The sequence below is a fragment of the Podarcis cretensis genome (assembly GCF_951804945.1).
Source record: "Podarcis cretensis genome assembly, chromosome: 2".
In the NCBI taxonomy this organism is placed as follows: domain Eukaryota; kingdom Metazoa; phylum Chordata; class Lepidosauria; order Squamata; family Lacertidae; genus Podarcis; species Podarcis cretensis.
Genome location: NC_137171.1, coordinates 56913319 through 56985407, shown reverse-complemented (window position 1 = coordinate 56985407; position 72089 = coordinate 56913319). Strand labels below are relative to the sequence as shown.

The 72089-nt window shown below is 42.9% G+C and overlaps 1 protein-coding gene and 1 long non-coding RNA gene across 6 annotated transcripts in view; one reads left to right on the top strand and one right to left on the bottom strand.

The window, feature by feature from the left end:
• LOC307210553 overlaps positions 1-3518 on the top strand; it is a 5504-nt gene extending 1986 nt beyond the window's left edge. The window contains exons 3-4 of the long non-coding RNA XR_013836063.1: positions 1-51; positions 2914-3518. The exon at positions 1-51 is cut by the window's left edge and continues 87 nt beyond it. This is a non-coding gene — a long non-coding RNA (uncharacterized lncRNA). The remainder of the gene's footprint in view (positions 52-2913) is intronic.
• A 19997-nt stretch (positions 3519-23515) lies between these two features.
• Positions 23516-70225, bottom strand: P4HA2 (prolyl 4-hydroxylase subunit alpha 2). 5 transcript variants are annotated; one of them, XM_079966563.1, is made up of 16 exons: positions 70125-70225; positions 69656-69717; positions 53376-53475; positions 51404-51500; positions 50743-50894; positions 46694-46831; positions 43915-44154; positions 40069-40268; positions 39049-39225; positions 33613-33683; positions 33173-33272; positions 31763-31816; positions 30813-30878; positions 25371-25439; positions 24534-24630; positions 23516-24016 (listed from the first exon to the last, which is right to left on the bottom strand). In XM_079966563.1, the coding sequence occupies exons 3-16, from the start codon at positions 53455-53457 to the stop codon at positions 23946-23948; spliced, it is 1614 nt and encodes a 537-aa protein (XP_079822689.1). In that variant the 5' UTR covers positions 53458-53475; positions 69656-69717; positions 70125-70225; the 3' UTR covers positions 23516-23945. The 5 variants fall into 5 exon arrangements, with proteins under 5 accessions (XP_079822689.1, XP_079822687.1, XP_079822691.1 ...); XM_079966561.1 differs by having other exon boundaries at positions 53376-53479; positions 69659-69717; XM_079966565.1 differs by lacking the exon at positions 30813-30878 and adding an exon at positions 30945-31004 and having other exon boundaries at positions 53376-53479; positions 69659-69717; positions 70125-70223.
• Between the last annotated feature and the right edge of the window lie 1864 nt (positions 70226-72089).

Below are 72089 nucleotides of genomic sequence, written 5' to 3'. Positions count from 1 at the left end.
AACTTGCGCAGAAACCTTAAGCACTTAAAAGAAGATTTGCCAAAAAATGATGTAAGTAAACCTATTTTAGTTAACTTTTCAGCAACGGTATATTGGAACATATTTACCCTTACAGAAACCCTACAAAGTTGCTTTCGTTTAGCTCCAGTTTGTCCCTATTTGTACATCCTGATGGATCCATATTGCTGTAGGGCCTATAATAACCCAAAGCCACAAAATCCAGAGCCATAGCTATGATGGTGTATCAAAGGCAGCCAAACCACGAGGTGCTATCTTATTTGCAGTGGTTATAAACAGGTGTTTGTGCAGCAGTAGCAAATTCAACATTCTAAGTATGTGTAGTGTATCAGAGCTGACCAACTCTGATCTATTTAACGCTGCTCTGCCCAGAGTGGAGGGGGCAACCCAGTCAGGCGGGCAGGGTACAAATATATTATTTTTATTTTTATTAACACATAACCTCTCCCAAATCCCACTGTAATTCTCTAAATTCCCATTAGGATTGCCCTGACCACATCTTAACAGTAATGTTAAAATATTGGTTGCAGTTGTGGGCTAGAGCTGGGGATCTGGAACCATTCTGATAGTCCTCAGGCACTCCCGAGAATGGCTACAAATCCATCTAATGCACGTGCTGCTCTGGGGGTGGAGGGAACCCTCATGTGAACATCTGAGCTGTGCAGAGATTTGGAGCAGGAGGTGTGTGGAGTGTTGATGCAGCCCTGGTCATGAGTGGGACAGATGCCATTAAATATCAGCTCCCATACAAACTGGATAGGTTGTCTTCTCATGCCACCTTGGGATCTGGGTCCTCAATCCTATGAACCACTCTGTCAGTGAAATTGCTGGTAGGACTGTTCCATAAGAATAAGGTTCAGCTCTCTACCGTTAGGATTTAGTAATGTGGCTGGAGGACCAGGAAAATTATCACAAAGTGGGAAATTGTGGTATATATGCTTAAAATACAGACCTGGTTCAACCCTAGTCATATGCAAGAACTAGCAACTCCAGAATATTACCGCTTGCATCAAAAGGATGCTTCCTTTAATAGGCCTGGATGATCCATGTGGTGTGGACATAGATGTGTTTTCTGAGCTCCGGTGCCCTGTCTTCAGTCACCACAGGTGCATAAACAGGAGTTAAATTCTGCATGCAGACCTCTTGTTGAGAGAGGGGCACATATCATTTGGTGGAGCACAGCTTCCTCCTTAGGTTGTTGGTAAGGATCCAATGTTGATACAGCAATCACGTTAGGAAAGAGCATCGAGGGAGAAGCAGCTGACTTTGTACATCAAGTGCATATTCTCAGAGTAATAATTTCAATTCCCATCTTTGGAAATAAACCATGATGGAGCTGCAACAGATAAGTTCCTCTGGTTGCAATTGCATTTTGCTGGTTTTTAAGATACTTGATGGTCATGAAGATGACTAATTAGGGGGAGGGTCTGTAGCTTAGTGGTAGAGCATTTGCTCTGCATGCAGATGGTCCTATGTTAAATCCCTGGCATCCTTAAGATGCCTTTTGAATTTGCAATTTCATTGTCACTGGTCATCTGCTACCATGCCTAACAAAGTAATCCTTTGCGTGTACAGAACTAAATTTAGGACTGCAGCCTAAAGGAACTTCTGGTGGTGAAGGTTATCTTCATTAGAAATATTGATATGTTGGGTTAATGCAATCAATTGACAAAAACAACATATTTTTAAATGCTTCAGGAGTGGCCAACATGGTGCTGTCCAGATGTTGTTGGACTACAACTCCCACCATTCCTGACCACTGGCCATGAAGGTTGGGACTGATGAGAATTGAATTCAACAGTCTTAGCAGGGCACCAATTTGACTGTCCCTGGATTAGTCACATGTGTGTGGTCAGTAATAAATAGCCTGATAAGTTAGTGATCAAGACATGCCAACTTCCACCTAAATCAGGAATCATGGGACACCATACTCAACATATCTGCCCTGTGGAAGATAATATTTCTGCACACTGCACTCTGGGTGGTTCCAGACAAGTGTTTATTGTGAGATTGGCACCCCTCATATGTGAAGGTTTTCCACAGTTTTCCATCCATCATCGGCATAAAAATGCCAACCCTAATTTGATATGTTAATTGGATGTTTTTTATTGGAAAATTAATAAAAATGATTTAACAGAAAAATGCCAACCCAGTATTTTTACCCCATTCAATCCTAGTTTTTCCTTTCCAGAAATAATCTGACATTTTTTATTTTTAATAATTGTCCATGACTTGTTTGTGATTTCTCAATGACCCATTGGCAACCTGAAGCCCCTGACTAAAAGCAAGCCACAAACAATCTACCGTATTTTTCACTCTATAACATGCACCTGACCATAACATGCATGTAGTTTTTAGAGGAGGAAAACAAGAAAAATTTTATACGCTGCTAATAATGCAGAAGAGGTGTTTAATGGGAGAAGGAACATGCGTGAGGTGTGTGGAGAAGGATGCTGCTAATAGTGCAGAAGAGGGGTATAAGGGAAGAAGGCTCCTCTCCTCTCCCGCTTTGCTCCTTTAAAACAAGCAGGCTCTGCTTCTCTCCCTCCTCCCCGGCTCGACTCGCTGAAAAGCTTTGCTGCTATTTAGCGAGCTGAGTGGGGAGGGGAGAGGGACAGAGAGCTCGGTTGATTTAAAGCAGCCAACCAGACAGGAGCCGCTTACACCTGTGTAAGCGGCTCCTCTCCCACTCTGCTGTTTCAAAACAAGCCACGGAGGAGGGAAGGAAGGGGAACCATGGATCTTCTGCTCACGACTGCAGCAGATCCCCCCGCCATCCGTAGGCATTCGCTCCATAACACGCACAGACATTTCCCCTTACTTTCTAGGAGAAAAAAGTGAGTGTTATGGAGAGAAAAATACAGTAATTTTTCAATGCAAACTTTTTGCCCACAGGAGAAGAATGAGAATTGTACAGCACCACGCAAAAGTGTTGACAAACTCTTAGAATACCTTGATCGCTTTCTGAAAACCTTGCACAGTCATTTGCGACGCAAAAAAGCAACGCTGTGAACTTGGACCGTGCAAAGGATCGTTTGCTCTGCTGTTCAAGAGGATCTCTTTGACTAATCAAGTGTGTTGAACAAACCAGGACTCTCATCAGTATGTATCATGGAAGAAGAAGAAGAAGAAGAAAAGGAATGCAATTTTCTTGTTAACTTATAACAGTGTGTCAAAGATGAAACTATTTATTTATTTATTTAATATATTATTTAATGTTATCGGATCGTAATACATATTTATTTCAGTATGTGAAATCATTCTAGAAATACTACTACTTATGACCTCATTTTGCATAGGGCCTTCTCGGTAGTGGCGTCTGCCCTGTGGAATGCCCTCCCAGCAGATGTCAAGGCAATAAACAACTATCTTACTTTTAAAAGACAACTGAAGACAACTGTTTAGGGAAGTTTTTAATGTCTGATGCTGTATTGTTTTTAATATTCGGTTGGAAGCCGCCCAGAGTGGCTGGGGAAACCCAGCCAGATGGGCGGGGTATAAATAATAAATTATATTATTATTATTATTATTATTATTATTATTATTATTATTATTATTTTATTCAATATTTAATTGATATTTCAACAAATTTCAGCACACAACAAATCCCCCAGACATTTTCCTGCTTTATACTCCCTGCCATCCTCCCTTCACCACCTAAAAATACACCCACCCTCCCCAAATTATAAATGATTAAGCAATACCAATATAATAAACAAAAACAAAAACAGGAAAAACGGGGATAAAGAAAGAAAGTGTGCTCCAAATTTTGTCTTTGTCTGATGTGTCTCCCAACTGTTGGGTTTGGGACTCATGGATTATGGGCAAATGGCACCAGAAATCCATCCAGTGAAGACTGGTGCCCTTTGGGATTGGTAGGAGAGAAGGCAGGGGACATCAGATTGAATGAAACCAGAGCCAATCAGATGCAGAACCAGCTAATTCTATCTTTGTTCCCAGCCTCCTCCCTGCTGAGTTCTACAAGGGCATCAGAGTCTAAAGAGGAGGAAGCTGGAGGGTGCTCCTCAGGGCTGGCTGTAAGTAGGAAGCTGGCAGCTATTAGCTGGGGGCTTGCTGAGGGCAGGCTGAGCTTTGTGGGGCAGTGCCCCATTTGCCCTAAAAGACTAGCTTCCACCGAACACATCTCAAATCTTGTGAGATTTCCTTTTGATGTTTATTCCACAGGAACTGGGCTGTCAGTTAAGACATAGATCCTCCGTTTCCTTTAATGACCACAACGCCTCTGGAAGTTAACACTCAACATAGGCTAGGCACTTCTTTCAAATGGGATTGTGAGAAATATTTTGGGCCCTGGTGAAGCCGTAAGTTATAGACCCTCTTATGTAACATGCTGCTTTTAACTGAGTTATAAGCACTTTTCTAGATGATTGTCCCTGGTTGTCTAGTCATTTATACTTCAATTCTAGCTGAAAGTTGAAGATTGCAAAATTAAAAAATATCTACACAGGAATGCAGGTAATTTATATATAGTATTATTGTTCTTTGCATAATTATTTATAATTTTATTTATAAAGTATTGCATAATATTTGCAATCCAGGCCAACAAAAATGTATTTATGAAAGTTTTGTAGGTATATAACGTATTTAAATAAATTTATTTTGTGCAATTTCTGGTTTTTATTATTATTGTGAGATGGAATGTTCAACTATGGTCCCATGGTGAATATACTTGTACACTGGGGTTTTCTCTATTCCATCTCCTTGAATCATTTTTCCTAACTGTCATTGCTGAGGTTTGTATGTAAGTGACACAAGGGTCAAGAACAGTTTCAGCTCATATTATCTGGTAATGATGGCCAAAGAAATTTTAGAGCCTATATGAAATGTTTCTTGAACCAGTGATTGCTGAAACTTTAGTTCACACAAAGCTCTCTGACCTGCAAAGCCTGCCACGTTCATTTTTCTGGATAATATCCCTTTGCACACCTGGATCAGTACCCTCCATTTATAATCATGGAGCAGTTTCATATCTGTAGCTAGCATACAAAGAAACCAGCAGCCTCCGACCAGTATAACAGACAAAATTAATTCATGTTACAGGGATTGAAGGGCAGAATGATATATTATGGGGACATTTGCCTATCTTAAAAAAAGTCTTAAAAACAGTCAGCTTCATGGAGATGGGGATGGCACTGTGCTACAGTGCAGGACAAAATGGCAGGTACTTTGGAGTAAACCCACTGAACCCTGAATAACTTATTTCACATATGAAGAATATGTGTATGTGGAAAAACTGGCATGTAATACATTCTTCATACATTATTCTCTGTATACTTTTTCCTAGTCAAGTGATATTGCTGTTGGCGGGTGGGGAAATGGCTCGTCTGACAAAATGAAACCACATATGTGGGCAGTGAAACCACACAGAGATTTCTCCCCATGATAAACCATTTGTGAAGCTCCAGAGTCACTTCACACACACACACACACACACACACCGTTTGCACATGGAATAACATCCACTTGTGTCATAGGGTCCAAAACGCAACCAGATCCTTGGTCAGGAATAGGAGAGATTATCTGATGGAGGGAGCTGTAATATGCAAATGCACCTGCCTGACTTAAAAGTGGTCTCATTCCAATGTGAACACAGTTCCTCACCACATCAAACTCATCCTCAAATCGGGGTCTGCACCCCACCATTGCCCACCCCCCTTTCCCCTCCTAAAATGGGGAGGGAGGAGATGGTAGCAGGTAAGAAGGAAAACTGCAAGATCTCTCCTCAGCAAGAGGAAAGCCTATAAGGCCTCTCCTCAACAGCCCCTGTGGCAAAGACCTCTACTCAAACACTCTGTAAATGTGTCAGTTGTTAGAGACACATTTCCTGATCCTTTTTGTAGGCTATCTAGTCCAACCCTCTGATCAATGGAGGGAATCAAGAGCTAGGTAAAGGTAAAGGTACCCCTGCCCGTACGGGCCAGTCTTGACAGACTCTGGGGTTGTGCGCCCATCTCACTCAAGAGGCCAGGGGCCAGCGCTGTCCGGAGACACTTCCGGGTCACGTGGCCAGCGTGACATCACTGCTCTGGCGAGCCAGAGCCGCACACGGAAACGCTGTTTACCTTCCCGCTGGTAAGCGGTCCCTATTTATCTACTTGCACCCGGAGGTGCTTTCGAACTGCTAGGTTGGCAGGCGCTGGGACCGAGCAGCGGGAGCGCACCCCGCCGCAGGGATTCGAACCGCCGACCTTTCGATCGGCAAGCTCTAGACGCTGAGGCTTTAACCCACAGCGCCATCTGCGCTAGAACCTCCCAAAATGATGCCTTGTCAGCCTCTACTTGAAGGCTCCTGATGAGGCAGATTACCAGTCCCACAAGTAATTGGTTCCATAGCTGAAATGCTCTTACAGTAAAGAAGGTTCTCCTAATTTTCAAGCGAAATCTACCCTCCTGTAGCTTAAGCCCACTAAGCAGAGGACGTCTTTGCTTTCATTGGGAACATTGCAATGACCACTGGTGAGCGACATGAAACCTTCCAGTCATAAAGAAGTGGGGGAATAGGAGGAGGTTGGGCCGTTACTCATTCCCTTAACATACCACATCAGTTAATGATGAACACTGGAAACAAAAAGTGCTTTCTTCCACTTTCTTCCACAAAGCACATTTTTGGTAATGTGCTTTGAAATGAAATTATTATTTTAAAAATAATAATTAACGGTGCTGCTGGAATAAAGGAAATGAGGAGAGTGAAAAGGAAATGAAAAGTTGTGTGTGTGTGTGTGTGTGTGTGTGTGTGTGTGTGCGTGTGTGCGTGCGTGTGTGTGTGTGTAAACAGAGGTCCTCAACCTTTGTAATGAAAACACTGAGCTAAATATATTGTCAGAGGCAACTTGCTTTTTGAGTGCTTTTGAGTGGACTTGTTCAGTGGTGAGAAATGTATGTGTTCTCTGGGTCTAGTTGCTTGACAGCAGAGCTGAGGTCAGTACTTAATTTCTAAAGGGAAGGGTGCTTGGGCTTATGCCATCACTCTGCAAGCTCTGCTAATTACTCATAAATGTGGGTGGGAGATGCCATGTTTGCTCAGAGGTTTTGGGGAAAACCTCTCTTAGGTCATTTAATTTTTAACATGTCTACTTTTTCACATGGATTCATTGACTGATCTGTGGCTATTACCTACTGCTGTGCATCAATGTTCCTCAGCTGTAAAATGGAACCATATTCTAAACTGTATGCATTGAATGTTGTCCACATATGCATATTAGGAGCATATCTCTTAATGGGGAGCCAGAACTTTGAAAAGTTGTCATAATTTCCTCTTTCATCATTTCCACTCCATTGGTTGCCTTTCCCCCTCAATAGTGGTGGCAGACTGGCAGCTGCCATCTTCTTTTGCCCATAATGTTTCGATGGTTGTGAAGAAATGAGACTTTACTGCCCTCAACTGCATTGATAATGAATGCATTGCTTGTATGTCTTCTTGCAGTCTGTGATGGGGTTATAGGGATGGCTTGGAGTCCCAGTAAGTGCCTCAAGATTCTAAACATCAAGACAAAGGCAACCATCATTGCTGAAGCACAGGACTTCACATCCCTCATATGAGAGTGACAGATTTAAAAGAACCATACAAACATGCAACCTGAGGCAGGGATCTGCGATTGACCTGGGTGTGTGTGTGTGTCTATATCCAGCGGCGGAGCAAGCCAATTGGGTGCCTGGGGTGGGGTGAGCTGGGGCAGGATGCTCTGTGGGGCCTCCAAGGAGTCTGCCTGCCTTCTCCCACTCAGCTGCCCTACAGCTGAGGGAGAGGCAGTGGGCAGACTGTTTGGGGCTGAGCAGAGCCTGTGGGTGCCCAAGCCACTGCACCACTTCCAGGTGAGTGCCGCCTGGCATTTTGTCACCTCCCTCAGTGGTGACACCCAGGGCTACTCGCCCCCACCACACCGTATTTTCTATTCTGGAAATTCTTTAGTTCAAAGGGATCTCAGCACAATAACAAAAGTTACTAAACAGCTTCAGTCCAGTATATCTGAAGGAGCGTCTCCACCCCCATCATTCTACCCGGACACTGAGGTCCAGCACCGAGGGCCTTCTGGCGGTTCCCTTGCTGCGAGAAGCCAAGTTACAGCGAACCAGGCAGAGGGCCTTCTCGGTAGTGGTACCCACCCTGTAGAATGCCTTCCCACCAGATGTCAAAGAGAAGAACAATTCCCAGACTTTTAGAAGACATCTGAAGGCAGCCCTGTTTAAGGAATAACACCAAGGAGTTCTGAAACATTTTCATAATTATCCTTCATAAGCAAAAGGGGATAAATGTTTGACTGTGTGTATACCCCTATTATTAGCAAAGTAAATCCTCTCACAATAATTTGTGATGTGTTTCATGATAGAGCTGAAAGATAGTCACAGTGAGCAGATGAATGGATAATTTTGAGAGATGAAAATAAAAGGCTCCCTTCTTATGCCCTTTTAAACATTTTCCTCTTTCCTCTTCTTCTCTACTGCCTTTTCCTTGCTTTGCTATATATCTATATATATCTATATCTAAATATATCTATATATATCTTTACATCTCAAACAACTGCCAAAAGTATTCATAAAATGTAATGTATTCTGAATGTGTTTTGAACAAGGCTTTCTAGTTATCCTACAGTGGTACCTCGGGTTACAGACGCTTCAGGTTACAGACTCCACTAACCCAGAAATAGTACCTTGGGTTAAGAACTTTGCTTCAGGATGAGAACAGAAAGTTGTTTCCTGCCCACACCTGGAGATTGGATGTGGATTGGATATTAAGACTTTGTGCATGTGGACCAAGAGCTCTACCACTAACCATGCATGGATACCATTATGCTCTGCCACTGACCTATTCCCCACCCAAAGAATGTCAGGTAGTGCATTTGTAGTGCATTTGTTCACATTCAGTGGCCTTTCACTCCTTTCTACTTCTACATGCTGGCAAAAACAGCTTCCAGGAAACAAACCACTTTTAGAGCAGATATTTTTCATTGTGGTTTCTAGGCAGATGCTCTCTGTTTCGCGAGAGTTGTTTTTAATTTTATCTTAGTTTGAACTTAGGCTCTTAGAGAAGAAAAACACTTTGGGAGGAAATTGATCAATTTCAAGATAAACCAGTTAAGAATGTTGATGGCTACAATCCATTGCACAGTTACCTGGGAGTGACTCCCATGGAATTCAAAGGACCTACTTCAGAATAGGATTGTACAGTGTTTTGCTTTGTTTCACTGCCAATGGTGATAAATACCTTTAAACTCACCCAGTGTTTGCAGTAGCCTATTTTCTATTACCAAAGCTCTTGTGACTACTCCTCATGAGTAGTCTGCTGAACCCAGAAATGATGGATGCCATAGTATTGTGCGATCTCTAGCACCATGGATACAAGTGGCATTTTATTGGGTAGCTGTGAGTGTCAGATAGTTGCAACCTTCCTGTGTCCTTTTGGAACCTGAAACACTGCTAATATGGGCCTGGCCTTGAAGTTTGTTTGGTGCAAAATGTGGCAGCCCAAATACATACCCCTGGTGAAAACCTATTCAGCCAATCTTTCAGTATCTGTTAATTTAAAGATGCTATTCAAGGTATAGGTGGTGACCTATTAAAATGGTGCATTTTGATGGAAATTGCATACCTGAGAAAACTCTTTTCTACATACAACCATCACTTGTTAAGAGCCTGCTTCAGAAAGGAATTGATGATGAGATGGTTTGTGGGGTTTGCTCCAACACTTTGGAGCTCCTTACCAAAGGAAGTTCATCTGAACTTTGTGGCTTTTCAAAAGCATCTGGACCCACACTGCAATATATAAATTATGGGTTGGCATCCAGCTATCATTCTGACATTTATTAACTGTAAACATCAGTGTATACCAATCAATTACTTCCAGGTTAATTTGAGGAAGCTAAGTGATCTATGTTTTTAATATAGCTCTCTCACCTGATATAAAGCTAACTAAGGTTGTCAAATGTGCTGCTTGCCTTCTGCCACTTTGTCCAGTTCACACAAATACATCCAAAGATAGCGCAGATAATAGCTGTGGGTTTGTTTGGGGTGTGTGTGTGTGTGTGTGTGTGTGTGTGTGTGTGTGTGTTTTACAACTATTCCTTTCTCACAAACTTTTTAAAAAAAGTTTTTAAATCAGTGAAGGTCTTGGGTTGGATCCAGACTGAGTTAGTGACACTTGAGTTCCAATGAAATCAATGGGACTGAGGTGTTGATGACTAACTTGCCCTACTGGTTTCAATAGCGCTAAAGTGAGACTAGCAATCTGGATCTAATATGCTATATTTAGTTATAAATAGGAGAGGAGTAGGAGAGAATGGAATTATTGATCATTAGAAATGAGTAAAGAAAGTTGTCTTTCCATTATTTCTGGTGGTGAGTTCAACGATGATGTGTTTCTTAGAACACTGACTTTACGAAAGCAAAATTTCCAACTATCAAAAAGTTCCCAAACGCAGCCTGGACTTCAAACTGCCTTTCTTATACTTACAAAGTAAAGCTTTCTGTGGTTAGCATCTCAGTTTCTCTAAACCCACAAAGGTTTTCCTTTTTTAAAAATGTCGCTTAACTACTTTCAACCTTCAGTTTATTTGAGTTCGCCCAATGCAGTAGCAGTAGAAGCTGCAGCACCAGGAGATCAATTTACAGTGGCCCTGAGCTTTGAACGCTAATCACTTCTGCTAGCTCAGCCCTTAATGGTCTATGTTAGGGTCCTCACTGCAGCTCAAGATCACAACTGCAGAGCCACACACCAGAATTCAGCTCCAGCACTGCTATAGAGTAGCAGCAGCCATCACCAATCCACTGGTAGCAATGGTGGGTCACTGTCAACATTTATGCTGCTGGTGGGTCTGTTTAAGGGCACTTGGACTGTCTTGCAGGAAACAAAATAGGGACAGGCAGAGAAAGATTGCCTCGGGTGACTATGGGACACATGCTCGTTAGGAATCATCAGGACCAAGTCAGGAGTAGGATGGAAAGATCCCAGGAATGTAGGGAGAGCCATTTCCATGCTGTGCTGACACATTTCTTGCATATTTGCAAATATCTGACCTGGGATAATTTTCACACCTCTTCTCTTTCCTAAAGGCAAGTATATGGTTGTGCGTCTTGCTGCTGGGCTATGAGCTCCAGGCATCTGACACATGGAAGCTAAAGTTGGTGCAGAATGCAGAGGCTAGACTGTTTGCTGGGGCAGCTGGTGACACTATTGCTAAAACATCTACATGGACTGCCCATATTTTACTGGGCCGTGTTCAAGGCCCTTTTGTTAAATATACAAAACCCTGAATAACTTGGGTCCAGGGCAGGCTACCTTAACAATAGCCTGAGCCCTGATGCACAAGCTTGATCATTGAGATCATCTAGAGGAGTCTGTGAGTTGTCTTAGCTGGCATTCTGGCTTTTGACTTTCAAGCAACTCTTGAGAACTCCCCCCACCCCCATCAACCAGCCTATTCAGTTGTTTAAACCTGTTTAAGTTGAGCCAGTCATTTTAATGCTTGTTCTATATGGCTTTTGATGTTTTTGTTTTAAATGTTTTTATACTGCTGTACACTCCCCTGGTATTTTATGAAGGGGCAGTATAGAAATACTTTTATAAATAAAGAACTAATCATATTGCTTTGAGAGGCTTTGCCTGAGAGGGAAGTTACACAGGGAATGTTCATGCATACACGTGTATCTGCTTGCATGTATGCAAAAAAGAGAGAGAGCTGAATAGCAGCCATTTTAAAGTGAGCAACCTGAACTTTGGTATTTCTGGCCAAGCAGCTTCTTCCACTCTTTGTTCAGAGTTACTCAGAAGCTGCCTGTGCAATTCCCAGCATTGTCCAATTTATGACTCGACTCTGCATGGATTCCCTGTCACCAAACAGCTTTTAAGTCATCACTGCTTCACTAACAGCTCTCCGCTCACAATTGGATCTCCCCCGCCACCCCCGGTCTCTCTTTGTTGAGGTGGACAACTATGCATTTGGCATTCTCTGTTTCGAGTTCAACTTTGAAATCTCCTGTATCCATCGTTGCTAATTTTCTCCACTGTCATGACGCATATTATAAATTCTGGAACTGAGGGCAACAGACTGGAACACAGGTTTTTCCCTCAGTGTGTGGGCCTGTCTTCTGAGATATGGTTCCCACCCTCAACGAAACAATACAATAAGCGCATATCGAACTGCACAAGGGGAAAGGGGAAACACACACACATCTATAACTGCCTAGTATATTTAGAATGGCCACTTTGACATTTTTTAATTACTGTCAGGGAAAAACCTTTCTTAATTTTAAAAAGGTCACCTTTGTATATATTATTAGTGATAAGAAGCAAACCTACCTGGTGTTCATATTCAAGGAGTCAAGGCAAATACTCATTAATTGCACTCAGGCAAAGTGTAGAGTCTGAAAAGCATTCAGCCTTTAACAAACATGAATTGTCCCTTTGAGTAAAGCAGAAGAAAACACCAGAAAGGTGTGTGATGTGTTGATAGATAGCAGCAGACTCCCTCAGGCACCAATTTTAAACAGCACTGTGGCTGAGAGGGGAAGTGGCAACCCAAGAGAGAAGGTTGTTGTCAGCGGTGGTCACTGATGCTTCTCGCAGCTTCCTGCCTGCTGTTGTTGATAAATGCTAGCTATAAAAGTTTTGTTTTCTGATTTTTGAGGGTAAATGTTGCTTTCAAAAAAGATTCCTGTAGGCCAGGGGTCGGGGACCTGTGCAGTGGTTAGAGTATCGGACTAGGAGCTGGGTTCAAATCCCCACTCGGCCGTGAAACTCGGTGGATGGCCTTCAGTCAGTCACTGCCTCTTAGCCTAACCTACCTCATAATGTTATTGTGGGGATTAAATGAGATGAGGGGAGTACCGTGTACATCACCTTGTGCTCCTTGCAGTGTGTGGGAGGTGGGGAGGTAGGATATAAATGCAATCAATCAATCAGTCAATCAATCAATCAATCAATCAATCAGTCAGTCAGTCAGTCAGTCAATCAATATAAATTATAATATTGCTGGACTAGGGTTGCCATATTTCAAAAAGTGAAAATCTGGACAGAAAAGTTGCGGAGCTTTTTTTAAGTTTTGCTTAACGTTGTTGGCTTGTGTATGTGTGTGTGTGCAAAATTGCAAAGAAATTGGACGTTTTTGAGCTATTTTGGAGGGAAATTAGCAAAAATGACACTGCCAACATCAGCTCCCATGTGTCCGGATATTCCTGGACATTTAGCTGATTTCTGCCTGGACACTGTTTGAGGCTGTGTATGTCCAGGGAATTCTGGATGCATGACAACCCTATGCTGGACCACAAGTCCCATCATCCCTGACCATGGTCCTGTAGGTCAGGAATGATGGGAGTTGGAGTCCCAACAGCATCTGAAGGGCTGAAGGTTCCCAATCCCCATTGCAGACCATTCTCCCTCCTGCCCCACCGCATTCCTGCCAAGACCAAGGAAAGTTTCCCTGGAATTCCTTTATTGCTGTTAAGTTGGATAGAGGTTAATTCTCACGGGTTGTGCACAATTCACTCCCCACAAGAAGGGCGAGATGTTCCAAGGGCTTCGTTTCCACCTGGGTTTTGTTTCCTTTGGAGGAAAGAATGCTGGAGGCTTGCGGTGCTTTTTGTAATATCTGTTTTATGATACAAAGACGCAAGCGGAGCGTGAGAAGCGTCAAGCACCCACCCCCAGGATGCAAATGTGCTATCTCTCTTTGATCTCCACACAGAGGCACCTCCAGATGCTTCCAGATTTAGGCTAATTCTCAGTTCTGTTTCTCTGTCCCTCCATCTCTCTTAAACAGTTCCTTTCCACATACAGTGGTAGCTTGGTTATGAAACTTAATCCGTTCCGGAAGTCTGTTCCAAAACCAAAGCGTTACAAAATCAAGGCGCGCTTTCCCATAGAAAGTAAAGCAAAACGGATGAATCCGTTCCAGACTTTTAAAAACAACCCCTAAAACAGCAATTTACCATCAATTTTATTATGAGTTAAAAAAAAAAAATCTTACCTGCATTGTTTGGATGTGGGGCTTATATCCATTTCCACAGTCACACAATCAATCAATCAATCAATCAGTAGCTGAACTGGGTTCCACACAGTTACAACAAATTAACCGAAAAAGCCTTCCCCAACTGTTGATGTCTGTCTAAATCTCTGTATCAAGAAATCGTCTTTTAATTACGGTTGCTTTCATCAACTGGCCATTAAAGGTAATTACCATTTTTGTGTCAAATCCCAGACTCCAACCAGGCATTGTTTTAAACAGGGGTAGGCAACCTGTGACCCTCCAGATGGCCTGCAGCTCCTATCATCCCTTATATTTTAATAGCGGCAGGAAGCAGTGATACAGGTTGGGTGACTGATGTGGTTATTGCACACACAAGCATTGTCCTTCTCTGGTCATGGACTGGCTAGATGCAGAGAGGGGGTGGGAGGCACCAGTTGAGGAACCCCTAAGGGAAGAAGGCTCAGTGCCAGGGGGGTGGGTGGGATGATGATGGTGGTCAGAGGGAGAAGAGGGAGGAGACTGGGAGTAGGAAGTGTTGGAAGTTGGAGAGGTGACAGGGTTTAGTGAGCAGGAATAGTCAGTGGCAGAGGGCAGCCCAGAATCAGAGGTAGAAGTGGAAGCTGGAGAGGGGGGGGGGCAAGAGGCAGAGATGAATTAGGCTGGGGGGAAATGCAGGGTGTGTCCCCCTCCTGCTGCGACCAGCTTCCCTCCCCCCAGTCTTCCAGAACCAGAAGAGATATGAAGAGGGAGGAGTAAAGGTAGACACAAAGCCATACTGTGACATCTCAGATTTCTTGGGAAAGGCCCAGGTGAGGAGAAGACTTAGGCAACTGTGGGAAGGTGGGGAATTTCAGTCCACACAACTGCCTCATAGGGGCAAGAGCCACTGGGATGAGTTGCTGTGCTCACTAGGCCTGGCCTCCTGAGCAGACCTTGTTTCCTTGAATAAAGAGTTGACTTACAATGTGTGATTTATTGCTGACCCGCTCCTGACATCTGCTTCTGACAGCCAGTGAGGTGATTCCTTCCTGCAGGTGCACAGTTCTTGAGTAGCATGAGATCCAACAACACATATCCAGTTCTCAAACCGTTCTGCTTCTCACAACCACTTGTATTATGTTACTACACCAACATAACTGTGACTGGATCCGGGTAACCAGCTTGGCATGGTACCAAATGCTACAACTGAGTGATATTTGCACACCAGCAACCAAAGGACAAGATGCCAAAGCCTTTATAGTACAATATCCAGGAAGGGTGGAGGGAGGGGTCCAGAAGAAGAAGGATGGGGGGGGCTGCTGTTTTTTGTGCTAGTCCAGTCTCAAGTTGCACAGAGGGCTCAGTACAACCTGATAACCCGTCAGCATCTAAAAAACCCTCATCTGAATGCCAGATGCCTTCTTTCCTTACTCTGTCTTACAAGATGCAGACAGAGATAACTTCACCACCCACCAAAGTTGCATATTTCCTCTCCCTCTCTGCACCCAATTTTATTTTTTGCTTTGTTTACCATCTAGCCAGATGTAGAGTTATGCCTGCAGATATCTATCTATCTATCTATCTATCTATCTATCTATCTATCTATCTATCTATCTATCTAGGGGGGGGGGCATGGCCACTTACCAGGAGGGAGAGGAGCAAGATGGCAGCAAGATTGTGTCTGCCTGGGAGCACTGGATTGGCTCTGTCTGTGTTCAGTCAGAGCATCCATTTCACCACCACCTAGCCCCTCCTGGTAAGTGGCAATGATGCCCCACCAAGAGCTGCTCCTGTTGGCTGGCCAACTCAAGGTATCGCCCTAATGTGAGTTTTTGAATTTTTCTTGTGGGTCAACATGGCTGACTTTGATTTGTGGATTTACATGATGACAGATTCTGTTGTGAGTCTCAAATTTCATCTCACCCCGCCACCCTACTCTCCTCACCACAATATTTTTGGCTGCTGCCTAGATTTGAGGTATAGCTTTTGATATCACCCATGTGGGCCATGTGGCACATACAGAGACCTTGTTCACCAATGCCTTGCCACTAGTCCCTGCCTATCAGCATCTACCACATGAGGCAGTTGCCTCCTTCTGGCTAATGGTAGGGCCAGTTCTGAGGGAAGAATCAGGAGTTTGGAACATGTACATTTTACTTAGGTCATTCCTATATTCACCCCTCTTCTTAAGGCAGTGAAATGGACATCAATCTATTGGTTTCAGAACACCAATAACTGATCAAATTGTGGTTCATTCTTAGCAGGGTCAACCAATGGTACTGAATGCTTGTCACTCACTTTTCATAACCAGGTCATGCAAGAATTTGCTTGCTGTACAGTCATTTCGTGTTCTACTCTTTACGGAGAAAAGCCACAGGGTATATGGGTTTTTCAAAAAAATGATTTTTATCTCAAAACTGACTGTGACCACACTAGCAACTTTGCTACGCAGCATGTATATATTTAGTTTCCCCTGTTTGTCCTGGACCTGGCCTTAGTATTTCCCCTGTAAATACATGGGGTTGTTTCCCCCTTCTGGAACTGTATGCTTGGTTTTTTTTCTCTTTCCAACCCTGCCCCTCCATTAAGCACTGCATTTTGATTATTTTATAGTCATGCAGCAATACCTAGTAAAGTTGATACAGTATAAACCCCACATCCCACCCAAATAGCATGATATCTGGGAGAATTAGCATGGTTGCAGAATTACACATGCACAACGAACAATGAAAATGGCAAGGAATGAGAAGGAAAGGAATCATCACAGGCCAAATAAATGCACACCGGCCACCCGATATCTTGTGGTACAACTTCTTGCACAAGAAACACGGAGAAGCACAATGCTCTCAGCACTCGGTATGGACTTTTCCCTCTGCAGGGTTAAAAATGCTTGATTGCAAGGGCAAGAACACATGTGGAGAAGGAAACAGCAGGTTAGGGGAGGGTTTAAGCTTCTTTTTGCGTTCCTGGAGCTAATATAGGGTGGCTGCGCGGCCCACTTTCCACAGGACAGTCCTCTTTTTGCAAGATAGTCAGAGGACAGTTCTCTGTTTGAAGGCCCAGTGGTTACAAGGACCCCTGGTGGTTATGCTCTGCCACCACAGTCAGAGGCAATGTGCCTCTGGAATGGCATTTGCTGAGAATTTGCGACGGGGGAGAGAGCGCTGTTGCATTCAGGTCCTGCTTTGAGGTTTCCCGTAGGTATCTGGTTGGCCATGGTGAGAATTGGGTGCTGCAGTTGGGTGGGTCTTCTTGTGTTCAGAAATCCAATTTAAAGATAATGAGATCCAAGAAGGGCAAGCAGAGATTTTGAAGTTGTCCACAAACATCTAACAGCTGGACAGCAGCATGAGCAGGTACGAGGTCTCCTGGCCTCCGCTTTCCCTGCTATGGAGAGGTGTGTTGTCTTTGTTTGATTTTTTTTAGTGATTTCTAAACTTGCATCTTTCACCTATTATTCATTTTATTTCATTATAATTATTTATAACCCCCTCTTCATTGTCCACACAGTCCTGGTGTAGGAGGGGGTGGGAATTGTATACGTTGTACATAACCTTGGGGATTTCGTTTTTATCTTGTTTCGGTCTTGTTCACTGTCAAGATAGGTTCCACAACTGAGAACACCCTCACCCAAATCACCACATAAGTGTATTGCAGAGGACTGTGGCAAGCTGAAAAGGGCACCCCCGGAAGATTTCAGAGTTCAGTTGTGTGCATGGTGTTGAGGACAGTGTGTTGGACTGGGACCTGGGAGACCAGGGTTCAAATTCCCACTCAGTCATGAAGCTCACTGGGTGACCTTGGGCCAGTCATTGCCTCTCAGCCCAAGCTCCCCCACAAGCTGGTTGTGGGGTTCACACGAGGGTGGGAGAACCATTTATACCACCTTGAGCTCCTTGGGCGGCAGGGAAAAGTGTGATAAATAAATAAACCGCTCTGGGAGTTTTTCTACCATCAAGCGGTATATAAATTTAGGAGATAAATAAATAAACATAAGGGAGTAGGCAATCTTTCACATTATCTGTGTCCTGAGTCATCTAGGGCTTTATAGGTCAAAATAAATATTGCATATTGGCAACCAGAGCACAGCTTTCCTCACCAATATTGTATGTTGATGGTCAGCAGTTCCCCACAGGCAACCTCACCAGGGCATTCTGCACTTGCTGCTGCTTCTGAGACAGGTCCAAAGGCAGCCCACACAGAACAATTATTCAACAGTGTACTGGGCCCAGGAAATCCTGTTGGCATCCCCGTATGTTTGTGTTTTCACCAACAACTATTTAATGAACGGCCACTGTTAATAATGTACTTCCTGCATTTCATTTCCCTCTGACCTCACAGTTCACAATCCATTTTATGCTCACTGTTTATGCTCCTCTTCCTTTAACTCAAGATTTCCTGTGCTGAGCCTGTGGTGAAGCTTATTCCATAATAAATTGGTTAGTCTCTCAGGTGTCACAAAATTCTCTGCTGGTTTTTTCCAACCACTTCTCTGGAAATTGTACTGAGGCACTGAGGCAGGCAAGGGAGACTACGCCAGGTGCAAAAATGTCATTCTTGGTATAGAGCAAGTGCAGGGAAATTCAGAGCTTGCTCATCTCAGCAATTTTCAGATTGTTTGTGGATGTGTGGCTAAGCCCTGAGGAGGGAGCCCTGAGAAGGGAATCTAGAATTCTGTTTTCAAAGCCTCTTTTTTTTAAAACTAACCCTAAACATTTTATCCCCAAAATTCTTGGTGTAAAGTACTGCACTTAGGGCTAATGCAGCCCACGGGAGCAGCAGCAGCCCCTTCCTTTAACACTTTGTAATTTTGCCTCTGTTTCCATTTGTGCAAAAGGAATGTACAGCAAATCGAAAGGGCAGTAGCTCTATGCCTCCACCTTGTTTCAGTGTCTGAAAAAGTTATGACCCTTGGTTTGCTTTTTCGCTTTATTTGAACAGCTCCTTGGGGCAGAGACTGGCCTCAGTTGCCAATTTGTAAAGCACAGCAATGGCGTTCGATGTTCTCCCCACTGCCCTGAGCAGGGAGATGTGCCTGGATTGTCTTTTCTTTGGACGAGAGTCCTGAGCATGTACGGCATTGTTAATGATGTGCTTGGTTTACGAATATACAAGGATACGTGGCTGCAAAAAGCAGGCTCTCCTACAAGGCAGCTGATCTGCTGCCTCTCACCAGATTCCAGAAAGAGGCTCTGTATGGCCCCAGGGTGCCTTCAGCTGGCTCATAGCTCCCTCTCTCCCTCTTCCAAACTGCTGTTTTAGCTTTCTCCCCCTCTCCACTCTCTCACACACTCATGTATCCACCTCCTCATCTGAATGGCTGTCCCTAAACTTCAATAGACATCTCAATCAAAAACAGAGATGCTCAGCTCTTTCCTACCTACCAGCTACCATTGAGGAAACAGTGTAAAAAAACCAAAATCACACCAGTACCATTGTCTTGATACTGGCACTATGTAGATTTAATTCAGGTAAGGAAGATCAGAGCCAAGTCAAAGATGACTGACCAATGAGTAAAAGGAATTTTTTCTAACTTCTGGTATTGTTTACACTCATTTGCATCGCAGCAGTTACCATAAAGTTAACCCTTTTTAAAGCAACAGCCATCTGATTTATTTATTTTTAAGTTTATCGGCCAAAGAAATATTTCTGGGGTGATAAATTTAGCGTGCGGCATTGGCAACAACTTGTTTTGGCAGTGACACACACACACAGCATTTCTGAATCATCTGACATCATACTAGCCACTCAGTAATTAAAAGCAACACATTGTTCTTTAATCCAGAAACTGAGATGCACAAACAGGCTGGCAAAGCGGAGAAACAGAATGCTGCCTCTTGACCTAGCCCACATCTTCGTGTCAGATGAAGTTAGTCACACATCAGAATGAACTTTTTCTTCTTCCTTTCATTTAAAAAGCTTTCTTAAGCACCCATGATGTCAATCAAGGAAGACTTTTTTGAATGCTGTAATGGGAACCAGACTTTTGAGTGATGTGGCTGTTGAAATAAAGTATGATTTAATGTGTACAGCTTGTCATCATACCATATTCATGGGAAGGATCCTGCCACAGATTGTTCAAGAGAGCAGTATAAGCCCAGGCACATCTTGTTTGATGTAGACCTCAAGACTGACATCAGATTCTTGGTTGTTCAGTGCATCACTCTTAGTTTGCTGACTCTGCTCCAGACAAGAATGGGAGCTTGATCAGGAGAACACGCAGGGGAACTGCTATGTGCTAAATAAGAAAGACTATGGTTCCATCTACAACTTACTCCTAGTAGCAGCCAGTATGGAGTATTTTGCTCATTACATTATGCAATGCCCCTTTAAAAAATGAGCAAACGTGTGGCAATTCCATTATAAAATGCCCAGTCTGGAAGAAGCCTCATCATTTCCTAAGAAACAAACCTCATTTGTTTCATTTCATGGGTTAAAAGACCTGGATATATGTTGACTTCTGAAAGTTTTGGAATTTGGTGGAAGTGGGACAGACCATGAGATTCAAAATGCACAATTGTATGGCCTCGGAATGTAAAAATGTCATTACTTCGCAGTAGAAAAATGTCTATTTGATGTCTATATTTTCCTTTTAAACTTTTGCTGGCGTGCTACCAGACTCCATGGAACAGCCTCAGCTATTTTCCAGTCCTCCCACCTATGCTGTAAGTAGGTTTTAACATTTCCAAAAACATTGTGAGCTAAACTCAGGTGCAAATGCCAATGCATGAAGCAGATTCCATCATGGTGCAACAAACCTATTACTTCTACCAGTTTAGGAGATCACCTAAAATATACATTTAAGTAAGATAAATGCACTTAAAAAAATAAAATATGCAAAATCTTTCTACCTAGTGATAGATGCAGTGATAGACGCAGTTACGAGGGAAGAGGATGTGAAAAACCACTTGAACTATTTATAGTTGTGGAAATTAATAGACTGCGCCTTCAGCGATGGGAAGAGAAGAGTTGGCAGGTCTACCTCCACTGTTAGAATAGCAGCTGCTGGGAACTGCAGGTGGGCAGAGTGCTGTTGTGCCAATGTCCAGCTTGCAGGCTTCCCACAGGCATCTGGTTGGCCACTGTGAAAACAGGATGCTGAACTAGATGGTCCACTGGACTGATCCAACAGGCTTGTCTTATGTTCTTATTGTTGAGCGCTTGGGTGCAACTCGGTTTTCAGAAGAGGGGTTTAGTGTAACATGAGGATGCACCTGCCGTCTGTCCAAATTGCCAACAGGGAGAAAATCTGTAGCTAGCTTTACTCTTATGCTACACTGAGAGCCAGTGTGGTGTAGTGGTTAAGAGCGGTAGACTCGTAATCTGGGGAACTGGGTTTGCGTCTCCGCTCCTCCACATGCAGCTGCTGGGTGACCTTGGGCCAGTCATACTTCTCTGAAGTCTTTCAGCCCCACTCACCTCACAGAGTGTTTGTTGTGGGGGAGGAAGGGAAAGGAGAATGTTAGCCGCTTTGAGACTCCTTCAGGTAGTGATAAAGCGGGAAATCCAAACTCTTCTTCTTCTTATGCTAAGAATATAAGCAATGTGATAACAGGGTCAATTACCTATGGCAAGGGTCAGCAAACTATATTTTTTTTAAAAAAGAAATTGATGCAAGAGCACCACGAGCCCCGGTGGCTGCTTACCTGTGTCTTGCGAGTGGCAGGGGCTAACGGCGGCAGTAGGACGAGTGGCACACGAAAGGGCTCTGGAGAGGGGCTGCTTAAAATGGCGGCCGCTCAAGCACTGCTGCCGCTGGCACCAACAAAGCCCAGCCCCCTTCCTCCTTCCTGGCGATCCACGCGGCGATTCCTGGAACGTCTGTGGGCAATTGGGCCTGATCCGGCCCATGGACCTTAGTTTGCGGGCCCATGACCTATGGAAACCCTTCTTATATCCAAAGCAAGCAGCATTTAAGGTAGTGGATCTTGGTTAGAGAGTAGATGGTACTTGTTGCAAGCACACAGAAAGAGAGAGAGATGCTTTCAGGTAAGAAAACAATGTTGGAAATATATGACCTGGATAGAAAAGTTTCTAGTTCTAGTCTAAGTAACAAGGCAGCCATGCTTGCTCCTTTGTTCTCCCAGAGGATAGCTAAAGAAGACTTCTCTGGTTCCAGATTGAATGAAATGTAAGCTGTCAGGCATACTATAAGGCACAAAATAAACAAGAATCCTTTGCTTTGGTGCAGACTGGTCTAAGTTGCTTTCTACCTTTAGCTTTGTATTTGATTTATTATTTGCAACATGCTACAAGTACTTTCTAGGTGTCAAGCTGCACCGAATGCTGCAATCAGTTGATGACAATTTATTACTCTTGATGATTAGCCCTTAAGTCTTTATCATTCGTTGTAGATGCTGGGGCAATCAAAAAAGAGGGTGGAGGGGTCTTTTGATTTCCGCACCAAGGCATTCCAAGAACTTTCAGTCTGCAACTGTGGTTTTCGACAGCTTCATCTCAGTGTTTACGTGTCTGCCATACATTGCACATATTGCTGCAAAGCACGCACACATTGTTGCATGTGTTATTGTGAGCCTAGAGGTTTTAGCAAATGTAGCTAAAGCACAACAAATGGAGCTTTGTAGATAGCCAAAAGATCACAAAAATACATGGTGCCTCATGGCAGCCTCCTATACTTTGCCAGAGAACGTGGCAGCCTCCTATACTTTGTTCAGATCTGCTCAGATTGCTATTAAAATGCCCATGCTACTAAAGAGAAGTATGGTTGCATTTCTCATCCTGTACACATCTGTCAGGCTTTTGTAAAAGCAGCCAGTCTCTTCAAAGCCCCTCACTGCACAAGGCTGGGGGCAGCGGAAATGAATATCCCATTGTTGGGGGCGGGGAGGGAGGCTTGAGTCCTTGGAGTGAGTGCATCTTGCATCAGCACTGGCAACTTTGATTAACCAAAGAGGGAGAAGCATTCAAATATACATATCACAATGAGCAACTGTACTTGTGCGTGAATGATTATCCTGCCCCCTCCACTAGCTTGATGGACTCTTGTCAGCAAAAGTTTCCCATAATATCCAATTTAAAAACTGTCAGGCATGTTCTGTTGCAGGGGCCACCAACCTTTTTAGGCCAATGGGCCTATTGGGATTTTTCAGCTGAGTGCTGTTGTCAGCCCCCCCCCCGCCCGTTTCTGGACACTGCTCTCCCCCCTCCTCTGGACCAACACCTCCTCCCTCAGAAAGAGAAAGAAAGAGATAAAATGAAGCATTTCTCCTTTGGCTCTATGTACTTTTCCAGGGGGAAGCAGTGCTCCGAGGCTTGATGGGCACCGGAAGAAGATCTGCCCATGGGCACCAAATTGGTGAGCCCTGCACAGGAACCATCAGAAACGTAGGACTTTGAGATGCTCGACCACATAAGGCTCCTAACTCTGCGTAACAGGAAAAGTTCTACTTTTAAGGCACTGTAGCGCCCAGGCCCGATCTTCTTCGTTGCTCCTTTGCAGGTTCATTGTTACAGAAACAATAAAACTGAAGATACAAGCAACTTTTGTGACTAAAGAAATGCACACCACCCACGCCACATCTTTTAAAAGAGCACTTTGTATTTTTTTGGTTAAAACTGCACGCCCTAGAAATACAATAAAATTATTTTTTACATTTGGAATAAAAAATATGGTTCGATGACAAATATTTTAACATCTTAAAATACAAAATGGTGGAAGTTCAGAAGGCACGTGGCCCAAACACTTAAAGCATGAGCAGGGAAGTTTGGGTGGTTCTTTCAGAAACTGGAAGAGAGCAGGGAAATGAGAAATGGAGAAGCAGCCACTGAGCACCAATAGTAAAAAGAGCTCCCTTCTTCCATCGGTTGCCACTGCCTTTATTTATTTAAATAAATAGTGCCATCATTGTGTTTCATAGTAGAGTAGGAGTCATTTCTTAGAAATGAACTGGACGATGCACAAAGTTGTGGTGAGATGGGGAAACCAGCTGACTAATGCCCGGGATGGTTTCAGTCGACTTCTGTTGTCCCACATGGCCTTAAGAACTCATTTCCTCTTTCATGAAACCACTTATTTGATACTGTAAACAATAAAAGTTTTCGTTAGAACTGGGGCACCAGGCCCGTATGCAACCGTCTCATGTTGGGCACTGCACAACATTTAACTGAAGCAGCAAGGGGGAAAAACTGGTTGAATTCAACACATTCCTCCATTTATTTCCCCTTTCGCCACATATTATAGACAGTAGAAATGAGATAAACACTGGAACCAACCCCAAATCTAGATCTTGTGACGCTTCAAAATTAAAGGTCCGATCCATCCCACATGTGCATGCAGGATGGGGACTGGGAAAGGACTCGACTGAGCTCTCTCTTTCCCGTTCTGCCTGGCCTTTGACCACAAAAACATGGGCACTTATGCGAGTAACTTGTGCTCAGGACCCCGGGGGTGAAGAGGGAGAGCCAGGTGCATCTATGGATCTTCTGTTATGATGGCATGCCACACCCAAGGGCCAGCGGAAAGGACAAGGGTTCCCCACTCCTGCCTAGTGCTTAGTGAGCCTGTCCTAAAACCAAGGACCTTGGAGTCTTACTCACCCCACTTGCACCCTACTAACACCGGACATGCTGCATGCCGTGTCCGGTAATCACCTTCTCCACTTCTGAAGAGGTTATACCAAAATACTGCAGTCCCCTGAAAGTAAAAGAAAAGTCTTCACTGAAATGAAAAGTACTATTTGTGCATGTTTCTGTGGGCATATGCCACCAAACCTATACATTAATACAAGAAGACCACAATCACTTCCAGTCACCTCCTTGCTTATTTCCCTGTTGCCGCTTTTAATAAGCTTGCAAAGGTAGGATGTTTGGCCCAGTTCCCATGTCACACCAATCCACCATTTAAAACAAACTAAGGCTTACTGTGAACAAGTAGCATTCTGGTGCATGCCGAGTGCAGCCAATACTAAAGGGGACTGCTGTCAGCACCAATCACTGGACAAGTGTCATGGGAACATCTGTGCAGCATGCACCAGAATGCTATATGTTCACAGTAAACCATAGCTTGCTTTAAATGATGGTCTGGTGTGGCATGGGAACTGGGCCAATGTCTAGAAAGTTCCTGAACATCTTTCAGGCAGGGAATGATTTTAAAATTCAGGCAGATGCTTCCTGAATCAGATTTAGCAGACGGCCTGAATGTATTTTTTTAAATTAGCAGTGCTGGAATGTGCTTACTTTTAATCATTTTGCATTGCAAATCTAAGCCAAGAAATCGCTATCACATTTGTTAATCAAGCCAGTTGCCGCACCATATGGTCAACTGGGCAGGAGGGGTGCAGAACACAAACAAGACTGGGAAATATTTAGAGCGAAAACAGTGGTCATAGCAGTTTTAGTGGGAAAACATGAGTAATAGACAAGTTCAGCTGTTACCTTCTTGGGCCAAATTGCTGCTCCAAAGTCTGGGAAAACTGTGGCACCTCCAGCTTCTACATCACTCATCTGGGGGGTGGGGAGAATATCCATAAAAGTCATCGATGATTTGTAAGACTGCACAGATTAATGTATCGTTTCCTCTATAGAAATGTTAAGTCAATTACTGCTGTCTGACTTTTAAAAGCTTATAAATATGAGATGCCTAAAATCAATGGCTAACAAGGGAGTCTTAAAATGCTTGACAAGCCACAATCCATAATCTAATTAATCAGAGCAAAGGGTCAATTAGATTATGGGTTGTGGATTGATCTGGATAAATAAAAGCATTTTTAAGGACCACCCCCCCTTGTTAGCCAGTGATTTTAGTTATCTCATATTTACAGGGTTTCAAAAGTCAGACAGCGGTAACTGACTTACAATCTGGTTTAAAAATAAGTATGGTGCCTGCTTTCAATTGAAATTAATAGTGGAATCCTATGCATATTGAAAGTCTCACTGTGATCAGCAGAGCTTATTCCGTAGCATGTGCGCTTAGGATTGTAGCCTGAATCCCTTCCAGATTTTTTTTTATTTTTATGGTACTCATTTGGTGAGAAAAAGCCACATTGCCATTTAGCCACATGTTTCCTTAGCAAATTTGAAGCATACCTTGGCACTGATAACACTGCTCAATTATACATGTCTCAGAGTGAGTCATTTATAGGCCTGACATGCAGCAATAAAACAGACACTGCTCTATTTCTGTGTTAGAGTAATTTCAGGCCAGTGAGCCACCAACTTGTACTGTAATGGAGTGACACTTACTTCCATGCAATGATTTGAATCCTAAGTTACCATTCTGTTTATGCAAGAATTGGGAGGGGGGGATAACAATTTTTGCCAACTACCCCCTCCATCTGCACTATAACTCATACCATTTCCAAGGTCCACCAACCCTCAGGAACAGATTTCCAGGAGTGCAGTTGGTGCAGAGTGAAGTGGGAAACAGAAAATCACTGTTCTGCGAACAGAACTCTGTTCTGTTGATGGAGGTAAGTTAGGACCCAAGCCATTGTGTTTAATTAAGGCAAGGAAGTAAGATTCCTCTAAAGAGGTATAAATCAGATTCAGCTCATTTCAAAGATGAATCCAAAGCCAGTGGCAGCAGTGAGAAGGAAAATATTGTGGCTCAGTCTAGTCAGTGCTATGTGGAATAGATGATGTGGAGATGAGAATTTTTGAACAAAACAGATTTGAAGATTTGTATGACCCATTAAAGACTACTAGGTCAATAAAACACTTACTAAAGTATACTGACTCCTCCTTGACTGTGAAGTCAAGGAGGAGGAGGTTACAGCGGCTATGCTTAAGTGGTCACAATATTTTGGGTACTCAATAACTGTGAAGCAGTGGGAAAACCTGTGGAAAATAAACTGGAATTTTACAGCCTGTTACTCTCTGAGAAAGAATTTTCTTAAAATGCAGCATTGGTGGTATTTAACACCTTGGAAACTGTCCAAGATGTTCAAAACTGTCCCAAATAACTGCTGGAGGTGTAAAGAAAAGCCAGGTACTCTATTCCATATGTGGTGACAGTGTAAAGAAATCAAGGTGTTTGGGGAGGATATCCACAGAGAATTGGAAAAAATGTTTAAAAATATCTTTCAATAGGAAACCAGAAGCTTTCCTTTTGGGAATCACAGATTCGGATATTCCTTAAAAGGTTAAAGAGATATTCTTATATGCTATGGTTGCAGCAAGAATTCTCATTGTGGCAAATTGGAAAAGTGATAAAGTCCCATCAATATCAGAATGGATTAAAAAATTGGCTGAATATGCGGAATTAGATAGCATGTCAGAAAAAAAAATAAAAAAATAAACCAAAACAGGTATTTATCTCAAAATGGGAAGTTTTAAAAATATACTTGAAAAATAATAACTGTAGACTTCCGGGTTAGCGCTGCCGATTAATGGCGGATTCCCTCCAAGCTCCGGAGGGAATCGGCTCCGCAGGATCGGGTCTTGTCCGCGCCGGCGACGCGGGGACCCTTAAAAATCACAGGCGCGGATGCCTGTGAACGTGGTGACTCGGCGGGCACCATTTGCGCCCCCCCAAACCGCGAAGGAGCCTTTTTAAAGGCTCAGGAACGGGGACGGGGGACGGCGCGGTGCTGTGAGTCGATTGCTCCTTCTGCGGAGCGAAGCCGCATGCCATTGCCGGAGAAGCGCTGACTTTTTCCTTGAAACATTCGGACTCAAAAACAAGAACCCGTGAGTAAACATGGAATTTGGATCTTAAACAAATTTTCCTGAATTGGGAACGAGCGGGGAAGGGTCAAAAAGGAAGTCGCCCCCCCCTTTGAGTAGATATTCTAACGCAAAGAGCTGGCAACTTAAGGTCGAGAGAACTTTAAAAAAAAAAAAAAAAAAAAAAACTTCACGGCTTGACGATATAAACTTTACCGGAGGATAAACTTGACGTTTGGAGCTAAAGTTTCACCCCCCCCCCAGAACCCGGGGACGCCCCGTGAGAGAACCTGTTGAGGAACTATTGAAGATTTTGACAGCTGTCAAATAGCTGTCAAAAGGAAAGGATAAAGGGAACTTTGTCTTTGTTGCATCTGCTGGCTATATTTGTTGCAACTTCTAGAAAATAAGGGAGAGCAGCTACAAATTAACCTACTGACTGGTTTTTAAACTGAGAGACACTGTAAAAATGGCTGAAAGAAGCAATAATCAGACTAAACTCAACAAAATACTGGCTCTCCTGGGAAAGTTACAAGATCAGACAGATGTTTTGACTACAAATGCGAACACCCTGGCCTTGGCAGTAAACAACATTGCTGAAGCTGACAGGGAGTGGAGGCAGGAAGTTTATATACATCAACAACAAGAGGAATTCGAGAGTCACGAGACTGTGGATTTTGAGGAAAAGGAAGGTGGACTGGTAATTTTGCAGATGTCAAGGGAGAATTACAACTTGGGGCCTGGCATGCAGACAACAAAGGAGAATAAAAACTTGAGGTGGAAAGTTTGGACTGAGTTGGAAATTGCAAATTTGAGAGTGGAGCACCTCATTAGCATTAATCTTAAATATGGAGGGCCAACTGGAAAAATCATGGATCTTGTTGGGTCAGAGCCCCTTCGAGCCTTGGGGCTTAACCTAAAGGACTATCCAAGAGGCCGGCAGAGAGGAACTGAGGGTGACTTGAGAGCCTCGGACGTGAGATCTCCAGGTTAAACAGTATTGATTGATGAACATTTATTGGGGACCAAACCGGGAAAGGGGGGTTGGAGTTTGATAATCTAAAGGGTACAGAATTCTTAATTATTTACTTTTAATTTGTTTTGATATTTGTATGGAAGTTGGGAAAGCTATGGAAGGGAAATATTGACTTTAAGAAGTATGTTAAAGAATAAGAAATGATGTATAAGATGTTTAAGATTAGATAAGCTAAAATTGGTGTCTAAAATGGTTAAAAGGAAATGAAAATGAGGAATGTAATAATAATTTTATGGAAGAATGAGGAAAGGTAAAATTACAGTATGTCAAATTATTAAGTTTAAGGTTGAGAATTAAGTAATAAGGATTTGCAGGACTAATAACTTGAATTGGAATACAAGAAGGGGAGGGGAGAGGAGGTCTAAGAAAGAAGTTATATGAAAATAAGCAATTGAAATTTCATTTGTTTTTAATTGTTTTCTTTTTCTAAATTTTTGTATCTTCTGTTGTTTTTTCTTGTTTTTTTTTTTGTGTGTTTATGTGTATTATTGAAATGCTAATAAACATTTATTAAAAAAAAAAAAAAAGAAAAATAATAACTGTAGTCTAAGGTCATTTGCAATGTTTGAATAATTTCAGTAGCAGTGTTAAGAATGTTGTAAAACCTAAGAATGGATCAAGGGATATTAAACTTGAACAAAACTAGTTATGCAATGGCAGTGAACAAATAATACAGAATCTGTAATAAGGAATGGACGGGAAGTCTGGTCGATAGAAAAAGACCACTTTTATTTTATGATTTGAAGGCTATTAGTTGATGTATTAATTCCCTTCTTTTTTGTTTGGTGGTGATGGAAATTTGTTTTCTTTTTCTGTATGGTGTGTTAAAGTGAATGGTAACAATAAAGTCTTTTTTCTTTTTTTAAAAAAGACTACTAGGTTGCCATATAGTGGCCGTTTTGATATATGCATAGGTATGCCTAGCAAATTCAAAACGGCAATGGCAACATAGCACCAGGAACCATCAGAAGCCCTCTGCAAGCCCAAAATCTTGGAAATATGCTGACTTGATTTAATTGGATATTACACAAACACACAGAATCCCCATACTTGCAGACTAGTTACAGCTATTCCTGTTGAACACATTTTTATAACACACAAAGATACTGTGGTGGTCCCCAATCCTTTGGAACACCCATTCCTCAGTAGTGCACATGCCCTTTACATTGCAGATTCTTTAAACCTCTTTATAAATATGTAGATATATTATAATTTATAAATAAATAGTACCTTAATCACAGCTCTTACTGAAACCACAACTATAGCAGTTAGCTCAGCAAAGCAGATTGAATTATTTGACAAACAAGAAGAAGCACAATGAATTCTCTGTTGCAGATATTGTGACTACGTGTTATGCTGATAAGGACCAGGGAAATCTCCACATTCAAGATCCACATTGGATGGCCACAGCACTGAGACCAGGACCAGTTGAACATATTCTTGAATCACCAGGGTCAGAGCAGACCTTCTCATAGTGAGACAGGTAGGCACCCAGTGCTCTCTTCTCCAAAAAATCCCCATGAACTACATGGGTTGGTTGTACATGTCATGTAGAACATGTCAGACTTGCGTTCGACCAAGCGATTCTTCTGGAATCGCACTCCGACGATAATTAACGACCTGAGCCTTTGATGAGGCTCCAAGCACGTTCCCATTACGCAGAGTATCCAGCACAGGGAAGGAGCTGAGATAGTATGAGCTACATGGCTAAAGAGTTTTATTTCTAATTACGCAGACAGAAAAGAAACATCCTCTCTCTGTGAGAGCAGAGAGCAACTGAAAAACAAAGGAACAGGAAACCAGTAACGTCACATCCGTCTCCTGTCTTCCATGAGACTTCCAACAGTATGGAATCTCTGGAATATAAACAGAGTCTTGTGACTCCAAAGCACTGCACAGTGGCAACAAACAGAAACTAATAGAACAGAGGCATGGAAGTGTGACCTGGATCTGTCTGGTATGTGAGCATGTGGACCTGCTAAGCCCACTTTGGCTACATACAATGCTATTGCTGCAGGGCTGACACAGGGAGAAGGTGGTTCTCGGGCTGCAAGAAGGTTTAGCCACCCCTGGTCTACAGCTTAGTAAATAACTACATTTCATGCAGTAAGTTGTATTTATGTCAGTGGCATGACAAAGAGGTCTCACTCCACATATACAGGATTGGTCATACTTACATAGCTTAAAAAAGTGGCCACGCGATTCCCAGTCCCTAAATGCTTGAAAACATCAGGTTCCTCTTTCTATAAAATTAAATGAAAGTGAACTGCAAACTTCAAGCACGCATAGAAGGACACAGAGGTACTTACATAGTTAAGAAACGTCGCTAGCCTATTTCCATCCGATTTGAGTGTGTTGTCAAAGGGTCGCTGAAACAAACAAGAACTTTAACCCAACTTCCAAGGTTCCCTGTTTGTAGCTTTGGAAAGTGGGGAGTGCAGCCCTGATCCTATGTGCATCTATAGTGTTTGAGAGGAAGTTGTCCAATGGGAGTTATCCTAAGGCAATTGTGCACTGAACTGCAGCCTTTAGAATCCCAGGCTAAATAGTTGGCTAACTTATTTATTAATGTGGCATAGCATACAAGGCCAATATAGCAACTACACCAAGCCAAAGTTTAGTGTTTCATCCTGTGATCAAACAAGGTTTATTCCACACAGGCACCATGCATGCTGGCAAGGTGTGAGAGAATTCTTTAGCTGCCCAATCAGCATGTATGGTAAATTTATGGCTGACATCCATGACACTATACAGGTAAGTGATATCTTATGACATCACTGCAATTGGCTGTGCTTTATTCCTAAGATCACAGGTAGCTGGATCACAACGTTTCCAAAATGTGGAAATAAATTGAACTGCAGAGAAACCTGTGGCCGAGCCAACAGACCTGTGATGGAGACTAGAGAGGGTTGTGTGAGTGTGCGCATGTGGCTGTGTACTACTGGCTGGAGAGAGAATGAGCAGCGCTTGTAACCCTGATCCAAAATCAGCCATGCCCGCATGGCTGCTCCTGAATGTATAAAAATATGTCAGATCTCATTAGGAATCTCTCTTATCTCTAGTTTGATCCTTAAAAATTATGTATGCTTAGCAGGAACACAGAACATCTTTGAAATTGAAATCTTACCCGTGAGAAGTCGAAGTGTGGTTCATACTGTCCTCCCATACCGTAATTAGCAACCTAAGGTAGGAGGGAAATGACAAAAGAAAAGGTAATTAAATAGAAATAAAAGATTTCTTCTGTAGGTTAAAAGAAGAAACCTAGGTGATCAGTTGTATCCACTTGCATAACAAGCTTGTCTCTTCTCTCCTTTCCTTTGCAGCCCCCAGCGCACACCCTCAAAATTTCCTCCAGGGAGCAGTTCAGTCTTGGATATATAGAGCAATGGTTGATTAAGTCATTCTCACTGAGCAGACTCATTGAAACCAATGGACTTCCACGTAATTTAAGCTTACTGATTTCAATATATATCTCAGTTGGACATCACTCAAGAGTCTCAGATGATAATGCTGGCATAATGGAAATATCAGACAGTTAGTTGGAGATGTAGGGTGTTAAGAGGGAGAAAGGATTATGAAGTGAAACTGGCTTGCTCACGACTGAATTCCTCAATTTTGTCCTGGATGGAGTTCAAAAAATAGCAGCTGGAGGAGACATGGTCTCCATCCACTTCTGCATTCACAGTTCCCATTGGCACACTCTGCCCCATGAATCCATAACCTCGGCTCTTCAGCCTGCTCTATCTGCCAGAAGCTACAGCATTCCCTAGTACAGTGGTACCCTCCAGTAAAACTTGTTTCTGTTCAGCAGTTCCGGAGGTCCGTTCTTAACCTGAAACTGTTCTTAACCCGAGGCACCACTTTAGCTAATGGGGCCTTCTGAAGCAAAGTTCTTAACCTGAAGCATTATTTCTGGGTTAGCGGAGTCTGCAACCTGAAGCATATGTAACCTGAAGCGTATGTAACCTGAGGTACCACTGTATCTGGTACTCCAACACACTGAACTGAGATGAACCAAACCAATATGGAAACATCTCAGTGCTTCAAATCTCTACTGATTCAGATAAGGGCCATAATCAAAAGCGGTAATTTATATGTCAGGCTGCTGTGGGGGGTTGCTGGTGCAGCACTCCTGGGTGGACATGTGCATTCAGAGACATCCCTGGCATCCCTTTCCACCTGCGAAATTAAGCCTTGAAAGAAGCATTCTGTTGCAGCCGGTAGACTAGGCTGCAGTGTGTGCTTGGTTGCAGGGGGCTTGTGGTTCCCACAACACTTTCTCCAAATTGCAAATGGGCCCATAGCTCCCCAAAGTTTGGTGACCTCCTGGCTACGACCTGCCCAGCAGGAGGCTTGTGGAATGAACATAATATTATCTTTCCCTTCCCTCGCCTCCTTTTTCGATTCCGTTTCTGTAAGTTATGGCCCCACAGAGTTAACAAATGCCTCTGCTTCATAAATTGCAGCATGGAGATTGCAGTACTGATTGTTTCCCATGCCTATGGAAGAATAACTGGCAGTGTGCTTTTGTACTTACCTGCAATAATTCAGCTGTTTTCACTGTTAATCCTGTGATCTGCTCCATTCGATGATTCACTTTGGCAATAACAAGACCATCATTTTCCTCCAGCCATGAACTTGCAGAGAAGAAGATTTCACAGAGAAATTAGACAGTCCTCTCCAATCACTGTAAAATGAAGTATATCCCCCCCCCAATCCGCAGCTCCCTGCATTTTTTGCTATTCTGGCTGAGGTTGGTGGAAGCTGGAACCCAAAAACACCAGGAGATGTTCCCCATTCCTATCTTTATCCTATTGCTAATCTTTCAAGATTAGCAATTACTTCTGTGAATGCTCAGTATGTGTTCAGTTTTTAAAAAATAAAACCCCCAACTTCTCAAAGTTTTACCTTTCATCAACAGTACTTGGAAATGACTCCTACAGCAATGAGAATGATAATGATCCTCGGACAGCTTACCTTTTAGACACCCGGTAGTTTGCCACAGTTAATACGCCCGTCTTGGGGTCACGTACGGTAGCTCTTGCCAACTGTTATCAAAAGAAAGGCAAGGTTTAATAACTTCAGCAGCACACATACACACAAAAATTACTGACAAAATTAATACATGTTGCACCTCCTGTCCTTCATTCACAGCCTTCCCATTTCTGCATCGGATAAAACTCTGTGTAAAAATGTTATGCGTAGATGATTTTATCATGTATACTGAGAAAGATGATATATTGCATTACTGGCAATGATAAATTTATCTCATATGAATTATAAGCTCCATCATAAGATTTATATAAACCATACTGTCTAAGAAACAGGTTTCGGAGAACAAAACAAGAGCCTCCAACCTTCAGCTGTGATAAACGCTTGAAGATTACATCTTGCATTAGTCAATGCAATGCAGAAACAAACAGAAAGTGACTATGTAAGAGGAAAAGGTTCCATCTTTTTGTTTACGGGCAGGGTTGGGTAAGGGCTGATTACAGAGAAGCCTCCATAACCAACCCTTCCGATGTTTTGTACTGAAACACCCCTCAGCTCCAACTAGCATGGAGTTGCTGTCCCAAACCTCTGGGGGGCATCAGATTGGGGAAGGCTGCTCTAATGGAAGGGCCAGACACAATGAATGAACACACATTATATCTCCCAATAGGTCTGTACCAATCCTGGTGCCAACTGCTACTGACTGAAACAGACCAGTAAAACCAGGATGGGGGGCACAGTCACAGCACCTGACCAAGCATCATTGCACCAAATGCCTGTGATAGGAATGGCTTCTTCTTTGAGGCGAATGCACTTAAAAGATGCTTCTGGAGTGCTGCTAGAGTTGGAAGCATCTTTAGTTTTAGATCAGGGGTGGGGAACCTTTTTTCAACCCAAGGATCATGTCCCCTTCTGGGAAACTTTCCAGAGGTCATACCTCAGCAGCTGATGACTCAATAACAGGGCCTTGTTCATATTTGTATTGTATTCATATTTGTGCTATTTGTTTCTCATTAACAGATGCCGCCTGAACAGTTAAAACTGCATACGACAAGAAATATTAAATGCATTCGCAAGACTAGTGTAGCTCAGTGAAGCTGAGGAGGATTAATTATCCTCAAAAAAAAAGGGGGGGGGAGAGGATTCCTAGTATTTCTAATATATCAACACAAAGGACTTAACTGGGAAAAACAGAGATTGTACAAAGATTTGGCACATAATTGCTCTGAAAGGCAGCAAATTCTAATACGGAACAGCAGCCTGAGCCAGAACTGGGCTTTGAAGGCTAGCATGGGGCCCTCAGTTTCTAACCCAGAAACAAGAGAAATAAGTGGAGGGAATGGTGTTTATGAAGATGGAACTGGCCAGCAATCTATTTTGGGCAATGGTGAGGGGCCCTGGCCCACTAGCCTCCATCATTCCTCAAAGTGACCCTCCAGTAAAATTTGTTTCTGTTCAGCAGTTATGATGCTGCCACATTTATTTAAATCAAATTTAGGCTAAGATTTACTGTGTCCATTACAATCTATACAGCAATAGCTGTTTTCCACCTTATCATTCCCCCCCCCTTCAGTGTTTGATAATGTTTTCCTCCAGATTCTCTCATATGCTCTGAAATCCGCCTATTAATTTTCTTGTCTCTGCATGCAGTTTTTGGCACAACAAAGTGCCAGAATTCTGACTCATCTGCTATTCTGTTGCAGGCTCTTGCTCCACAAATTATGGCCAGAAATTTGATCTGTTGAACTTTAATTGTACAATGAAGTTTTGCTTACAGTGATTAAAATTCTGACCTCCATATTTATGCCTGCAATTGTCTTATCCTTGCCATACGGTTCCTATCTGAATGCTTCAGTTGCCATAAACAAGCAAGAAAAGAAAATATACAGCCTACATCCTAATATTAACTAGTGATGTGATATAGCTCCTCAGCAAAATTTGGAATCAAGTCAGTGGTCACACGCACCACTGGATTACTGTTGCAGAAAATGTTTACTTTCCCCCTCGAGTTCTGCATTGACCTGTAAATTCAATTACACCTTCCTATATTAAAATGTCATTGTCTTTATCCAAACGGTGGATGCTAATTTTACCACAAACAGAGTTAAGCAGAAGCCACCAAAGGCTTCAGTAACCACTGGGAACCATTTGCAGATCCTAAGCATTGGAGAATTGTGTAGTCCATGAACATTATTATGAACTCGGCAATTACATATTGAACTTCAGCAATATCACAATAGGCACTGGCATTCCTTTCAGTTGATGGTAGACTGTTGCCTCTGCAGCAAACACTTCTCTACACTCTACCGTATAGTACAACAAGTGGTTATCCACTGAGTACAAGAGCTAGATGAGAAATAATTTCCTAACCCAATCACATCTGCATTTGATAAATGTTTTGCAGAGATGATGCAATTAACATTAACGCCAAAAGATTTGTTCCACTATAAATCTTCATTTTTAGCTCACTTGTACTACAGTAAAACAACTTTATTTTAAGCAAAAATATCCAATTCCTTTAGTCTTTCCCCCACAGGCTGAAATCACCATGGTTTCAAAGTAAAACACTTTGTACAGTCCAGAAGTAATGTGATCAGAGTGCATCTCAATTGCTTGCCTATATACATCAAAGCAAGGTATAAAAAAGCTGTGCATTTTTAAAGACCTGTACACCTTTCAATTTCAAACACCCTGCTGATTCTGAAAAATAAACCTTTCTCAAAACTAGATGTGCCTTCATTTAAAAACTAAAGCTAACTTCACAAGTAAAATTCCATGTGATTAGGAAGTATCTTGGCAATACTGAGTTACTGTGACTTTATTGAACTGCACTAATTGTTTTGATGAATTTGTTGTTGTTTGCTTTATATGCTATTGTCTTTGACAGTATAGTGATTTCAATGTTTGTTGTTCTTTAATACTATTGTGATTATTGTAGGCCACTTTGAGCTCAACATTCATTTTTGGTAAAGCAGAATACAAAAATTAAACCTACTAAATCAACTCAAATATCATGCCAAAGACTGTCATTCTGGAAAAGTGTTTTGCTTCCAAATGCACCTAGAAATACACCTGGGAAGGATTTTTTTTTAACAACTACATAGAAAACATGCCTGCTGCTTTTCAACTATTTGGGTTTATTCAAAGCTAGGCTAAGTTGCTGTTTTCTAAGTATGAGGTAATGATGAACCATCAGGAAAGCACCCCAGAGTTTACAGAGGTGAAACCCGTGAGGCAGATAGAAGAATTTCAGCCAAGGCAAACTGGCTGATGAACAAAGAGTTATTACTTTAAAAGCATCTCAAAAAAAATTCATGCTCTCCAGAAGGTATCTGTTTCTTATTCCATCTCCAGGGGGTTACATTCATTTAGCAATAAAGGTAGAAAAGTTATACTGACCCTGTGCTACCGACTTTCTTTTCTGTTACAGCTGCATGAGCAATAAATGCAATTATAATTTCAGTACCAGAGTCTTGTAGAATGCCACATTATGAAAAAGCTATTTTTTTTAAATTTCATATGAAGGGCCATAGCTCTTGGAAGAGAACATGCTTCAATGAAAGAGAACCTAGGATCATAGGGTTCAATTCCTGCTATCTTAAGTGAAACAGATTTCAGGTTAACGGGTGATATGAAAGACATCTGAAAGAAACTCTGCAGTGTGTCTCAGTCAAAGTAGACAATACCAAGCTAGACAGGGCAATTGTCTCACTCAACGGTTTTCTTAGATTATTATGCTAAAGTATGGTTTAACATGAAGTCAGTGAGTCTCGGGCACTCTCTCTTTTCCTCTCTTTCTCTGGCATGGCTGTAAGGATGAGACTGGAAGTTTTCACTTCCATTAAAAAAACCTAACCAAAATTCATCATTATGTTCTTATGTGAGAGGCCAGAGCAGAGTGTACATAAACAAAAAAATGATGGTTTATTGAAACAAGTCAACTTCAAACCATAGTGTATGAAGTTGGCTTGTTTCCTTAAAGTTTAGGGTTGGCTTTAAACCAGAATTAATATTAACCTGTTTAGGGTTTGGACATAGCACTGAAAATGGAAGTGGCATCTTCCTTGGGACAGGGGTAGGCCGTGAGGGTATGCCTTGAAGAGGCGTTAGGCCATGAGGATGACTTCAGTGTTATGCCCAAGCCAGGCAAATACAAGGCAGCTTCATATGTTCTATCAATTCAGTTTTCACTTCTTATTAGAATGGCTTTAAAACTATCCGCAAGGGAGCTCAATAAACAACATAAAAAACAATGTGGCTGCAACAGTTATAAAAAAATGGTTGGGAAAGGAAGAAAAGGGGTCAGAGACTGAAAAAGGTCATTATCAAGTGGTCCAATAGAAATATTTCTCATTTCAGTTTTGTGCCAGGCAGCACAAATTATAATGAATAAAACATTCAAGTCAACATCGCTGGTCTAGCACTGCCACAAATCTTGTACTGTGTGTTTTAATGAGTAAAGGAATAAAATATTAGCACCCAAGCCTACTAACTATGGCCTAAAATCTCCTTAACTTGTGCTGTCTGTGTCATTCAGACATAGTTTGGAGCCAAGAATGAACTATAGACAGCTATAAAAAGTAAAGGAGAAGAAAATAGTAAGGAGAAGTTTGTGCCTGGAACAAAAAATGCACTTAGAAATGATTCTGCTGATGGGTCAAGGAAAGATGCTCCCTATTCCACAATAGAGCTCCAATGAAGTGGTTTGATTTGACTATGGCATATTGCAACTACAATATGACTGCATCCTACATGGTGGGGATTCTGCATATACAGGTGGCAACCATTTTAGGCATGCCCAATTGATGCACAGTCACCAACACATGAATCCTTTTGGACCCAGAAAAGGGCAAAATGAAGGCAGAATGGGGTGGGGCGCACTTATGCATGGCCCGCTGACATGTGTGGGGGCCAGGAACAGAACCCTCATGCAAAATGGTCACCACATGTACGTGAAAATTGCATAACCCAAATCCTTTGGAGACACCTTGCAGATAGCGGAGGAAGGGAAGAGAGCAAAAGAATCCCTAGTACTCCCAGAACCAGTGCAGTGAGCGGGCCTTGTCCCCCAACAAAGGTGGACCTCCCTATGTGCCTGCTAACTCCAAACAGACTCAGTGCGAAAAGAGCTTTTAAACTCTCTGTCTTGCTTGGATTTAACTTGTGCAACTTCAGCCAGCTCACCTCCAAACACACATGGCTGAAACTGCTCAAGATAAATGTGTGTAAGATGTGATTATCCTGTAACTTGTTACAACCACTCCTCATGTAGCTGGGACGAACTTTGCTTCATCACAGTAAATCACACTCTTGGACCTAGGACAATGGGCTCTTGACATCTCTAAGTCACCCAAGCTCACTATTTCAATCAAAATATCACATTAGCCCAGTGAAAGACTGACAAAGACTTGAAACACTTACTTTTGGTTTAGCCAGCTCCTTAATCTTCTCTATTTCTTCATCAGATAACACGTCATAGTACCTGACAATGTGAGGGCTGTCCCATTCATCTTCTTCTTTAAAAGGTGCTATAAGGAGGTGGGGATTTTGGTTCCCATTGTGGTACCTACAGAACAACCTCTTCTGTCTTCGAGGTGTCTATGAATAAATTCAGATAAATGTACTATTTTGAATGTTGAGTTTAGGTTCAGTCAAGGTTAATTAATCTCTACATATAAATAGACTTCAGTGTTATGTCTAATATTAATTGAGCAGTTATGCATTTATAATTTGTTGGGAAACCATCTTCATCTGAGAAAGGTTTCAAGGGGAGCTTCAAGAACAGCTTGACAATTCAACTAATGACCAAGGAGTGTGGTGGGATCTCCCTGACTGGGGATACCGTACCTCTAAGTATCCTGCACTAAGCAGGATGTTGAGAAGATGACCCACAAAGGGACCTTCCAACTCTTATTATTCTATATACCATGTTTGGTAGTTATGTCCCCAAGGATCAAATATAGCAACATGATACTTCAACAGCTCTTCTTAATCATTACTCACAAGTTAAACTGTTGCTTCTGGGGAAAAAAAAAGGTCTTAGCTTACAACTGGGGTCTCCACTGATACAAACAGCAGCAGAAAAGCTGGCTTTAAAGGGGTTTGAGATTATGATTATGAATAAATTGTCGGATATGATTCAAAGGGTCATACTGGTTTGGGGGATACAGATGACACCTGTTCAGAAATAGCAACTTTGTGATTTCCAGTCTGATACTGGGTTTGGAATTTTGACTCAGAAAGATTGTTTTGCTTTTGTTTTTGTTTGTATTCATTAAAAATGACTTAATGTTTAAACTAAAATATTCTGCAATCCTGAAATTCCCTGTGGACTTTTTCAGAAGCCAAAGGGTAGTGTCAGTTTGTTTCGGGGATGCATTCCCAGAATATTTACTGCAGCACGATAGGTTAAATCTGCCTTTGGAATGGTCTTTCTCTCACCATTTTCACACCTTCTCCTCTGCAAAGAGCCTCATAGATTTCACGCTCTGGCAGGTAGTCCTGGGGCCTTTCATATATCCCACTGTGCGTTGTTGGCTCTATCATATCTGAGGTCTCATTGATTGTCTTGGCTTCTTTTTCTTTCTCCAGCAGCCTCTCAAAGTACCGCATGTTGCTGCCTGCCCTTTCGTGACTGGGATCTTGGTTGGGAAAGAAAGGCAAGAGAGAGAGTGAGAGAGAGAGAGAGAGAGAGAGAGAGAGAGAATGAGAGAGAGAGAGGAGACAGATAAAGTGATACTATCTCAGGAATCTGATCAAAGGGAGACTTCAAGCCTACAACATTACACCAATTATTTTGTGCAGTCAAGTATACTCTCCCCTCCTCCCAACACTACTTGAAAAATAAAACCATGGAAAGCGAGCTCTCTGGAGTCAATTAAAGTTAAGATCTTGATTCTGGTTAAAAGTAAAAAAGCACACCAAGGAAAGAAGCAGTTCAACTGACTCTTTCAGTTTGATAAAGAATACTATTCCTGCTGTACCACATATGGCAGAAGGAGCAAACATGGTGCCCTCTAGGTGTTATTGGACTCCATTATCCACCACCACTGGCAATGCTGGCTAGGGCTGATGGGAGCTATAGTTCAATGCAACCTGGAAGACACAACATTATCTACCCCTGACATATAGCATCTCGTTGCCTTTAAAAGGAGCACAAGCTGTAGAATAAAGGAAGCATCTATTTTCATGATGATCTACCCAACAGCACATGCCAGTCAAGTAATGGAATGAGAAATTCTTTGCACTGCCTCCAAAATGAGGTAAACCTCTCTTTCTAGTATGCGTATGGTGGAGAGAAATACAAAGATTGACTCTAAGGTTCAGGATATTTCAGAGATCACTTGCAGAAAAAACTTCAGAACAGACTAGGGCAGGGAGCTGAAATGACAAGAAGTCATTCATTCTCCCCGACTCAAAATCTGCTTTCTGGGTTTAACTTTTTCTCTTGGAGAGGTTGCAATAGCTTTGTGGGATGGGAGAATCAGTGCTTAAAAATAAAAAGGCTGCCACAACAAAAACTGTATTTTGCCACTCATGGATGGTTGGCTTAGCCATATCACTCACTATTTGTTTTGCACCATTAGCCAGAAAAAGAATCCTTGCTGTCATTTAAAACAAAATCAACCCCTCAATCCACACACATCTTCATCCCTTACAGAACCAGAGATACAAAGCAAAGCATGCATGTACCATTCTTCACTGCAAGCACATGGGTTTGTAAGGGTGCCCGCACTGGAGGACATTGCAAATATCTTGCTTTAAATTTCCTGTGCATACAGAAGCAGCGAGAACATGGGTGTGAGCATTCCTTCTGTTGTTCAGTGATCTTTTCCAGTATTAGTTGCCGATGCCTAAGCAACCAGCCAAGGCAGCTAAGCTTTTGCCTCACTCAGAGTCAAAATAAACAAAATTAAAGCATTTTCAGGTTGTAAAAAAGCCTAGTATTTCCCTAGATCATTAATAGCATGTTTACTCCAGATGTACCTCTGGTTACGTACTTAATTTGTTCCGGAGGTCCGTTCTTAACCTGAAACTGTTCTTAACCTGAAGCAGCACTTTAGCTAATGGGGCCCCAAGCTGTTAGCCATGCCCCCAAACACTCTTTGTGAGCTGGGGTAGAAACACAGGAGACTGCCATGAAATTGAAGCTAAATGATGTTACTGAAATTTCCATCTTGAACTGTTACACATTGCTTCTCACCAGCCCTACAACAGACTAGACGATTAAAAGGAATATGCCAAATCAGCATTTCAACACTATCTCCCCTACTTCAATGCCAAATTTAACACCAGCATGTCATCATTCCTATAGGAATCACAAGTGAAGGCTGGTCCATTATGTCAAATGAAGCACTGCCAGCCCCCACCTGCCTGCCTTCTTACAACCAGTCCAGGGGGTGACATAATCTGTCAGCCTCCTCCTCCTCTGCCTGTGCTGCCCTGTTAGAATTCAGCAGAGGAAAGGGTGGGTACAGAGTTAGTTGGATCTGCCTGTCATTGGCTCTGGCTCCCTCTACTGTTGGTCTCCCTGCTTTCCCACCTATCACTGCTCTCCCCCCGCCCCGCCCCGCAATGGCTATCAAAATTTTGCCTGCTAAAAAAAAATCCAGAACAATGTTCAAGTTTTCATTGTTGGCGTAAGTGGAGGAATACCTAATGTGGTTCCTCCAGAAGTTGCTGGACTCCAATTCCCATCAGTTCCAGCCAGTATGGCCAGTGGTCAAGTGTGGAGGGAACTGTGGTCCAACAACATATTGAAGGCACCATGTTGGCTACCCCAGTTTAAGGGATTTCTGAGAGAAATAGATTGGATTATTGTTCCAGGTTAGATAAACTGAACTTTAATCCAAGTGACTGACTGATGCCAGATGTCACGAGGCAAAGGAGTGACTCAGAAACCTTCTACGTCTGCTAGTTTGCCAACACCACCATATGTTTCTGAAAGGAATTTAACAAATCTGTCCAAATGCGTGGTGATGTTGATGAATTATGCTCTCTAGACAATTCAGAAATCCTGCTGCAGGCAATGGTATTGCTTTTCCATTTTATATTCAGTGTAAAACATTAACATTTGATATAACATGACACCTCAGAGGGTTTTTAAAAGTTTAAAGTAAGTCAAGGATCATTTAATCACACATTTAGAGTGAAGCTGTAACAGCCAGCAACTAGCAAATGGCATGCAAAATGCATGAAATACCAGGAAGGGGATGGGGTACAGAGCATATAGGAGAGGAAGCTTAAGGGAAAGGAGCCATTTCAGGTCCAGTAACTTAACTTTAAACGCCTGGCCTTGTGAAGCATAAGGAAATAGAAGCTGAACTATTGTGAGCTAAGTTGAATAGTTAGTCTAAGTGTTTATGTACCCGAGGAGACAGATTCTACTCTATGGGAACAAGAGACTTTTCACTTGGCAGAAAATACCCAATCCTATAGTACAGCATGCTAAATTCAACAGGACTTCATTCCAAGTACAGTGGTACCTCAGTTGTCAAATATAATCTGTCCTGGAAAACCGTTCAACAACTGAGGCACAAAGTCAGCAAAGTCAATGGAGAAAAGCACGCAGCGGAAGCCTTTTGACTTCTGAGGCGTGTTCAAAAATGGAAGTAATTACTTCCGGGTTTTCAGAGTTCAAAAACCAAAATGTTCGGTTTCTGAGACGCTCGAAAACCAAGGTACCACTGTCTAGGCATATCATAGGGATGAGAAACACCTGCCCTCCAGAAGTTGTTGAACTCCACCTCCCATCATTGGTCAGGCATGATGGGAGCTGGTAGTCCAGTCACAGGTTCCCCCTCCCTGGCACACAGTGGTGAGGCATCAGGAAAGAAGTGAAAATCTTGGCAGGATTTCAACACAGAAAGCAGGATGACTCTATGCAATGAAGCAAGTTGGTTGGTTGTCTCTCACTCCCTCCCATTTATGGAAACCTCTACCGGATTAAAGCTGGTTCCATGCCCTCTCTGACTGCTTTTGTCTGTATAGAATGTGCCCTTCAAATGTGATGTCTCCTGTGTACAGAAACCTCTGACTGTAGTGAGGCTGGAATGTAGCACTGCCCCGCCCACTTTCAATTTAGGCCACGCCCACCTCTGGCACATGATCCCTGGAAGGTTCTCCAGAAAGCAGTGCAGTCCTTAGGCTGGAACGCAGTTCCTCTGCCCTGGTCCTAAATGTTTACCATATCACAAAAAGCAGCACTTTATCCTACTTTGGCTTCTCCACTTGAGGTGCAGGTAGCTTTCCAGCGTGCTAGAAGAATGCATGATTTGTCCTTCTTACCAAGAGACACCAACCGCCTCGTGAGCTCCATAGCCCTTTGTATGTCGCCAAGTTGGAAGACGCCATAGCTGAGATAATCCAGGATCTCCGCCTTCGTGATGGCTGCCTCTTCACCATCATCATGCTTTTTCAAGGCCTGCTGCATCCAGAGCACGGTGTGGTAATAATCCGCATCATTATACGCTGTTTTGCCCATGCTAAAGCAGTCGTCCACTGTCAGGACTGATCTGTACTTTGTTCCTGAATTGAGAGACGCAAATCTTAAGTAAGACCTAGTGACTTCTACTCACATTTACAACTTTCCTGAAGACTAAAGCCATCTGGAATTCCATTTATCACCCTCATGTTTTCAAATGGACGCACTGAGCCAATGTCCCTTTTTCTCTGTCAGGTACAGGTCTTCAGCTCCAAAGGCTGCTCTTGCTGCTGAAGGCACCTAGAGACCATTCAGCTTTGAGTCCTGTAAAACCTGGTCTCAGCTTCTCTGGCTCCTTTCCACCTGGCCTAGTCCAGACTAGCTTTGGGGTTGTAGCTGGGGGCGATGCCTTGCATTTGATATGTTGTACTGTTTTGCTGCTATTTGAGACATTGTGTTTGCAATTCCATTAGCGGCACACTAATAAAATGATGATGAAAATCCAAGAAAACAATGGATTTCTTAAATGACCTCACCTGTCTACCTACAACACCTACAGAACCAACAATGTCTGTGCATGTTCACTGGTCTCATGCTGCCTTGGCACACTGCAGACTATTGAAAAAGCAAACCCAGAGAAAACTGACTTGGAAGTCACTTGATTTCAGCCTCTCACTCACTTTCCTTCCAGCTGGGGCCTAAAGGGGGATGGCTGGAGCCAGGAGGGCACATTCCATCCAGGACACAACCTCTGAGCTCAAACCCCCCCCCCCCATTTTTAGGATCCTTTAAGTTGCTAGGCAGGCCACTTGCAGTTGAAAGGACTGGGGTGGGGGCAGTTGAAGAAACATATTTCCTTTTTTGCTGTGCAGCTGAAAGTGAGGAACCAAGCACTCCATTGAAGAGGACGTCATTCTTTCCCTTTTTCTAACTCTTGGCTGACATACATTAAATAACTTGAAAATGAAAAGCACTGGTGTGTTTTAATAATGCAGTGCTTGTTGCCACCAGTGGAGAAGAGGGAACATGAAGAACATTCAGAGCCCAAATTCCTCCTTCACAAAGGATCCTTTAAACTACAATGAAAGCCCTTCTGCTTTTAAAAAAGATGCAGGATGAGCAGAAGAACGCAAAGAAAGAGTGTCCTGAAACATGCCTTCTCTGAGCCCAGTGCTTCCACCCACCCACCGGGCCCTTTTTAACTTCAATGGGAGGGCTGCCTTTTTGCAGCTCAGAGCCTAGGCATGGTATGTCATTTGTGGTTTGTTTCTCAAACTTGGCCCTCCAGATATTTTTGGCCTACAACTCCCATGATCCCTAGCTAGCAGGACCAGTGGTCAGGGATGATGGGAATTGTAGTCTCAAAACATCTGGAGGAAGCCTGCTCCAAACCATGAGGGATAGTGAAGGTTTGTTCTTCACTACTCACGCTTTGTTTGTTTCACTCAAACAAAGTAAACAAGCATGGATGTGCCCAAGTGGCTTGCCTGGCGAGGTAGAGCTGTAATGCTGGCTTTCCCAGCAGCAATGCCACTGCTTCTAACCAGGGCGGAGATGGCACACTATGGAAGCCAGCCACTTCTGCACACATGGATTTGGATGACACAACAAGTAAAGCTACCTGTGGTTTGTTGCTCTCAACACGGCCAGGAGCAAGGAAGGAGTGAAGCAGGGACTTCTGGGCAGTGTGCACAAGTACACTCCTCTTTCAGACTTAAACAACAGTTAAACATTACTATGGCTTAATGTGATGTGCAAACCCAGGCTGTATGTTCAAGTACTGAGTGCAAAGTATTATCCAAATAGCCTGGAGAACCTCACAGAACTGTTGTGAATCTAGATTTTGTCCACAAATGGAACAACATACCCCTACTCTAAGCTTCAGTGCCCTGATTTGGAGAATTAACAGATTGTGGGCATAATTCTTTGATGGTGAAACTATATTTATATACATTTGCCTGCGGACATTCATAGTCACTACTTTCCAAATAAACTGATCCATGTGAGAAACCAGAATGAATTAATGCGATTTAAAGCCAAACATGTTTATACTCAACACGAAGCCTGTGTGAGTTACTTTTCTTGCTTAAAAAATGTTCAAATGCATGAGAATTTCAATTATCACCAGAGTGTTAATACAGTTTGCCAAGTTCTTGTTCTGCTTGAAAATCCTACGTGGTGACCTTAAAATGCCCTCTAGTCCAGAAATACTGAGCTAACATACTAGTCTTAAGGAGAATAGCTCTACTTAAGCAGTGCCTGCATTTGCAAAAAGAATTCAGCCAACAATTTAGATTCTGTATTCTTGTTGGAAACATAAGCAAATTGCAACAAACTATGACGAGAGTATTATAAATCTCCAGGCTTGATTCTGTGGTTTCATGTTGATGCTCTAGATATGGCTTAGTAGGCTTTTCCAAAATCTGGTGAAGATTACAAGACTTTCATGGCTGACCACAGGTCTGGAAATGCAGAAAAACTGGCACGGTACCACCACCAGCAATTGTGTTTGAGAGGAAACTCACCATAGAAGAAAACTTTGCTTCACCGCTTACTCAACTGTTATTGAACATATATACTGAGAAACTAAAACACAAGAATCAGTGTGTTTAATGAAGTCAACAAGTAGCTTCTGACCATCACCTGGAAATGCTCCTTTTGATATTGTTTCCGGGTCAAGCTTGTAGGTGTCCTGCAAACGCATTAATGCCTTGGCAGCTCCCGTCTCATCTTCTTCATTTGGGAAGAACTGACGATGAATTGTGAGATTTGCAATAAAACCTTTATTTGAACAAGACGGAAATGGTTAGCACTATGGGTCTCAGATGCATATAAGTGATACCAGATTAGTTGGCAATTGGAAACATTTATTCTATCTACAACAATCCCTTCTGGGATTCCAACAGATGGAATTTAAACATGAACTATCAATGTTCTCATCGGGCTCTGTAAAACTATAAATATATATATATATATACCGTAGCTTTTGCTATTTGGCATGAAGATAAAAATTCATGAACTAAACATGCAAGAGATATTAAGGGGGGAAATCTGAATAAGCAAGCAATTAAAAGTGGGTTTAGGCAACAGGGAAGGAATATTTGGAGCTTTCTAATGAAGTGTTCCACGTTCAGCAGGAATTGAGAGCCTGCATCCATTCAGTTGTTCTTAAGACTCCAACTTCCATCTACTCCTGCCAGCATGGTCAATGGTCAGGAATGAGGGGAGCTGGAGTCTAACAACATCTGGAGTGATACAGGCTCATCCCATCCAGAGTAATGGGGTCCAATACATGATGCACTCAATGGCTTTCCCAGTACCCAATGGTTCAGCTCGGATGTAGCAACAAAACCATGAATTGGTTATTGGAAATAAGCCTCAGATTTGCACATTGATCCTCCTGCTTTTCCTCACATGCTCCAAATCCCAACCTCACCACCTAGTTTAGACAAACCATATCATGCTATAGTTTCCAATTCTGGTTTGAAGGCTAACTGTGATTTGCACAAACCGTTGTTTGACCAATCTGGATATACGCAATGAGAAATCATGGCTTGCCCAAATCAAGAAATGATGCAGAAAATGAAGAAAGAAGAAACAAAGGTGGGGAGAAGAGAACACACGAGCCCAAGGCTCAACTCTGATGGCCAAACTATGGTTTCATTTTTGCACCTAAAATGGAGCAGTGACTTGCTGAGAGCAAGGTTGCCATCCATCACACATAGCTCCCATAATGCATCTCTGCCAAACCAATCCGACATGGAAGGAAAAATGCAGGTCATCTGAATCCATCTTAAATATGTATTCTAATTATATCTCCTGTTTACAGATCTAGTAACACCTCAAATAAAAACAAGTACAAAAGTTCAATATTCAGCTATGAGCCACCAACCGAATGCAAGGGTGATGTATTCATTTACATGGCTTTATACATACAGCATGGGACGCAGGTGGCGCCGTGGGTTAAACCACAGAGCCTAGGGCTTGCCGATCAGAAGGTCAATGGTTTGAATCCCTGTGACGGGGTGAGCTCCCATTGCTCGGTCCCTGCTCCTGCCAACCTAGCAGTTCGAAAGCACGTCAAAGTGCAAGTAGATCAATAGGCACAGCTGCAGCGGGAAGGTAAAAGGCGTTTCCGTGCATTGCTCTGGTTCACCAGAAGTGGCTTAGTCATGCTGGCCACATGACCCGGAAGCTGTACGCCGGCTCCCTCAGCCAATTAAGTGAGATGAGAGTCTGGACCTGATGGTCAGGGGTCCCTTTGCATACAGCACACCTTCTCTTATGGGACTCTTATGGGACTCTTATGGGACTATCAGAAGCGATGGTTCTCCAGAAGCTAGTAGACATCATTTCAAGAAAATTCCAGGAATGGAAACAGCTGATAAAAATTGTGACCCAAACAAAGAAACCAACAAGGTTTCCCAACAATGAGTGCTCCCCGAAAGGAATGGTTCCAGAGCAGCCTGTCTAGTCATCACGGCCAAGAATGATGTGACTTGTAGTTCACCAAAACATCTGGAGAGTACCAGGTTGCAGAAGTCTGCTGTAGACTAATTGAATTATGAGAAGATTTGACAACAAAAAGAGTTTGAGAGAAGATATAGTGGGGTAAGCTCAAACTGCACAGCCTTTTCAACGGCTCCGGTACCAGAAATAACAGGAGGAAAAGAAGCTTATGACTGGCTTTTTCCTTAGCTGTAAAAGACAGTTCCAAACCACCCACCCTGTTCCAATAGCTGTGATCCAGCAAACAATGTACAGAGCCAGATTTCACTGTCAGCTATAGAAGGCAAAGAGCTTCAAGCACAAGCCATTCTGCAGCAGGATGTGAGATAGGCCTGGCTGCACTCCCAGTACTCAGTCACATATGGCCAATATCTTAGAAAACAAAGGAAACACGAAGCACCAACTGTGAAGCAACCATCATCCATTATCAGTTTTGCACAAATCCTTCATCAATAAAGATAGCCATCTTCTGCCGCTCTTAGAAGGCTGCAGAAGTTCGATTTTATTTGGAAAACTGCTGCAACATGTGCTATACCTCCTGGCTGAAAAGAGCACGTTTCAAAGTCTTTCCCCTTTAGCCTAAGTGCATGCACACACGCACAAAACATATGTGGTTGATTTCTGAGAAACAGCATTTCCTCCTTTATAGTCAAGCGTTAGCAAAGTCTTTCTTGTCCCAAAAGCTGTCTTGCAAAATAGGTAAGCTTTAGTATATGGGACAGTTCTAGAAGAACAACGAAATAGTATTACAGATAGCTTCCCTTAACATTGCGTTTTAGAAAACAGCTTCAACAAGCTTTTGGTTCACAGCAAACTCAAGAACTTCTGCAATTCACAGCTGGAGAGGAGAATTTAATTGCCATGTGCCATTGCAACCCAACAAAGCCAGCGACTAAAAGCATTAAAGCCTGTATATGAAAGGAAAAGTGATCCATACAAGATTCAAGCATTACGTTCCAATGACAACGTATATTCTACAAGACCAGATTTGAAAGGGGATGGGGATGGGAAAACCTTCTCTTGGTTAAACCTGCTTTGAGTGAGTATCATAGCCATAATACCATACACACATGACCGAGAGGGTAGGAACATCAGTTCATTTAGTGGGAACGGGCCTTCTAGATTAGCATGCAAACCCACTCACCTTGTGGATTGAGCCCTCCTCCCTCTAACTCTATTGCTGAATTGTGCAGATCTTATTCCCTGAATGCTTCTGACATCGTTTACGTCATGTGCTTTTGAACCTTTTGGAGAATGAAGACTTGGTGGGCACATGATTCCTATGCTGTTATGGAACGCACTCACCATCTGTGGGTGGTTTGCCAGGTGGCAAATAATGATTTTTAAGGACAGTTCAACACAGCTATCACTAGCTGGAGAGGCAGCAAAAGCAACATATTTTTGACCAAACATCTGATTAATGATACCCTGAGGGAAACATTTGGGACTTCTTTCCTGTAGAAACATCTGGAGTTGTTTCATTAGTTTCGAATAAAACATTGTTGCTGTGGTGCCAAGTGCTTATTTCTAAAACCTTGCTTTTATTGATGTCTTCTACTGTGATTTGCTGCATTATTATTTTTGTTGTTTTAATGAATCTATTTGCAACTATATGCATATGCATATGCATTTATAAGGAAGAGTGGTATACAAATATTTCAAATAAATGAATAAAAAGGAGAGAAAGATTTTGGGCCACTCAGCACCACTCCATCTTACTGAATATGGCAGAAGCAGTCAAGCTGGAATGGTGTGGCTTGTGAGCCATCTATTCCAATCCCCTTGGACAATGCACAATATCAAGAGCGAGACCATCCCCAGCAGATGGCTGTCCACCAGCCCTGCTTGAAGACCACGAGCGAGGAAGAGAGGGAGCCTACATACACATTAGTGAACACCCGTGACTGTAGTTTAGGACCGATTGGGAAGAGTTTAATGGCGATTCCTGGTTAGTGAATATTTCTGTCGCTGAATGGAATTAAAAACAAATCCAATGTTCTTGTGAATGGGGCAAGGAACTGAATTCATTGACACAAACATGGGTGCCAGTTGACACTTCTTTGAAAACAAACACAGATGAGGAGAGGAGGCTTCTTGAACAGACACTGTGGCATTAAATAAGAAAAGGCATGTTGCTTTCCACACTGATTATTTCAAAAGCTTGGTTTCTTTGAGATCCTCACCTTTGGTTGCGTCCTCAAGAACCAGATTCTCCAGCTGCAGCCATTCTGTGTTGAGACGCTTGACCAGTTTATATGCATTGACTGGGTGGGCAAGATAACCTTCTGGATCCGAAGTTGATTTAACAGTTAGCGATTCCATCTTCTCAGCCCAACTGGAAAACACGAGTATATGCCTCAAGTTCAGTTTTGATTATATTTTTAGCCCAGGCATATGATATACTCTGGGAGGGTTGTGATAGAGCTACAAAAGCCCCAATTGCCTTCCTCTGTCCCTGTATCCTTTTTCTTTCTTGAGCTGTGTGAATTGCTTAGCTATCGCCGTGCCTCTTGCACTTTGCTAGTTAAACAATCAAATTGCAAAGTGAATCACCACAGGGAAATTTATTTCAAAACACTTTTGTCATTGCTTTCTTACAGCCTGGTTTTTAAGCCCTTGCACTGATACAGCATCTGATAAGGTAGAGTCCTAGAGCCAGTGTTTCTCAAACCTTGAGCCACTTTCACCTGAGCCTGAGTGCTGCAACCTCCTCTGTGCTTCCTCACTTACCCTTCTCGCTCAGATTCCAAAGACAAACATAGGGGCAACAATCTCCAGTGACAAGGAAGAGCAGGGGTGCTATGTTAAAATAGCAAAGTATCACTTTGTCTAATCTCACTTTACCTCTTGATTTTAGCAAGCTTAGATTCTTCTTCTTGAATATATGCCTTTAACGACTGAACCAGATCTTTTTCTGCATAAATGAGGTCTGTCATCTGGCCTTAAATGAAAAAAAGAAAAGAAAAGTATTATTAGAAACACAAGAAGCCATCTGTATCCAGAAAGATAGGTTGAGAGCAAATAAATACTGCAGATCAAGGAAAAGACACAGGGAGACTATCACAGCAGGCTGGAATTTATAACGTCACTAAAGCATTTGTTCTAGTTCAGAACATGTATTCTGCCAATGTTACTGCAGCTCCATTTCTAACAATCTAAGGGTGGAATTTGACATCACATTCAGGCGATTATTCCGCCAGCACAAATGCTTCTGCTTGCCATAGGAAATGATGCCTCCTTCTCCTCTCCCATGGGCAGTTCTAGGGGTTCTCCTGACCCACCTGAGCAGATCTGTGGAGGGTGAGGAGGGAGGAGAGGGGAGAAGTCCCATTGCAGTGCAACAACTTAGCTGAATCTGGCCTTCAGAATCTAGGGAAGGGAGTTTTTGTTGCATTCCTTATGCCATGGTTATTTTATTTCACAACAGCTTTAAGAGTATATATGTATATATATTTCATAGAGAGGAAAATGAAATTAATTCATGCATGAGGAATGGGAAACAGAAAACTATTTGGCCAAGGCATAGAACATCCACTGTAATCATTCACAGAACCATGCATATTAGCTTTCTCGATAGTCGAGGGTATGCTGTTTTATCAGCAGCACTTATCCATTCTACCTCTGTCTGCTCAAACACTGAGCTACTGTTTGTTCGGTTTAGGCCACTGTATCCTAAAGAAAAGGAACATGCAAGAGTAAGTTGGCCTTTTAAACTTGATATGGTGACACAGAGTCACAGAGCTTCAGGCTAACTGTATTGAGTTACAAGCTTAATACTAGCTCAAGAGCAAGACATGCCAATTAATCTAGCAATCAATCCTCAGCATGGCCTATTACGTTTAATGTGATGTTTTTGTTTACAACAGCAATTTGATCCTTCATAGCCTTCATAAAGCTGCCACAGTTCATGCAAAATTTGCAAAATTATCTTTTAATCTGAAGTCACGCTGTATTTTATTTTATTGAAAAATGCAGTAATAAAATCTGAAAATGCCAAAGGCATAACAGGTGCAAAGCTCCAGAAAGGTTTTAAGCAGTGGTTGTCTCCCTCCCTCCTCCTGTCAAAGGTGAGTTTCTAGAATTATTATACTTACAACAGCTAATTAGCTCACGAAAAGGAACTGATGCACACACCTCACATCAGTTATTTGGAATGGCATAACATCATCAACATATTTCCACAGATATTCTTCTAATGCAATTAGAGCCCAACTCTCTTGGGACATTGTAAAAAATAATAATGGAGCAATTAAAAACAGAAATTCTGGGACATTCTCAAAATTGCCAGGGGGAGCATTCATAAGCACCCTCCACAACTGCAGCAATTTGTTCAGAGTGGGACAAATGAGGTGATTTTACAAGGAGGAAAGTATAGCGGCAATTCTAATCCGCAGTGGTGATTTACAATAATGCGATGTGTTTTTAAAGACAATGTCACATGTTTTTTCAAGTTAGCCCATAGCAGAACACTACTAATACCTAGAAATAGCCAGAATACATATAAGCCCCATGCACCCACATGCAGCTCCATTGTGTAAGCGGTGAAACAAACCAGAAGCCACATAGAGTTTCCTGTTGTGCACCAACTGCAAAAGATGGTTAATGGGTTGCAAAGAATCCAGGATTAGAAAACCACCTTTAAACCATTCTAAAGAGAGGAGTGGAAATTCTCATGTTGGAAATGGAAAGAATAAAACACAACCAAAGAGTGGAGTCTATTCCAGATGATTGCATTAATAATATTGATTATGATCACACACTGATTGATATAAACTATGCTTCACAATTTTCCTATTTTGCCTGAGCTTTTTCATACCTATAGAAGTGAAAAATTCAGCTCTTGTCAGGCTGGTGCAAATAATGCAGGTTAGCAGTAATGGTATCATCCACGGCGTCATTCTGAATCAATGAAATGTCTGCAAGATATTTAAAAATAAATAAATTCATGACAACTGAAGAAAAAAGGAAAATACAAGCCCCAAATTCCACAATCTGTAGTAAAAAATCAGCCACGTTTTTCGACTTTATTGAATTCAAATGTTCAGCCATACCAAAAGAAACCTACACTGCAATTCAGGCGCATTTGTCCAATTCGGCTTAAAATGGGGAGGCTGCCATTCACAGCAAATCTCATTCAAACTGAATGCCCCTATTTAGTGTGCAGAAATCTGACACAATGAAAACATTGTGCCAAAAGAAGTTAACCGTTTCCAAAGATGAATCAGTAGAAAGTGATGAGCGGAATTCAACATCATGCTGTCACGATCGTTCAATCCGTGCAAATATTTTTTGCTTTCTAGATAGAATGATTCCCCCTTCTTCCATCCCTGTGTTCTAGGAAATCTCCCAACCCTCCAGAGCAGATTTGGAGTCAGGAGACAGAGGAAAGCCCTGTTGAACTAACAAGAGTCTTTACACTGGCATCCACCATCACACCAGGTTAGTTGAATCCAGCCCTTTGGGTTGTAGTCGACTAACTTTTGCTTGGGGCAGATCCCATGAACCACTTATTTCCCCTACCAAAGGAAACTTACTCAGATGTACCTAGCTTGGGAGTGGGATGGCAATGGTCCTGTGAAATGCAAAGGAATACATACTCCCCCCCCCCATCACCACCAGGATTCCAGCAGCTGTGGGGCAAGCAAAGAGTGCTGTCAGTCCCAGTTCTTGAACCAAGACAAATATCCCCAGCTGCGCTCTGTCTCTTAAGCTATGCTGGCACTTGTTTGCTGATCCACAGGCCTTTCCCTACAGCCTCCTCCTGCCCATTATAATCATGGACTCTTTGCTAGTCCATAAAATGCTAAATGATGTCACACTGAAATATCTGCCCAGTGCCACTTAACAAGAGCTCCCTTAGGAGAGAGAGAAAAGAAAGAAGTTTCAGCTCCTAAACCAATTCACAGGTAATCTGAGACTTTTGTAAAGCTGAGTGACAAGTACCATGAAGGGGTCTGCCAAGAGCAATAACACAATAAGCGATATAACAGAACAGGGGAGTCAGCCAAAAGAATTCCGGAGGCACATATATTTGGATATATTATGCCATGGCAGCCCATCTGAAGTGCTTGTTCTTGTTTCCTGGAGACATTACACACATCTTGGCTAAGCGACACTGAAGGAATTTTCCAGCTAAAACGAGCAAACACCGCTCTCATTCCCCTCCCCACCTCCTGCCTCACATGCTTCGGAGTTCAGGGTACCTGCCAAGTCCAAGAACATTATTTACTTCATCCAGTGGTCTGAATCTTTTGCAGCTTTGCCATGGTACACAAGAGTTATGAGCGTCAATAAGCGGAAAGTAAACACAAAAGATAGATTTCGCTGGGAAGAAGGAAGACACCTGGCAATGGAATTTTATATTCTTTCCATATTGTGCAGCTGTTTAACTTCAAACAAAAGCAAACAATACTTTATCATCCCAGCATGGCTATAGCTTGGTGAAGAAGAGCAAAAGCATACATGTGCAGAGAGCCTGTTCAACTCCTGCTTATGTGTCCCCACATCTTCCTAGAGTCTAAAGTGGAAGGGAAGCTTATGAAGGATTTTATAAGTATGTGAATGACAAAAACACACACATAACTTGTTCAGTCAAGCAGAGAAATAAATATTTTGGATTAGCAGGTGGAGGTGTGGGGGAGGAGAAAATTAAAAGTCACTATTTTGCCTTTGTGTGATACATTTCGCTTGTGTTGGCCAGAAGACAGAAAGGAAAATGCCATGTTCTGACAGGTTGATTTAGAAATCATTTTACATGCTGAAAAATTCCAAGTGCTTCATTATAATTTGAAAGCACGGGGACCCCTGGCTGGCTGAGACAGCAAAAAGAATTTGCTTCCCCAAACATGCAAGGGAGTCTTACTTCAGGAGGAATGTATGGGCGTTCTTCAGGGCTCCTGGCAGCACGAAAGAAAAGGTATGCAGCTTAATACCGGAGAAACAGTCCAAGATATCAAAAGAGGATAGGTATTCTCTCCAGCCCACCTGCAGTAACATTATTTTTCCAGCTGCTAAAATGCCTGTCTGCTGCATTAGTGACTCACTTGGGTGTCTAAGCATGTTATGGTTTTGCAAACCTCTATATTCTTATTCACAAAATGTATCATCACCCTGCTCATTCAGACTGTGCTTTGTTAAGAAATTAGCCTTTCACAAAGCATTGCACACAAACCTAACAAAAAGTCTGGCCTTTTTTTATTTCTTCACATTCCAGAAAGCACTGATGATCTGGCACAGGAACACCAAGACACACACAACGACTTGACTTTGAGATACATGTGTCCCAAAATGGCAAATGCCTTAAATTACAATGGATTTAGGGTTGCCTTGTATTTTTATATTTTTCCAAGCCAGAAATTAACCACTGTGCAAGTAAAAAAATTCTCTTAATAATATTTGAAGAGTGGTAGAAAATCAGCCCATATTCCCATCAAATGATCTGAAATCCACTTGGACTAAAGGTAAAAGGTAAGGGACCCCTGGAAGGTTAAGTCCAGTCAAAGGCGACTATGAGGTTGTGGCGCTCATGTCACTTCAGGTTGAGGGAGCTGGTGTTTGTCCACAGACAGCTTTCTGGGTCATGTGGCCAGCATGACTAAACTGCTTCTGGGGCAACGGAACACTGTGATGGAAACCAGAGTGCATGGAAATGCCGTTTACCTTCCCACCACAGCAGTACCTATTTATCTACTTTCACTGGCGTGCTTTTGAACTGTTTTGGGACAGAACGGGAGCTCACTCCGTCGCGGTGAGGGACGTAGGTGGCGCTGTGGTCTAAACCACTGGGCCTCTTGGGCTTGCCACTCGCACTACCCACCATGTAGCCATGATTCTTACTCAGAGTGCCAACATTTCTTCCTTCACAGAGTCAAATCTCTGCACAGGGATAAGCTAATCTTTGTTGCCTATACTCTGGTAACCTTTAGGTTAGATTACTGCAATGCATTATATGTGGGGCTGCCTTTGAAGATGGTTCAGAAAATGCAGCTGGTGCAGAATTCAGTAGCCAAGTTGTTCACTGGGGCAAGACAGTCTGAGCACATAACACAAATCCTGACCCAATTACATTGGCTACCCATCAGTTTCTGGGCTCAATTCAAAGCACTGGTTTTTGACCTGTAAAACCTTATACTCCAATACCACACGGACTTACCTGGATCCTGCAATTGAGCCCTTCTTCATTGTGCCCTCTCCACAAGAGGTCTGAAGGTTTGAAACACGAGAACAGGCCTTTTTCAGTGGAGCCTCTCTGATTGTGAAACACTCTCCTCAGGGAGGCTCCCCTGGTGCCATCATTACGTATGTTTAGGCACCCAGGATAAAGTGTTTATTTTTCATCAGGCTTTCCGCCTTTACTCATCTGTGGCCTCCTTGAGTGGGTGAGCTGGTTTAAATCCTGCCTTTTAAAAACAGGTTTGTATTTTAGTTTTTTCCTGTTTGTTTTATGATTGTTTTAATGTATGTATGTATTATGTTTGTTTACAGTAAGCTGCTTTGAGTTACTTTTGTAAAAAGTGACTAACAATTTTAATAAATAATAATAATAATAATGAAGGTAAAGAGAAATTAAGGGCTGTGGAAAAGGGACCAGCTGATGTGGTTTACTAATCCACCAGCAGAATAAATACTGCTACATTGCATCTGCTGCTCCAGGTGTCTAGTTTGTAACCACTTAATGGGATTACTCCCAGACTGGGGAAATCTGGGCAAAAACTTTCATGGATCAGAGTCCACATTGTTATATGAACGAAATGTAAACAGGAAGGTTAGAGGCAAATGAAATGCAGAATGTATAGACAGGGACAATGACATTCTATTTAAAATATGTTTAGTCTTGTTATGTTAACAGCAGCATTTAATTTAGTTGTTACATTCAATTATTCCTAATATTCCACATGTGCTCCCTGTGGCCACAATTCTAATGCATACAAAAGTGGATAATAATCATAACATTTTCCAGTTAATCTTGTGGGTTAATCCATCAAGTCCCTTTGTGTCATCTTGCTCTTTACAGCAGCACATACAGTATTAGTTTAAGCCAGCATTTCTCAAACTGTGTTCCATAAAGCCGTCTAAGGGGTTCCGTGATTTCCACTGAGCTACAGCTATCAGGAATAAATGCACTGCTCAAGCAATTTCCCTGGAAACCCCTTCCCCTCCTTTTCTTCTCCCACTGTTAATTCAGGTGAGCAACACTGCCCTGCTATACTTGGGTGAAAAGTGCTGTTCAAGCTCTTGTCATGTGACTCCCTCATTCCCCCTCTTAGCCTCTTCTATTGAGCTGCAGCTTAGAGGCAAGGGTAACGCTGCAGTGAGATTAGCAGGCTTCCTCAAACTTGGCCTACAACTCCCATGATCTCTAGCTAGCAGGACCAGTGGTCAGGGATGATGGGAATTGTAGTCTCAAAAACATTTGGAGGGCTGAGTTTGAGGGAGCCTGGATTAGAGCCACAGCCTAACCAGTCAGTGCATCTGGCTGTAAACCAGAAGGTTGGTGGTTTGAGCCCACCCAGGTAAAGCTTGGGCCAGGATTCCTGCATTGCAGGGGGTTGTACAAGATGACCCTTAGAATCCCTTCCAACTCTACAATTCTATGATTCTATGAATGTATGAAAAGCTTCTCCCATCAGAGGAGATCGGGAGGTCCACAGCAACCTTTTTTGAGGACTCAGTTGTTGTTTTTAAAAGCTCGAGCTGTTTGGTGTTGTCTTGCTTCCTGTCCAAATAACCAACCCCTCTCTCCGCCCCCTTTAAAAAATCATTTGAAAATATTTTACTGCAAGGGTTCCGCAAACATTTGAGAACCATAAAAGTCAACAAGTCCAAACTGTTGCAAATATATTTCCTCTTTCTCAAGCTAGTTGTATTACTTTGCTTAGCTTAAAAAAACAAAGAGGCTGATAAATTACATTTCTAAATAAAACTCAAGCTGGCCTAAAGCAACAGTCAAAATCACAACCGTCTTTCTTCCTGCCGCAGGAAAAGAAGTGGTCTCTTACATTTTTGCACTCTCTCTCTAAGTATATATTGCCCAGAACCTACGTGTCACACATGATTACCAGTACAGATGACACGTTTCAGAAATGCAGGATTTTAAGGAAGCTGAACAGTTCCGCATATCACAGCTGTGGAAACAGATGAACACCATGAAGAGTCTTATGTATTCCATATGGCTGTTCTGAATTTATTTCTTCAATGTCACCTGTTGCTCTAGAGCTCTTAGTATCTCCAAAACTCATTAGTGGATTAGCAGTGCAATCTTATGCATTTATACACTGAAGTTAAGTCCCACTGAGTTAAGAGTTTATTCCCAAGTAAGTGTGCAAAAGACTACAGCCTACAAGCATGATCTAGTCTATGGTAAAAGGTAAAGGGACCCCTGATCATTAGGTCCAGTCGTGACTGACTCTGGGGTTGCGGCGCTCATCTCGCTTTACTGGCCGAGGGAGCCGGCGTACAGCTTCCGGGTCATGTGGCCAGCATGACTAAGCCGCTTCTTGCGAACCAGAGCAGCACACGGAAACACCGTTTACCTTCCCGCCGGAGTGGTACCTATTTATCTACTTGCACTTTGAGGTGCTTTTGAACTGCTAGGTTGGCAGGAGCTGGGACCAAGAAACACCTTATTAAACAAGAGGAGTCAAGCCAAATCTGAAGAAACAACTGGACCTAACTTTGTATTTTCTCCCCAAACCAGAACTAAACACCCCCTGCTGACTTAAGCAAAATTCAGTATATCGATATCCAGCTCAGAATAAAAGTTTGACTTTTTAAAAAAAAAGTCTATAAATTGTTCTGGACATAAAACATTGGCTGTGTTTGCATGCCACAGTGGGCCATTAACTATGACTTGCTGTGAACCAGCAGTGTACTAAGCAATGCTGCCCAATCACTCCTGCTTTGCTCCTTCCGTAAGCAGAACAATGCACAAACCATGGTTTATTGTGTCATCAAACTGTGGTTATCCTTAAACAAACCACATCAGCAAGCCAAGAACAGACTTGCTCATTCACGAGAAGCCTACCATGGCTTATGGCTCACTGTGACATATAAACATGGCCACTCTCTGGGAGGTTTTTTATACATTTTACATTTACAGTAATCCAATTTGTACTTTGTCTGCTTCAAGAGAGGCTACAGGTGGCAGAGAAGGCTGGGACCTTAATACAATCCACTGCAGACTGTGAAGATCAACAGGTTTTGGGTGAGGAAAGGACATAATAAAGAACCATGTTTGGGGCTTGTGTTTCAAGGAGATGGGAGAAGACATCACTTGGTGTATGAAATGCTGGGGGTGTGAAATAGGAAGGGTTTTTGACAGCAGCATGGAATGGCAGTTGAGGGAGGATGGGAATTCTGTCAGTTGAGGGAGGGCTTACCACAAATCTGTTTTTCCAATGTTCCTCAAATAAACACTCTATTTTTAACTTGGACTGTGAAACCCATGTCCAAAAGGTTTGAACATCTACCCTAATATCTGCATAGTGCTGTTAGTGACTGTGACAACATCGTTTCTTTGGCTATTGTAGTTGTTGCTGAAATGCACCTGTAGCTGCAAAACCAAGACGCCTTCATCTACCCCAGCTGCATGTCTCTCCCGCATCAGTCTGTATGACCACAGCAAGCGCTGCAACCTTCCAAAAGCTTGAGCTCACCCCCAAAGGCACACCTCTCCATTGTCTCCCAAGACAGACAGATGCCAACATAAGCCTGCAAAATCTGACCCTTAGTTATCTGAAAGTAATCGTTCATTTTCACCTTCTGTCCCATGTCTACATGAACAACTTTGTGGTTAGGAATCCCTACATATCTGAGCTTGTTTGGAGGTTCTAGCAGGGAGGACAGCTATCGTATACCCTTAACCGAAGAACGGTACACTCCTTCTATCTGGGACGGTCGTCCTCTTCCACTGAGCGCGCAGCTTCGGGAGGGGTGAGCAAGGAGGGAACACCCGCCCAGCCAGCCAGATCAACCAAATCAACCCTGGTGATCAATGGGGTGACAGATGTCGCAGCCAAATCGCCCTCACATCCAAGGGAATCTGCCCCCTTAGCTACTTCATTTCAGAAATCTAGAGAGGGACATAAATGGGTAAAAATTTGGGGGAGGGACAAAGTGGATTTTTTTTAACAGCGTCACATCTTTCCCTCCATAATTTGAGCCCTTTAGGTTCACTTTCTTCTGTTTTAGAGAACCAAGCACTCGCAGGTGAGAATGATCCTCTGCTTTAATAAAGCTGATACTAATACTGGGAAGCAGGAGATCTATATACAGCATTGCTTCTCAGTGTATCTAAATTTGAGCTGTATGACACAGTTTAACCAATCTTAATTTAGATAAGTGCTTGCCCTATATGACACTTAGTATTTGCTTCAGGGGTGTGACCCTGTGCTGAATCCATGAAGACATGTCTCTTACATAAACAACAATTTGAGGTTAGATTCAGGACAGGCCTTCCTCTGGGCCTGTTTGATTTCACGTATGGAAGCAGTGAGGAGAAAACCACAGCACTCTTCATTAAATTGTTGGTGGGGGGAGGGATAAACCAAGGGGTTTTGCTTTTTTAACAAGCCAAAGCCAATTAAATGCCAAACATGTGCCTCCTTTCTGTTAAGACAGCGTGGCTACAGTTCAGTGTCTTGGCGCCTGAGCCTATGTATGTTTACACAGAAGTAAGTCCCACTGTGTTCAATCAGACTTACTCTCATTTAAGTGTGCACAGGACTGAAAACAAAAAATATCGAAGCAAGGAGGCCAAGGTAACAACATTTAAATGCCAAACACATTGCAAATTGTGAGGATGTGACATTGACAAAATGATCATTGCGTGAGAATATTATATTCTGTAAGCTGAAGGGGAAAAACCAGCTAAATAAAAACAACAACTCTTGTCTATATCAGCCAGGATCTAAAGAACTGTGAAATTAGTTCCATGAGCCTGAATAACTTGCTGCTTTTTTGGTTTAAATCACAGGCCCTTTCTTACTGGTGTAATATACAGCAGGCAGCAGCATGTCTCCTGCTCAGAGAAGAGTTAACTTTGCCCATTAATACTAAGGCTCAACATCTCTAATTGTGATGCAGTTCCAAGGCACTTTCAGAGGAAAGAGTCAGCATTACACAAGGAGAAACTGTTTTGTTATTCCTTTTACATTGTGGTATCTGCCCTGGAAAGTATCCATCAGTTCTTCACCCTGTAATTACTGCCTCCAGAATGTACTTCTAAATGTTTAAAATCGTATTTCTCATTTGCAGCCTTCCAATCGCACAGAAATCACAAGACAGAGCTTTCAGAATCTGGAGTCGTTCCCATTCTGCTCCGTGTCTTCAGAACAATCTAGATTTGTCTGAGTGTCCAGCAATATGAAACCCAGGGGTCAGTACTGTATTACTCTTAGCCTGGTCCAACATAGTGCTTTGATTTAAAGCCCTTAAGGAGTGCACTAGCATTTCCAGAGGACTGCACTCACCCATCAAATACAAGGGCCCTCATTCTAAGCCCCCCCCCCCCAGTTTTCCTGAAAGATATCTGCCTTCCAGCTGGCTCCTTGCTTTGGAGTTCAGCATTATTACACCCCTCAAAGCTTTGCATGCATCCACTCCACATGCCTGCATCACCACCTCCCTTGCCAAGTGCTTAATGTGCATCTGCAAATTATTAAAGCATCTAAATGCTAAACAATAATCAAATCCTTGGGGTGTGGCTTTCTGCCTTCTCCCTAACAGCATATGAAGACGTGGTGTTTCAAATGCTGTTTCTTAGTACAGAAATCAGTAGGGTCCTTATTCCAATAACAGTAACCTTGTGATTTGTGTTATGTAAGCTTAAGAAATACCCAGAATTTGGATTAGCTCCTAAAGTCTCCTTCATGCTTCACTGCATTTCCTTAACAGCTAAAGCAATTTTTATTATTATTATTTTTTGCCAAAGCCCACAGTACTCTGGCACTTTTAAATTCCACTGTTTGAACCTTCTCTTACCCTGTATATAGATGTAAATGATCACTTAAATCCAGTGCAAAGTACAGGGATGGATCTACGCTTTCTGAATTGTCTGCTTTATCTTCCCGGTCTGGCGCTAGCCAAGACTTATAGAGTAACAGACATAAAACTGTCTTTTGCTGTTCAAAGCCCAGAATGTTAATAAGTAACATCCCGACAGATGAATCTAAAAACAGTCTTGGAATATATATATATCATGAAGACCAAATTGAAAATCATTCCAAAATCCCAGTTCCAAAATGCTTGGAAGCAAATCCCAATGGAATTAGGTGTGTTGTAGACCATAGCTCAAGTAATCAGAAACATTTAACTTAATGACTATATTTAATTATGAAATGTTTCCTCTCCCCTACGGTCAAGGTGGGGAGCTCTTTTCAGTCCATGGGCAACATTCCTTTGTATATATCCTTCCATATATATCATTCCTTTTCAGTATGAGTAAACATTACAAGCATTATCCATAGACCTAGTTTTTATAAACATCAAATGAGGAGATTTAATCTGTTTCTTGATTGTACAACTTCAAGATGAACATGGAGATTAAAAAAAAAGAACTTTCCTGCACACAGAAAACTAAATGAGGGACAGCTTTGTAGCGGTGCTTCTCTGTGGAAAGCTACTTTCTCTACGTAGGGAGAAGAATCCAGTAACAGGACCCTGACTTGTAGCCTGACATGGTACAATCTAGAAGCAAGCTTATTTCCTCGTTTGATGCTTGTGAGAACTAGGCCTTCATAATCACATTTGGCAAAGTAGAAGCAAGCAGCAGTCTGTAATAAGCACATGCCACATTAAAGAGTGCTACACCAATGTCTTAAACCAAGGTCTCTGGCAGCAAGAGGTTCAGACATCTTACTCACTACAGTACCGCAGCATCTTGCTAAGGTAGGAATTGCTATGCTAGTCTGTTATCTGCTGCGCTGCAGTACCTGCACCGCTGCAGATGGCAAGAATATTCTCTGCAACTGCCAATTAGGACAGAAAAGGGACTAATGAGATTCTTTTTAGTCCTATAAAGTTACTGTCTGTTGGTTGGCTCCTACGTACGTCTTACATTGTTCTCTTGCTTGATTCCCTGCCAGTCCTGAGTGAGACAGCATTGTTTGAATATTGTAGTTCTGTGCTTTTTGGTTATACATGCTCAAGTTAGACTAGATTCCTAGACATATGTGGCTCTGTGCCACTGCAAAGGGACAATTGCATCAAACCTAAAATGAGTCCGTGGTCCAATTACTAGAACTTAAGGTGATGGGAACACAAAACCAAGGTTTAAGGTCCACAAAACCAAGCAGCTTTCAGTGGTCAGAAAGCAAGTCTGCTTCCACAGAAACAACTGCTCTATCCCGGCCCTATAACAGCCCATATATTTATGTGTAAGTGCCTCTATATAGGGACCGATAGGTAGGAGGAGTGCCAGCGAGAGTGTCAGGCTCCAGGACCTGGGATTGCTGGGTTCAAATCCCTACTCTGCCACTAAGATCACTGGGTGACCTTGGCCCTATCACTGTTTCTCAGCCTAACCTATCTCACAGGGTTGTTGTGAGGATAACATGGAGATGAAGAGAACCCTGGATGACACCTTGAGCTCCTTGGAGGAAATGTGGGATATAAAAATAATAAATTAGATGTTAACACATATATAAAATTATATCCCTCACATTATCACTCTAGTCCTTGCTAGAGAATGTAAACTCTGCCAATGCCCAGATTTTTGTTAAAGTCTCAACCTATTGACACTGGCAAGAGTTTACATTTTCTAGCAGGGACAAGAGTGATCAGATTTTCTTCATATTCTTTTTAAATATTATAAAACCTGCAGGGGTTAGTCATTAATCCTTGGTGATGATTTCTAGCTATGGCTCTGAAATGCATAACTCTACATTCTGTGGCTACAAATTAATGGTTTTTAAGCATATGGAAAACCTCAAAAGAGTAATATATGAAATGTCCTTTAAGCATGACTCATGTTGATTACGTTCAGTCATTGAACTGGCACTACTTCCAAGCAGCAGGAAAGCAATAGACTCGATTGAATCATTAAGCTTAAATGGATGTATAAAACTGTACCCATTTACGCAAACACTCTTCCCACTCACACAAGCTGCACAAATCAAAGAGGTTGAACAGGTAAATAAACAAAAATCATGCAGCTCCATAAACTGCCCTTAAGCTTTACCCATTACAGAGACAACTAGTACAGTACTGTGTGGTTAGGATTATGTGCTGGCCATTTCTGATTCAGAGCTCTGCTTAGCTATGAACTCAGGGGTGGTCTGAGGCAGGCCACTATCTTGTAACTTCAATTTACCATCTACGTATATTATTGGCTATACTGCAGCAGTACTGGCCTATTTTACAAATGATCGCACATAGGACCAGACTGCAATGTAGCATGTAAAACACCTAAGGGGGAAAACACTACAGGCACACTGCGCATTAGTATCATTTTTGTCAACTTAAGATATGGCTCCCTGCTGGTCAAATAACCGCTGTGGTTACCTATAATTCGTTTAGCAGAATCTGCTTGAAGAATTACCTCCTGAATATTGGCAATTCTTCCACACAACCAACTCGTCTCTTCCTAACGTAGCTGCAAAACAGACGAGAGAGTCCACTGATGTAAGAGACCACTATATGTCAATGACTTGGATGGGATTTCTGTTTTCTTCCAAATCAGTAAAAGGGGGACGGGGGGAAGAGGAGATGGTAGAAGTTCCCACTGCCACCCAAACAGTGAAAAAGTGCTGCTCGTTTTCATTCTGTTAAGCAGAATATATGCCTGTCAGGGAACTGCCATCGGAGCCAGAGCGAGAGGGAGGGCTCCAGAGGGATTCCGGAGAGCATACCGGGAGGGAGAGAAGCAGCCCATCTTCTGGGGAAGGAAATCAGCGTAACACTAGTGGAGAAGGGGGGCAGATGGGGGAATCGGCGAGGTGGCTCCATGACTCCTCGCCAGAGACCAGCGGGGAGAGCACGGGTCCTCCGCTGCCCACACCCTCCCTGCGCAGAAGGCTTCCACGCAGGGAGAGTAGGCGGAGACTAGGCATCAAAGAGCTTCTTTGCTGGAAGAAGTTCAAGAAATGCCCACTGACAGATTCTGCCAGCGATAGAGACAGCCACGGGTGAGTGGCTGTCCGGACAGAAAGGGTTCACCCAGGTAACTCAGCCAAACGTGGTGCTGGTTTACGCACGAGCAACCCCTAGAACCATTACAATGCCCTTTCGCTGTACGTGGAGCTGTTAGAAGATAGGAATGTGGGGGGGGGGTGCATGTTTTCTATCCCAGAAACTCTATACTAAACATGGTGCACTAGGGCACTCGTGCAAATTTAATGCATCTGGCGCAAGCAGCAGCCAGGTCATCTGTACTGTGCCAAGGAAGTTATATGTAATTTTGATGGATGAGGCAACTGCATATAAAGCCAGCTCTGTGCTCTAAGAATTCCACAACATTTCTACATAATTGCAGGCTGACTATTGCAGGGACCCAGGGATCCTCTTTCACGAACTGTCTAATATTAAGCAGCGGTAGGGCACAAAGCAATGCTCTTAGCTAGTCCTGTTCTGTGTCCCTAAAATCGAAAGGAACATGGAAAAATATATGTCTTACACTACCAAATGGAATAAGGAGGTAGGAAAGATATCCACTGGGTTTTTGGGTGCGTGTGCTTTAGATATTAAATGGACAAAGACAAACAGAGGTGATGAGGAATCAGGATTTAAAAGAGGAAGAAATGAAGGGAGAGAGTGGAAAAATAATGAAGAAGAAGTATTCATTAAATCTGAATATTTGTTTACTAGTGGAAAACAAGTTCACTTTCATATTTAGTTAAAGCAGAACTTCAACTTTATAGTTTGAAACTATAAATAACCCAACACCATGAAGTAGTTACATTAGCACAAATGATTTCAGTTTGTACAATGGAACTTCTCTTCTCTCTTCTTTCCATGTCTCCCTGGTGCCCTCCCTGAATCTGCTCCAGGGGATTGGGGGGGGGGCGCCATCCGGAACAGGTCCAGGGGCCATTTGGGTGACTCACAGGGAGCTATGGAGGTGCGATTCCGTTGTGCAGCCGGAAGTCTTTGTGCTAATGGAACTTGTATGAAAGCCAGTGTGGGATAATGAGAAAGACTGTTGGACTAGGACCTGGGAGACCAGGCTTCAAATCCCTATTTGGCCACAAAGCTTACTGGGATGACCTTGAGTCAGGCACTGTCTCTGTCTGGAGTGAAGAATTAACTCTTTATTGTCAGAAGCACACTTACAAGTTAGCTGAAGGCTAACTGAGTCCTACATATTGCAGCTACTCCTAGGTGTACACCCAATGGAGTAGATGCTGTAACAGAGAGAACCCACCTCAGCTAATGTATCTCCCAACAGCAAACAACTTTGTTGGATACCACCAAGTATACAAATATGAACTACCAAAGAAAGAAAAATGACATTATGGTAGGTGCGGTAAAAGAAACCCATTACCTTGAATTTCAGGACATCATCCCACCAGTGGAAGGAGGCTATAAATAACTGGTGACCAATTCTGCTTCCTGAGAAGTTGCTTAACTGTTCACACTGAAATCAGTGGGACTGAAATCAGTGTCCCCAATCTCATTTGGCTTCTTGGGTAACATAAACCACAGCACTCATGAATCATGAATTACAGACTGTGGTTAAATGAGATCATCTAGTGTAGAAAGGCATCCCGCTGGAATCAGAAGCAGCAGCCACCACTTCCTTTGGGAACTACTAGGGCCCATGGTGAATTACTGTTATAATTGTTGCATTTTGTCTCAACTTTGTGTGGACTTTTTCATGCTAGTTTAAGGATGCTCTTAGAAACCATCTGCAAGATTGCATGCACCCTAATCAAAGGAAAGTGGTACTGACATTCAGTATCCTGAAGACACTACCAATAATAATATTTCAGATCCTTGATGGAACTATGATATTTATATTCTTATACATGCTACACACATCCATTCTCTTTATCCCACCATGGTTTTGGTCAAAGAGGCTTGCAGGTTTTGAAGAGACTGCAATGAGCTAGGAAAAGTGAACATCTGTATCACAGTGGATTTGTCACTTTCCAAACCTCCCTGATGCTATTTTCTGTGCATAGCTTTTATTTGCGTAGCCTGGGCACAAAAATACCACAATTGGCCAGTACTATTTCATGTACCCATGTCATCCATGTCATTTAAAGCACAGTTAACCAATGTTTTGTCAGCTGCTGTAGGCCTACAACTCCCATTGTTCCTGCCTATTGGGGTATGATGGGAGCTGAACATCTGGAGAGCTTTGTTGGCTACCCTGGAGGTAAAGTGATGATCCATGAGATGATCCACATTGCTCCATTTCCAGAGACTAGGAAAGTCTTATGTAAACAAGCTTGGTGTGTGAGGGTGGCCTTATGTGACCTTATATGGGAGAAATCCAGAAAATGCCTTTCCTCTACCACCAGAGGACTTGTGTAAAATCCGAATGTAAAAATCCCTTTTCTCCAAAGCTCTTGAGAACTAAGAAGGAAAACAACACAACTTACTGTCACTTTAACAGTGCAAGAAGAAATGGTTGTTGAATCTCTGATAAGCTTTTTAATTTTTTATTTTGTAAAATGTATCAACCACCTAACCAAAAGGTCTCCACACAGCATACATGATTTATCAATAAAAGCAAGTATACATACCTAAATTATTGCTGAAATAAATAAGCTCTTAGCAGGCTGTCTAAATCAATATAGCAGGGAAGTTCCAATGCATAGTTTTAATTTGAACATTGGTTAATATTTTTTTTAAAATAATTGGTTTTTCAAAAAAGTTTTAGTTGTCTTATTTTTATCTGTAAACCGCCTTGAGTCCCTGTCAGGGAAGAAGGTGGGGTATAAATAAATATAACAACAACAACAACAACAACAACAACAAGCGCTGCAACGTTCAAAGGTCCACTCCAAACAGTTATGCAGCAAACTTTATATGCCACTCTTAAAAGTGCAAGTTATACAGATCAAGGTGGGTCAAATCAAAGTCATTGGGAGGGGGAGAGTAATGAGCATCAGGCTATCCAAAGCACTCTATGGAGGTAGAGAAACTGGCAGATGGAAAGGACTATCACCAAGAAGTCACTACCCTCAATTCCTCCTTTTCTGAGCAGCATATGATCAATCTGCCATACTTTTCATATGACCCCTCTCATATTCTCTCCTGTCAAAGAACTGCTTTGCAAGGAAAAGGTGCAAGAGGTTCCTACTCCACATTGCCTCTTGAACTCAGAGATACTTGAGAAGTGGGAGCTCTCCTGCCTCTCCAGGGACTCCCCGGCACCACCAACCCACCCATCCACAAACAAACAGAATGGAGCTTTCCTGCTTCAATCCATCTACCACTGACGCTGTCAGAAGATGGTTTGCATTATTTTTCAGAGCCACTCAATACCCGCTTCCTCCTCTCTGAAAATAAAACACATTTCCTTTCCTTCCAACCCCACTGTTCACAACCCCCCTCCCCAAACCATGCATGTACACTACTCTGGATACATGTGTCAGATGAAGTCTGCTTTTTAAGGTGCCACAAGACTAAGAGGGCTGCCCCTCTCGAAATCCCCACAGGAGACATTCCAGGGTTTTTTTTGTGTTGTAAGAAGTCCACCTTCCCAGCTTATGCACACAACCATTTGCGTATATTGGAAAAAACAGGGAGAGCTTAGTCAGCAGGAGCATGAGACTCTTAATCTCAAGGTTGCGGGTTCCAGCCCCACATCGAGCAAAGAGATTTCTGCATGGCAGAGGGTTGGACTAGATGACCCACGTAGCCCCTTCCAACTCCATAGGTAGTTAGTCTATGCACCAGGTAAGCACCTGAGGGTCGCCCCTATATTTACATTACTCCCTTCCCTTCGGAAATGCAGAGGATGCTGCCAAGAGCTTTTTTCTTGCTGTACGGATTGCAACCCCCATTGCTGCTGCTGCTTACCTGAGCTCAAAGTTTCCCACAGACATTCCTCAGGTAGGAAATCGCCTACGGGGGTTGGGGGGGTGTAAAGTCACACTGCTCCAAATAACTCCCTCCCCGCTAGCGGTACAGACCAGGGAGCGGATTTACCTGCCGCAGCCGCTGTGGAGACAAGTTGGCAGCACCCGCCTTGTCCTTCTTGCCTCGGGAGCCTGAAAACCAAGTTAGGCAGGAGTTTATTACGGCGCGGAAACCTCCCCTCGTCGCTCGTCCCAGAGATGAAGTCACCCCCGGCCGCTTTTCCACCCGCGTCTTGCCTCCTCGGCCGGCGGGGGCCCGCGAGAAGCCATGCTGGGTCAAGCGGGAGCCATGCAGGTGCGCCGTCGCCTCCGGGCTGCAGCAGCGGGCGGGGAGGGAGGGAGGGAGGGAGGCACGGAAGGAGGCGGGGGGCGGGCGAGCCCCCCTGAGCGAAGGCGGAGAGGCGAGGAAGAGCCCAGCGGGAAGCAGAGGTGGGCAAGGGGCAGCGGGAGGGCACAGCGGCCGGAGAACAAGCGCCCCCGGGCGCGGGGAAGGGGTCTCCCGAGGCGCGCGCCAAGCCTGCCCTGCCCGCGGGGCGCACCTTCCGCGCCTCGCCCGGGAACACGCCGCTGCCCGCGCCGCGCTTCTAGAACAGCCTTGGCGTTTCCAGCCGGAGCTGCGCTTCCCCCGCCCCTTTGGCGGAGGCCCTCGGCGTTCTGCGCTCCGATTGAGCGGCTGCCACGTCGGAAGCCCCGCCTTCGCCCGGCACGGAGAGAGCGCTACCGTAATGCTCCCAATAGCCGACGCCTCCCCGGCGATGATGGAGCCTGGACGGTGTTAGAGCTGTGCGCTCGACACCCTCCCCGAAACGCGCGCACCCAAGCAGCACCCAACTTGTCAGTGCGACGTCTCGTTGCCTAGGACGTTTAGAGCACCGACAAGAATTAGACGCTCTTGTTTGATGGGAACGACAGTGAGATTGAACGCATTACTGTATTGGCAAGAAAAGGAAGGCCTTTCAGATCTGGCAAAGAGATAGAAACATTCGCAGGAAAACCCAAATGCTTCTTTACAAAGCTATTGTACTACCAATTTTACTGTATGCTCGTGAAACATGGACCACTTATAAGCATCATCTCCAGCTCCTTTATTCTATCAACGGTGTCTCCGAAAAATTTTACATACCACTTGGGAAGACAGGCAAACTAATGCCAGTGTAGTGGAAGAAGCAAAGATCACCATTGTCAAAGCAATGTTTCTTCAACATCAACTTCGTTGGACTGGTCGTGTTGTGTGGATGCCTGATTATTGTCTTCCAAAGCAACTACAGTGGTGCCTTGGGTTACATACACTTCAGGTTACATACACTTCAGGTTACAAACTCCGCTAACCCAGAAATAGTACCTTGGGTTAAGAACTTTGCTTCAGGATGAGAACAGAATTCGTTCTCTGGTGGCGTGGCGGCAGCAGGAGGCCCCGTTAGCTAAAGTGGTGCTTCAGGTTAAAAACAGTTTCAGGTTAAGAACGGACCTCCGGAATGAATTAAGTACTCTATTCCCAACTTAAGAATGGAAAGCGTAATGCTGGTAGTCAGCAAAAGAGGTTTAAAGACTCTCTCAAGGCGAATCTTTAAAAGTATAGCATAAACATCAACAATTGGGAAACACTGGCCTGCGAGCTCTCCAATTGGAGAAAAGCCTTTACCAAAGGTGTCATGGACTTTGAAGATGCTCAAACTCAGGATGAAAGGGAGAAATGTGCAAAGAGGAATGCATGCCTGACAAACCCTCACCGTGATCAACTCCTGCCCAGAAACCTATGTCCCCACTGTGGAAGGAGGTGTGGATCCAGAATTGGCCTCCACAGTCACTTACAGACTCACTGTTTAGACTGTGTTCATGGAAGACAATTTTACTCGGCTATGAGTGATCGCCAAAGAAAAAAAGATGCTCTTGTGGGGGTGGGGGGCGTTATCGCATTCTAGGAGGCAGAGCTGGCCCACCCATGAGGCAAGGTGAGGCGACTGCCTCAGGCAGCAGGACCCATGGGGGCAGCAGATATTAATCTAGACCTTTGTAGGAGGTCAGGTAGGAGCAAGGGGCAAAGAGACAGGCCTTAAAAAAGCACTGGCAAGTGTGGTGGTGGAGGGTCATACTTTTGTATCTGAACTGCAAGATGTCCTGTGTGCATGTCATTTACCCTGTGTGCATTTCATTTACCCTGATAGCCAGAAGGGAGAAGTCTGTTGTGTTGTGTTTTCATCTCTCTCTCTCTCTCTAACTGGTGTGTGGATCAGGGTGGGATCAGGGTGGCATTTGAGCATGAAGCATAGAATTGTGTTTTGAACATGTGCTCCAGGTGTCATTCTGCTGCCTCTGCCTTCAGTGAAGTTATCACATTATAAACAAACTGACAAGTGAACTGATTGAATGTTCATGTTAACAGACAGGTCTCACTTTAGTCAACCAGCTGTCTACAGGATGCTGTGAGGAAAAACACACTCACTGTTTCCAAGGTAAAGAGATTGTTTTACGTTGAGAAAAGCTTACTGCAGTGGAAGATATTG

Bases quoted from the DNA above. Each gene is read 5' to 3' on its own strand.
- P4HA2 (XM_079966563.1), bottom strand. From the start codon at position 53,457: ATGACGCCGTGGATGATACCATTACTGCTAACCTGCATTATTTGCACC. The intron at 25,440-30,812 runs GTAAGTATGACC...CCCACCCCCCAG, and splicing joins TGGCCACTTTTTTAAGCTAT to ATGAGTGATGTAGAAGCTGG. The intron at 24,631-25,370 runs GTAACAGCTGAA...TTTTACTTTCAG, and splicing joins CAGCAATTTGGCCCAAGAAG to GGGACTGCAGTATTTTGGTA.